The sequence below is a fragment of the Amaranthus tricolor genome, chromosome 11, assembly GCF_026212465.1.
Source record: "Amaranthus tricolor cultivar Red isolate AtriRed21 chromosome 11, ASM2621246v1, whole genome shotgun sequence".
Classification (NCBI taxonomy): Eukaryota; Viridiplantae; Streptophyta; class Magnoliopsida; order Caryophyllales; family Amaranthaceae; genus Amaranthus; species Amaranthus tricolor.
In genome coordinates this window covers 16,944,327-17,016,415 of record NC_080057.1, presented here as the reverse complement: position 1 = coordinate 17,016,415, position 72,089 = coordinate 16,944,327, and the positions used below count along the sequence as shown (strand labels likewise).

The window sequence follows — 72,089 nt, the reverse complement described above, 5'->3', positions numbered from 1 at the left end:
GCATATTTTAGTGGTCCTTCAGCAATCTGCTTCAAAATGTCACTGTTCACTCGGTTATCGAATGATCCTTGTCTTGCCTGTCAGATAAATGGAAATAACTTTATGAATTTAATTAACGTAATACTGACATACATACATAATAACTAACGTAATAGATGAACAACATACTGCAGTTCTGAAGGCATTAGCGAAATTCTCTTGCACAAACGCTTCAATCCTCTGACTTGACCAATTTGGTTGATGTCTTTGAATTGAACTTTTAAACTCAGATATAAATACATCCACCTCTGGACAATTCATGAGCACGTATCTATGTGCAATCTCGTAATCTCTTTCATCCAAAATATATGCTAATCCTTTTCCATGAAATCTTATTGGATGACTGAAGATTGTGAATACACCAGTTACAATATTGTTGTAACTTCCATCGTTGTTCCTAGGAAGGTCTCTGACCCTGCATCGCACATGTGGCTCAAAATAATGGGAAACAAAATGCGATGCTTCCTCGGTTAAATATGCGTTGCATATCGACGCTTCAACATGAGCTTTATTTCTGACATTCAGTTTCAAATGTCTAAGGTACCTGTACGGAAAAATTAGTTCACCGGTAGAATAATGAATAAATTAATTACATATGATTTATATACCTCTCAAATGGATACATCCATCTGTATTGGACCGGTCCAGCAATTCTAGCCTCATATGCCAAATGGATCGGAAGGTGTTCCATGCTATCAAAGAATGTGGGCGGAAAGATAGTCTCTAGTTTGCAGATGATAACCGGAATATCTGCTTCCATTTTCCTCAAATCCTCCACACATAGCTTTGTGGTAGTCAAACTTCTAAAATATAAGCTCAACTCCGTAAGCGCTTCCCAAACCTTCACCGGTAGCAATTCTCTGAATGCAATTGGAATTAAACGTTGCATGAAAACATGACAATCGTGACTTTTCATGCCAAACAATTGATGCTTGGCCATGTCAATATTCCTTGCCATATTGGAGACATAACCATCGGGAAATCTAATACTCTTCAACCATTGAAGCAAGGCACGTATTTGTTGTTCATTTAATGTATAGGAAGCTTTAGGAATAGACGTACCTGTATATAATCAAAATAAGATGTTACATGAATTATTATTAATTATTAATTATATTAATTATTAATCAAAATACACGTACCTATAGGATGCAATTCTGAACGTATACCAAGTTCACGCAGATCGTGTCTACCCTTGATGTGATCCTTTGTTTTACTTGGCACACACAACAAAGTGTTGAAAATGTTATCAAAAACATTTTTTTCTATGTGCATAACATCCAAATTATGGCGAATCGTGCTAGTTTTCCAATATGGCAAATCCCAGAATATGCTCCTCTTCTTCCATCCAGCAGAGTATTTACTAACCTCTTTATTATGCTCCGGTGCATCTTCTTCATTGACTTTCAAAAAACCAAACTGGTCCAATTCATCAAGCAATTCAAATCCTGTCCGAATGAAAGGTGGGTCTCTCTTCTCAACAATGCCTGCTCTGAAATTTGTTCTATTTCTCCTATACGGATGACTTTTATCCAAAAACCTTCTATGACAGTCAAACCAACACACCTTCTTGCTATGCGTAAGGTAGAAAGCTTGGGAATCATCCATGCAGTAAGGGCAAGCATATCGGCCCGCAGTACTCCACCCGGACAACATCGAATAAGCCGGAAAGTCATTGATCGTCCACATTAAAGCTGCTCGTAGTTGAAAATTCTCCTTTCTTGACACATCATATGTACAAATACCCTCCTCCCACAACATATTCAACTCTCGTATTAGAGGTTGAAGATATAAGTCAATGTTGTGCTTTGGATTACTCGGCCCAGGGACAATCACGGTCAAGAACATATACGGCTTCTTCATGCACATCCATGGCGGAAGATTGTATGGTGTTAAAATGACAGGCCACGATGAATACTGTTGACTCGAACTTCCAAATGGGTTAAAACCATCTGTACACAGACCAAGCCGCACGTTTCGAGTCTCCAATGCAAAGTTTGGATGAATGTCGTTAAATGTCAACCACGCTTCAGCATCGGACGGATGTATCATCTCTCCATCCTTAGTGCGGTGTTCTGCATGCCACCTCATATGCTTAGCTGTTGCCTCTGAAGCATACAATCTTTGTAATCTGGGCCCAAGGGGAAAATAATGAAATTGTTTCCGCGAAACCTTATCACCCTTACTGTTTCTTCTCCATCTAGAAGTTTCACAAATGTAACAGCAAGTTGCATTCGCATTATTCCCCCAATATATCAAACATCCGTTAGGACAACAATCTATCTTCTCAACAGGTAATCCAAGAGCAGCTATTTGTCTTTTTGTTTCGTAGAAGTTGTTTACCATCGTATTCTCTTCTGGTAACACTTCGTTGACAATACCACAAATATCGTCGTAACACCTCTCAGTGAGACGATGGTCTGTCTTCAGGTTTGTAAGTCGAACAATAATAGACATCTTTGTGTGATTTTTACAACCTTCATACAGAGGACTATTTACAGAATTTAACATTTCAAAAAATTGTTGACACTGTGTGTTTGGATTTTCGTCAACGTGTACCGGTGGTTCATTATCTACTGACTCTACATTATACTGTGAGGGAAAAAAGTGATAGTAATTGCCTGGAAACAAACTTGCTGTTGCATCATGCACCATTTGTGCGTATGGATTTGGATTGTTTGACGATTGCTCTCCGACTTCCGCTGCAACATCAGATGTTGTTCCGATCTCTGTGTTCTGATGATATTCCCACTCATAGTAATTTTCAACAAACCCCCTTCTCATTAGATGTTCCCTTATTTCATCTACTTCCTTAAAACAACAATTTTTACACTTTTTACAAGGACATCTAATCTCAGAACTCATGCTTTGTGTACGAGCAAAATCTAAAAACTCTTCCAACCCTCTCATAAATCTTAAACTAAACTTTTCATTTTTTCGTCGGTTGTACATCCAACTTCTTTCTTGCCTAGAACTCATTTTTAACACCTAAATATAATATAATAACATAATCATTCAACTTATCAAAAAAGTAAGTTAATGACAATAAAAATATATATATGATAATAATAATTTAATTATTTTAATAAAAACTAATAAAGCAAACTAATGTCAATTAAAATAAAATATAAAATAATAAAAAGTATAAAAACTCAAGAAAATAACAAAGAAAATAAAATATGTACAAATTAAATAATAAAATTAATGACAATAAAAACTAAATATAAATAATAAAAATAAATAAAATTAACTCATATAAAAAAAAAAAAACTCACTAACCTTTTCAAATTAATGACAATAAAAATATATATATATGATAATAATAATATAATTATTCTAATAAAAACTAATAAAGCAAACTAATGTCAATTAAAATAAAATATAAAATAATAAAAAATATAAAAACTCAAGAAAATAACAAAGAAAATAAAATATGTACAAATTAAATAATAAAATTAATGACAATAGAAACTAAATATAAATAATAAAAATAAATAAAATTAACTCATATAAAAAAAACAAAAAACTCACTAACCTTTTCAAATTAATGACAATAAAAAAATATATATATATGATAATAATAATATAATTATTCTAATAAAAACTAATAAAGCAAACTAATGTCAATTAAAATAAAATATAAAATAATAAAAAATATAAAAACTCAAGAAAATAACAAAGAAAATAAAATATGTACAAATTAAATAATAAAATTAATGACAATAGAAACTAAATATAAATAATAAAAATAAATAAAATTAACTCATATAAAAAAAACAAAAAACTCACTAACCTTTTCAAATTAATGACAATAAATATATATATATATATGATAATAATAATATAATTATTCTAATAAAAACTAATAAAGCAAACTAATGTCAATTAAAATAAAATATAAAATAATAAAAAATATAAAAACTCAAAAAAATAACAAAGAAAATAAAATATGTACAAATTAAATAATAAAATTAATGACAATAGAAACTAAATATAAATAATAAAAATAAATAAAATTAACTCATATAAAAAAAACAAAAAACTCACTAACCTTTTCAAATTTTTTAGCTTCCAAAGCTTCGAAAATATACTACAAATTTTTTAGTTTCCAAAGCTTCGAAAATATACTACAAATTTTTTAGCTTCCAAAGCTTCGAAAATATACTACGATGGACAACAATCAGTGGGTTATTTATAGAATAACAGCGACAAAACGGCGATGAAAAAGCGATAAACAAACCAACCATCGCCATTGTTGAATTCAAATTCAAAACTAGGGCGACCAAATGGCTACGTAACATACCCGTCGCCAAGTTATAAACTAAAAAACAAACAAGAAAGAGAAAATAGGCGACGCCCAGGCGACCCGGGAACCCGTCGCCCAGTATCTGGAAAAAAATAAAATCCAAATGTTTTATTTGGCGACCAACGGGCGACGCTCTAAGGGCCGTCGCCATTGCTCTTTTTGCTTTGCGACCCACGTGTTCCTCGCTAAGTCGTCGCCAAGTTGCTTTTTGCTTTTGCGACCCCTTTTTCCCTCGCCTTGTCGTCGCCATTGGCGACCAGCTGTTCCTGTCGCCATTTTTCCATCGCTAAATGAAGAGTTTTTTGTAGTGAACGTCATGAAAAATTTTAATATGATTTTTTATTTTGCAGATAAAAGGTCTAATAAATGTCACTAAAACCACTAAATATCCCATTAGAAATGCAAAATAGTGATATTTTAATTAAATGTCATAAAATATATCTCTCTAAACTAATAGTAGTATAAAATTTTATTTTTTATAGTGTTTTGTTAAATCTAGCGACTACAGGTCTACAACTGAGTTGGGATTTAGTTACTTGTGGCGACTCATTGGTAACTGTCTAACTGAGTCTACTAGTCGCCAATGGCAACAAAATGACAACTAATTCATTCTTATCAAAAGGCAGGGAGAATATAAGGAGAAAAGTAGTATAAGAGATAAACTTATATCGATTTATCTTCTATTTCATTATCTATATCAGTATTACAAGAACTTGCACATATATATAGTGCAAGATATTAAGAGGAAACAAATGTGTTACTATTACAAAGGATAGTAACACACAACTCAATGCATTCATGAGTTGTTACATCAATTACAAAACTCCCCTTTGAATGCATTACATATATGTGGAAATTTTATTATGACATTCATAATCCTAAAACTATCTGATTAAAAACCATTTTCAAGAAAAACCCAGTGGGATAAAAAAAAAACCTGATCAAAGGAAAAAAGAGTACAATGAACATATTTCTCCCCCTAAAGTTAACATATGTCTCGAAATCGGCACATTCCAATCTTGCATACCAAATACTCGAATTGCTTTGACGGGAGTGACTTTGTGAATAAATCAGCGGGGTTTTCACAGGATTGAATTTCTTGGACTTTTATCTTTTTATCTATCTACAGATCATGTGCGAAGAATAATTTTGGTGATAAGTGTTTTGTTTTGTCTCCTCTGATGTATCCTTCTCTGACTTGGTTGATACTTGCATCATTATCTTCATAAATTGTAGTTGGTGCCCTAGTTGTATCGTTTAAGCCACAATCTTTTTGGAGTTGGCTGATCATGGATCTCAACCATACACACTCTCGGCTGGCTTCATATAAAGCTATAAGTTCTGCATGATTTGAGGATGTAGCCGTTAGAGTTTGTTTTGTTGATTTTCAAGATATTACGGTTCCTGCATATGTAAATACATTTCCAGTTTTTGACTTGGCCATATGTGGATCAGATAGATATCCTGCATCAGCATATCCAGTGAGTATGGCATCATTTCCTGACTGGAAAAATAATCCAAGGTCTATAGTTCCCTTTAGGTATCGAAATAGATGTTGTACCCCATTCCAATGTCTTTCTGTTGGTGCATTGCTATACCTAACTAAAAAATTTACAGAAAATGCTATATCATGTCTTGTATTATTTGCTAAGTACATTAAGGCACCAATGGCATTCAAGTATGGCACTTCCGGGCCTAAAATTTCTTCGTCTTCTTCTTGTGGACGGAATGGGTCATCCTTTATGTTTAGTGATCGTATCACCATTGAGGAACTTAGTGGATGAGCCTTGTCCATGTAAAATCGTTTCAAAACTTTCTCAGTATAATTGCTCTGATGGACAAATATTCCACTTTTCAAATGTTCAATTTGTAGTTCAAGATAGAATTTAGTTTTTCCTAAATCCTTCATCTCAAATTCCCTCATCAAATATTTAGCTGTTATCTCAATTTCTCTTGAAGTTCCGATCAGATTTAAGTCATACTACATACACAGCAATTATTACGAAACCGAATTGAGATCGTTTGATGAATACACATGGGCTAATTTGGTTGTTTTTGAATCCTACTTTCATAAGGTATTCACTCAAACGATTATACCACATTCACCCAGATTGCTTTAATCCATACAATGATTTAATTTTTATAGAAAACATTTCTCTAGGTACATTCTTTATTGGTAAGTTTAGTCCTTCAGGGACCTTCATATAGATGTCTGTGTCAAGTGACCCATATAAATAGGCAGTTATGACATCCATCAATCTCATGTGTAGGCATTGAAAAACTGTTAAACTTACCAAAAATCTGAGTGTGGTTACATCAACTACTGGGAAATATGTTTTTTCATAATCAATTCCTGGCATTTGAGAAAAACCTTGAGCTATAAGTCTTGCCTTGTATCTGACAATTTTACTTTTCTCATTTCTTTTCTTACAAATACTCATTTGAAGCCTACGGGTTTTATGCCTTTTGGAGTTTGTAAAATTTGCCCAAAAACTTCTCTTTTTTCTAATGATTTTAATTCTGCCTCAATTGCTTCTTTCCATCTTGGCCAATCAGGTCTTTTTCTGCATTCATTTATCGATATTGGCTCAAGATCATTTTCATCATTTATTATATCAATAGCTACGGAATAAGCAAAGGATTCATTTGGAATGACCCTTTTTCGATTTTATTTTTTCTTGGAGAAAATATAATTTGTTGAGGTTTCATAATTTTCATCTTTTTCATTATCGGAGATGTCTTGATTTTCTCCTTTATTTTCATTTTCATTTTGAGTATCATTTGGTGCACCTTCTTGTTTTCTCAATTTTCTTGGTTTTAAATCTTTTGAACCAAGTGGCCTTCCACGCTTTCTTTGCACAACAATTTCATCACTTTTTGCCTTTTCATCAGGAATTTCTATTCGAGTAGGAGTATTTGTTGCTGGTATATGTGATTTTATAATTCTCTTAGTATCTGTGAATGCATCAGGTAATTGATTAGCAACACTTTGTTGATGAACAATCGTTGTACTTCTTGTCCACATGATTTTGTTTTTGGGTCTAAATATTCTAAATGTGTTGCTTTCCAAATAAGTTCCATATTTCTTTTCTGTAAGTCCACATTCTCTCCCCTAAGGATGGGAATATTGTCTCATTAAAGTGGCAATCAGCAAATCTAGCTTGAAATTGATCACCAGTTAATGGTTCAAGATACGGAATGGTTGATGGAGATTCAAAACCGACATATATTCCCATTCTTCTTTGTAGACCCATTTTTGTACGTTGAGGGGGAGCAATGTGCACATATACAGCGCATCTAAAGATTTTCAAATGTGAAATATTTGGTTCATGACTAGCTACTAATTGCATTGGTGAATAATTATGATAAGCTGTAGGTCTTACCCTAATCAATGATGCTGCATGTAATATTGCATAACCCCAGGCCGATGATGGTAATTTTGATTTCATTAGTAGTGGTCTTGCAATTTATTGCAATCTCTTAATTAAGGATTCAGCAAGACCATTTTGTGTGTGAACATGTGGCACAGGGTGTTCCACTTTAATTCCAATTGACATGCAATAATCATTAAAAGTTTGAGATGTGAATTCACCGACATTGTCCAATCTAATACTTTTTATTGTATAATCAGAAAAATGATTTTTCAATTGGATGATTTGTGCAAGTAGTTTTTCAAATGCATTGTTTCTACTCGATAGAAGGCTTACATGTGACCATCTTGTGGAAGCGTCTATTAAGACCATGAAGTACCTAAAAGGTCCACATGGTAGATTAATTGGCCCACATATATCTCCTTGAATTCTTTCAAGAAATATAGGAGATTCAGTAACAATCTTATTTACTGATGGTTTAGTAATAAATTTTCCAAGAGAACAAGAGGTGTATAAGAGCTCATTTGACTGGGGAATCTTAATATTTCTTAGTGGATGCCCGATTGAATTTTCTATTATTTTATACATCATCCCAGTGCCAGGATGACCTAAGCAGTCATGCCATAAAGTGAATAGCTCCTTATTGTCTAGTCTTATTACATTTATTTCAATCGAGCGTATATGAGTGAGATACAACCCCGATGAATATGCTAGCATCCTTTCAAGGATAATTTTCGTTCCATTACTTTCTGCTGTAAGGCATAAGAATTCTTTTCCATTTATGGTTTTGGTTTTCATATGGTAACCATTTTGCCGTATTGCCTTGAAACTGATAAGATTTCTTCGAGATTTACTTGAGTATAGTGCATCATTTATTACTAATTTTGTCCCCATAGGGAGTATGATGCATGCTTTTCCAGTGCCTTCGATTAATTTGCTATTCCTGATATGGTATTAACATTTGCCTCAAGCAATCTTAGGTTTAAAAAATATTCTTGATTTTTCAATATCGTATGTGTTCCTCCACTGTCCAGGAGGCAATGAAATGTTGATCCACTTACTGACATTTCCTTTTCTAAGACAAGAGAAGAAAAAAAATTTATATTATTAATATAAAGCCAGAATACTCAATACAAAAACATAAGTAGAGAATTACAACTTATCAAATGAAAACAAGTTAGATAAACAGAAAATGCATCTAGTCATCTCAAAAGATGTAATTATCTTCTTCTTGGGGATCAAGTTTGTGGAGGTTCACATCCTCATTAAAGAAATCGGACACATCTAAGATGGGCCCAGATGTACTTGCTTCATTTACAAAATTTGCTTCTGCCCCTTTTGCTTTGTTTATTTGGGAAGCTTGATATAAATCCACTAAATGTTTGGCGGTACGGCAAGTTCGCCCCCAATGTCCAGTCATGCCACATCTATTACATGTGCTTTTGTGTTTCTGGACTTGTTTAAAATTATCATTTCGGGGGGTAAATATATTTCTTTCATAGAAATTTCCTTGTTCAAAAGTATTCATGCCGCTCTTTTCATGATATTTTCCACGACCTTTGCCTCTTATGAAATAGTTACCACGACCTTGATGGCGCACATTCCTCTCAATCATAATTGTCTTATTAAAGAGCATAGTCCCTACAGGTCTCCTATTGTGATTTTTCAATAATAGTTCATTATTTTGTTCCGCAACAAGAAGTGTTTTCAGCAATTCATGATATTTCTTGAAATGCCTTTCACGATATTGTTGTTGTAACAAAATGTTATTTACGTGAAAGGTTGACAATGTTTTTTTCTATCATTTCTTCATCTGTTATTATTTGTCCACAATAGACTAATTTTTATTTTATCAGATGAAGGGCTGAATTATAATCACTAATTGATTTGAAATCTTGAAATCTTAACTCTCGCCATTCATCGATGGCCTTTGGGAGAAGTACACTTTTATTATGGCCAAATCTTTCATTTAGCTCTTCCCAAAGTAATTTTGGGTCCTCATAATTGGTGTATTCGTGTTTGAGACTGTCGGTTAAATGATCTCAAAATTGATGCAGCTTTTGCCTTATCTTCCTCAATTTTTATGGGATCTCTTTCAATACCCTTTCCTTTGTCGGCGGGATTAAGTTCAATTATTGTGTATAATAAACTTTTTCCTTTTAGATATAATTTGACATCTGAGGCTCATTGTATAAAATTGTTTCCTGTTAATTCCAGGGCATTGAATTCTCTCTTTTTGAGATCAGCCATTATTTTCTACAATTGAGAAAATGACAAGGTTATTTAATGATTTTGTGTATTATTAGAGATATTAAAGCATATTAGTATGATCTCTCTCTGATTTAATATCTCAAATATAATAAGCACAATATAATGATAAATAAAAATAAAGTAGATAGTATTAATAGATGATAAAACAAAATACAAATTGCTAAACAAATACAAGATTTATAATTTATTTTTGGATAATCAGGTAGAGCATTAGCGCTACGAGTAATACAATTAAACCCATAATGATAAGGAATGCTTCTAGTATTCTACTTATATTGTCGGCAATTGGATTGATGTGGGTGTTTGTAGATGTATTGTTTGCCATGGATGGTTGAAGGAACAAGAAGATGAAGAAAAAAAATTTATTTATTTATTGTGTTTGGGATAAGGTGTGAGTGGTGTATGTGTGTTTGTGACGGGTAGAAGACCCTATTTATATGGGGTAAAAAGACCATTTTCATAATTGATCTCCAAGATTTTAAAAAATGGTAAAAAAAAATTTTATTGTATTATTTTTTTATTATTATTAATTTTTTTTTCAGAATCGAACCCTTGACGATTTACTTAAATTATAATTTTCGGACCACTCGGGCATTTATCCCAGGGTGATATTTTTACAATTAAAAAAAGATTTTATGTTGTGTAGAAATAATGTAGTCATGTCTGCTAATAATCTTCTTGGATTTTTGAGAGCGAAAATTAGTGCTGATAACATATTAAAAGGTAGGGAGAATATAAGGAGAAAAGTAGTATAAGAGATAAACTTATATCGATTTATCTTCTATTTCATTATCTATATCAGTATTACAAGAATTTGCACATATATATAGTGCAAGATTTTAAGAGGAAACAAATGTGTTACTATTACAAAGGATAGTAACACACAACTCAATGCATTCATAAGTTGTTACATCAATCACTACAATTCCAACCGCTACACGGGACCTAAGTAGTGACAATATTTACATTGGGCGACTTGATGTTTTAGTCGCTACTAAGTTGTCAGATATATTTTATCTATTATTAGGCGGTAATTTTTATTTTTATTTTTATTTTTATTTTTTTTGTTATTTTTGCATGCGAGTGTGCCAACAAACATTCACGTTGACAATTGAGACCGTTTACACTCTTAATTAAGGTCTCTTATAATTAGACTAGCATTTTCCTTTTTTTAAAATCCACCCTCTTAATTATATGTTAAACCATTTCTTAGTTAACCCAGTTGATCTGTTTCTTTACCTCCATATTAATTATACCATAACTATTTATGTTTTGTGTTGTACTTTTAGAATCTTATTCACATGTGGGTGGAAAATCCAAATAAGGAAGGGAAAAATAGTCAAATGGGAATCTGGAATTGAACATTTGCCTGGATGCCAACCTATCACGCGCCGAGGCGGTGGTCATTGCTTCTAAACTTCTAATCGCGTATTCAAGTTTCGTACTGTTTCTTATTCAAGTTTATTATAGGATAATGATATTTACAGTACTTAGGGCTGTATATAAAAATTAAAAAATTCTTTTTATCATTAATAATTTTAAATTTTTAAGAGAATTTAATCTAGAAATTAAAAAATAAATAATATTTTATATAATGATTTTAACTTCCCAAGAAATAATAAATAATAAAATAATAAAGTATAATTAAATACTTATGTTTTCAAAGTAAAAATAATATTAATTAAATACAAGATTCTTTCTTATATACAGTCCTAGGGGCTGTATATATCATTTTCCTTTATTTTATAAATTACGGTTATTGTAAGAAAAAATATGATGAAGTGAGATCTTATTTAAATCGTCTAATCGGATATTTTCATAATATTAATTTTTTATAGTTTATAGTTTTGCATAACTCAAAATATGATCAAATCAATATATTGAATTGCGTAATAAAGTGGAACATAATAAGTATGATAGAATGGAGGAAGAATTAACTTGGCTATATTACGAGTAAATAATATGTATAGTCACTTAAAAAATCAGATCTTATTTCGTTAAAAGTATGTATCAATTTTTTCAAGTAAGGTATTAGATTTGATTACCACCTAATCTTTTTCCTACCTTAACCTAAGCTGTAATATATAAAAAAGTCAATTATGTTAAACTTATAGTTAGGTTGGATACGGCATGCATAAAATGTCGGATTGTATATGATTTTTGAAATTAAGTACCTTAAATATTAATTATTTTAATTTATATTTTTTTGCTATTATTTTATACTTACTTTTAGGCTCTAAATATTTTTAAAATGTAAATTAATTGAGGTATAAAAAATTATTGATTGTGAATTTCTACTTGTGCTTATAGTATTTTCTATTTTCTTAGATTGCTATGTAGATTATCCATCAATTGAAATTACATGAGTATTTAGTCTTTCTCCTAATTTTATTTACAATTTCATTATACTTTTTTTATCATAGGTAAAATTGATGTTAATAATCAAATCTTTTATTCGTCTGTCGTGAATAATTTCATTTTTAGATTATTTTTTAATAATTCAGCATTTGTTCTTAGTTTGATGCCAGCGCATCTTTTATTTTTTAAAAATTCAACCTTCGCCCTGAGTTTGGTATCAGCATACTTAATTAATATGCTAACAACAATCTAAGGGCAAAGCTTGATTTATTAAATAATAATCTAAAATTGGAATATTAATAGTGGATGTGCGAAAAGTTAGATTATTAATGTTAATTTTTTTTTTTATCTTATCCCATATTTTTTCTATTCACTCATTTTTTTTCTTTTACTATTGTCATTACTAAATTTAACAAATAAACATTAGTCATGAAACAATTTCAAAAGAACAGCGAGAATAGTATATATAGGCTAATCCGTTTATCAAATAATACGCTAAGGACCTAAAACTAGAAGTATTAACATCAACGTTAGTTTTTTCATCATTTAACTTGCTACAATTGACATTTGAAATTTAAAGTTGATAATCTTTGTCTCTGATTTTATAAATATAATAACAATTTGTTATAACTTATACGTAAAGTCATGATTATAAGGTAGAAAAAGTATACTCCAACATATTTTTAAGGGTTTTGAATTTTGATATAAGTTAAATGATAGAAAAAATGTTAAATTAGGCTGGACTTATTGTGAATGCCAGCATATTAATGGGGGAACACAAGTGCACACACTTCATAAGCCAAGGAGATATATATCATCCCAAAATCATATGGCAATGGGAAGAAGGTCTCTAATAACTTATAAAGCGTGCACACCATTTTCAATTTATCGATGTGTGATAACTCATCCCAACAAAAAATAATCAGAGAAAACTATTTTGCTTATGGTGTTTCTTGATCTAGAAAAGATTTATAACACCGTAACACGGTTAAATATATATGATAGTCTTAAGGCTAAAAAATTATCTTTGACGTTTAATAAGAAAATATAAGATTCAAAAAGCTAATAACCAGCAACAACCACCTATTAGGAGACGTTCCACCTCAATAAGTGAACTTTGATAAGATTCAATCATCTTATATTAGTGTTTGTAAATTTTGTTTAGCGTAATTAAGGACTTATATGTCTTGGATTTCAAATATATTTAGGGTTAGTTTGGTAATTGATACTAAATAGTGGAAATGAAAATAATTTATAGTGTGAATTTTCATGATATTTATCTTTCCATTCCCATGGTAATGAAAGTTTGATCATAAAAAAGTTTTTTTCATCATAATTTTTTATTACCACCTAATACCACATGTTCAAATGGTAATGTATTGAAATGCATTTTGTGAAGAAAAGAAAATTGTTGAAGGAGTATAATCACGACCATTAAACTTGTCAAGAGATACTCCTACCAAAATTACAAAAATTTTTGATTAATATTCCCACCATTTAGTACTGGTTACCGAACGGGCCATTAGGGATGTTTAGTATGGTTTTGTAGTGTTTATGAAAGGGATTCACTTAAATATTAAATTAGTTGTTGTTTGGTATGAGATTGGGTTAACCCAATTCATTACCTAAGGGTAATAAATACCCTTATTTTGTTTTCAATGAATTGTGTCTGTAACGATTTTATTTTTTTCTCCTCTATAATAGTGCGTCTTTGTAAGCATCAAATCCTCATCTTCCTCCTCCTCTCATACTCTTCAATGATGGTTTATGTGGTGGTGGGATGATTGATATGTTAGTGGTTCAAGAAAGTTTACATTGAAAAAATAACGTAGATGATGCGTACATGCCCCATTTTTTTTTTTTTTTTTTTTTTTTTTTCATTTCCTTACCCCTCTTTACAAGTCTGTTTCGCAAATTTTAGGGCTCCTGTGCTAGTTTGTCTTAAAAACTCTTAGAATTTAAGGAAAGAAAAAAATATAAAATACTATTATATGATAAAATTTCTCCATTTATTGAAATATTAATATTTGATTCTTCATTACTCTCATGTATAAATGTATACATATATTTGTGGTAATTAAAAGAATAAAAATATACAAATATATATGTAGACCTGGGAAAACGGTCGGTCGGTCGGGTTTTGGGTCGGATCAATTTCGGTCGGGTCATATTCGGGTCGGGTCAGTTTCGGATCAGGTCAGTTTCAGGTCGGATCACTCTGGGTTTCGGGTAGGTTCGGATTGACCCAACGGGTTACCATAAAACATTAGAATATCCAATCGACTAATTCAACATAAAAAAAAAATCATTAAAATGTCTAAAAAAAATCATTAGAGAAATTACATGTACGATTTTCAAAAAATAGTTGGTATGTCAGGTTCATTTAAGTGCAAGAAAAATAGGAGATTTAATACTTATTTTGAAAGACTTGTAAGATACGCGCTTTATAAAAGTTATTTTGTTTATTGTAATTGTAACGTTAGGTAAAAATGACGTTAAAATTATCTTCACAATTTTCATGTTGGAAAGATATACAACTAACTAAGTACTTATTTCGTCTTATAAGATACGCGTTTTATAATTTAGGGTAGCGACATTCGTTTTTTGAAAAGCTCATTCAAACGTGCGAAACGTTCGTATAAATTATATTGATTTGCTTACTGAAATGTAGAAGAATTAAAAACTCATTTGACTGATTTAACAAGATACATGTATTCAATTAAGATGATTATAACGTCCTGTTTTTAAAGAAAAATAATTACGATGGCTAAAAGGACGTTAAATACGTGTTTTTTGAGATCTATTGATGAGTTTTAGGGTTCAAGTGATATACTCAATATGTTGAGATACTTTGAAAACTAAAATTTTATTTGAAATGAATTCTAACATTGAAATTACTCTAAAAATTGATATTAAATCTGTCAAAACGGGTCGGTTTCGGGTCGGTCATGTTTCGGATTAAGTCGCTTTCGGGTCGGTCGGGTTTGGGTTTTGTCGGGTCGGGTCGAGTCCCGGGTTCATTTTCGGATCGGATCAAATTTTCCCAGGTCTATATACATGTATAAAATAGTACATGATAAAATTTCTCCATTTATTGAAATATTAATAAGTATAAAAATATATTTTTTTGAGACCTCTATGATAATCTAAAAAATCTAGATAATTTTAGAAAAATCTAGATGATTATACTCTAGAAAATGTTTTGAACAATCTACGCCAAGAAAAAGCAAGAATATACTAAAAAGTTGAAGTGTTATTCACCAACATAGTGCTTATAAATACTCTAGCTTACATTGAAAGAAAATATACATAAAGAGCACAAAAAATGGGTTAAGCCACATAAAGGCTATACCACAACATTACAATATGAATGTTAATCAAAATTTGTGATTTATGAGAGATAAGTGAGGCATGAGCTCACATAAAAATATAAGTAAATAGTATATATATATAGGTGCGGAACAAGTGTCCCACCAAAAATATTATTGTACAATTTATGATGTAATTAAATATTTGTATTCAGTAAATATAATATAATTTTAGGAAAAATTACAACAAACTACCTAATTTATAACACTTTTTGCAAAAAGTTACCTAATCTAAATTTTTTTTACAAAAAACTACCTTATATGATATTTTTATTTGCAAAAGACTACCATTTGACGGAATTTGTTAGTTGACTGTCAAGTGGGTCTTTGACTTCACACGTGATAAGCAGCTGACCTCCTTTTAGCATTCTGACCAATTTGAGATGTTAAATTGTCCATGTGACATTATCCAATTAATTCTTGTATTTTTTTTAAAAAAATATTTTTAAACAATATTTTAACAAAAAAAAAAAAAGAAAAAGAGAAAAAATCTTAATATTCACTCACACTTACTGGTAAACCATTCCCACAGCCACACCCACCTAGTGCCACCAACCCACCATTACTGCAACCATCCTCAACCACTTAAGCATCACTCAACATACAACTTTAGTCAGCAAACCCAAGCTGCCCCTCCAACCAACCAATCAACCCAACATGCCCCTTCAACTTCAGAGGTGGGAGACACAAGTTAGGGTCACCGATCGAAGTTGGGTCTTGAGGGTGCTTAAGTGGGTAAGTATGGTTGTGTATGATATTTCTCATATTACTCATAATTCCCTAAAAATCTCTCAACTTTCATTGATTCAAGTTGAAAACTTTAAGATTAATGACACTAAAACTAATCCAATTACACCCAAAATTCCTCCAATTTCATCAATTAAAGTTCAAAACTTTAATAACCCAAAAATCCAGAATGAAAATAATCAAAGTAGTGTAGTTCTCTCTAAAATTTCCCAAAAATTACCTTAAATTCAACTAAATTAAAAAGTGAAAAGGAAGAAAAAAGGGTCAAAAATAATGCTGGAGTATCAGATTTTATTCTATCTTCCCCAAATTTTCCCAAAAGCTTCCTCAAATTCAAAATTATGAAGATAAGTACTCTAACATTTACTGCCAAAAATCAAGAACTCAATCTTTGAAAATTTATCAACCCGACATATCAATTTTGGGATTTCCTGTCGAAGATGAACGCATGATGTAATTGGAGTGATTAATGGAAATACGATAAAAGAAAGAAAAGAAGAATTAAGAAGACAGTGTATATATGGAGAGAACAGGGGTAAAATTAAAAAATTGAAGGGAAATAAAGAAAATCAATGAAGGAAAGGGTAAATTTAATGAAGTTACATGCCTATCACATGTAAAGTCAACGCCCCAATTGACGGTCAATTGACAGTTTTTGTCAAGCGTTTGTCTTTTGAAAACAAAAATATCATATAAGGTAGTTTTTTGCTAAAAAAAAAAATTAGAATAGGTAGTTTTTTGCAAAAGATGCTATAAATTATGTAGTTTTTTATAATTTTTCCTAATTTTTATTCAGGTCCAACTACACAGTTCTATGTGCACCCAAAAACTTCTTTCATGGTATCAGAGCTGGAAGATCGGGAGGCCGAGAACAAAGTAAGATGAAGCAATCAAAGAAAGGATTGAAGAACCATAACAAGAGTGTGGTGAGTATTTTGATAGTTTTAAAAAAAATACTAAGAGAAAAATACTTAATTGGAAAGATAAAAAGAAAATTTAATGAATTAAGTTAGTTACAAGAGCACTAACAATAATATGAAAATAGGGGAGATTAATTACATAAGCATTAACATTAAAAAAAAAATTAAAAATTGTAAAAGATATAGATGAAGAATTTATGGAGATTGTTAATGACATGGGCATTAACAGAGGAATTTGAAGAAATTTAAAAAATTAGAAGATTGAGAAATTAAGATTTATAAAAGTATTATGAAAAGTGACATGAGCACTAACTAGAGAAAAAAAATTTGAAGAAAAATATATTGGAGGAAAACTTTTGGTAACAAGGGTACCAACTACCAAAACAAGATCAGACGATATAAAAAGACAAGTGTATGTTGGCGACAAGAGCGTCATTGGAAGCAAAAACAAGTTACAAGATTGACAATCGTTGATGGCAGAAGCATTAATATTGGCTCAAGATTATTTGTACTAAGATTTTTTAGATTAGGGGGAGTGTTAAAAAAGAATAATCTAAAAAATCTAGATAATTTTTGAAAAATCTAGATAATTATACTCTAGAAAATGTTTAGAACAATCTAGGCCAAGAAAAAGCAAGAATATATACTAGAACGTTGTAAGAAAGTGTTATTCACCAACATAGTGCTTATAAATACTCTATCTTACATAGAAAGAAAATGTACATAATGAGCACAAAAAATGGGTTAAGCCACGTAAAGGCTATACCATAACATTACAATATGAGTGTTAATCAAAATTTGTGATTTATGAAAGATAATTGAGACATGAGCTTACATAAAAATATAAGCAAAGAGTATATAGGTGCGGAACAAATGTCCCACCAAAAATATTGTTGTACAATTTATAATGTAATCAAATATTTGTATTCAATAAATGTAATATAATATTTATTTGATTCCAATTACACAATTCCGCGTGCACCCAAAATCTTCTATCATCGACGACCATGTCTCTTTATACCAAACAATATTTAATAATAACACTTGACAATACCCTTACTCCTTTTAAGAGTTTTCTTTTCCATTAAATTTTCATGGTAGAGTTGTTCAAATGTGATCCGACACGAAAATCCGAACCGAAACCGAAAGTTAATCAACCCAAAAATATGTTTCTTTTTTAGGTTTATCGAACCAATATTATCCGAACCGAAGTTGCGCCCGAAAATCCTAAAATTGAACCAAAACTGCAACCGATTTTAATAACCGACATATAACCGTTAACCGAGATTACCCGAACCTAATAGTGACCGACCCGAGTCATACCCAACCCGAATCATGCTCAAAACCGGACTTGATCTTGCTAAAACCGACTTAACCCGAACAAATTTTTAATCGAAATGCTGTAAACCTGAACCAATTTTTAACATAGAGGTATGATCGACTCATATTCAATCATCTTATTAGTTAATCTAATAAAGTAATAGAAATTTTAATAAATTAAATTTTATACATACATGGTTTTATGTATTTAGAATTAATAATCAATGGTCAATACTTATTTAACTATTTTTAATCAAATTAGATGAAAAATGATAAAACGTTAATTTTAATTTACAGTCAAATAAGTAAAAGTAACAAAGTAATAATAACTAACTGATTTGCATTTTAACTATTTTGCCTCAACAAGGGGAATCTTATCATCAATTTAAAAATGTCTTAACAACTTAATCTGATATTGACTCGATTTATAGTAATTAGTAATTCGTAGCCGAATTCTACTAGAAAATAATACCCGAACTCGATCTGTACCCGGTAAAATCGAACCAATTATTAACCGATGACAGTCCGAGACCAATTGACTACACGACACGAACTTCAACCGACACCGAATCGATGCTAACCCGATAGCTCAAATAACTAATCTTCAACCGAACTGTGACTAACCAACTTGACCCGAGTGTAACTCGCCGTAATACGCATCCGAAAAATAACCGATTCGAAATAGAACTGAACCGAATGACACATGTTCGAAACCGACCCGATCACCCAAATGAACATCTCTACTAATAGGAGACACCTTAAAACGATATCCGTTAGAGTTTTTTGCAAGTTATGATATTTAACCAATCCTTATATTATTTTCACTATTACGGAGATTTGATGCCACTTTAATCCCAATATTTATTACTCCATCCGTTTCAAAATGTTCTTTTCGTTTACTTTTTGCAAAGTTTTCAAAATAAATTTTGAACCTTAATATATTTAAATACACATCATAAAAAAATTATAAAAAATATATAATAAAAAAATATACATTAAGATGAATCTAACGAAATCTCACATTGATATATTTTATTATTTATATATCTCTTAAAAATCTTAATTAAATTTCTCTTTCCAAAGTAGAATATTTTTAATGGGAAAAACATTAGAAAACGGAGGGAGTAATATTTTTTATTGGGGGGTTTCGTAATTCAAACCTTATCCATGATTAGTACAGGGTTAATTAATATCCTCTTCTAGATTCTCGAATGTATGGTTGTAACTTGTAACTTGTAACTTGTAAGTCGTTCGATACAAGTTCCTTGATATTCTAGTTTGTCTTAGTTTTGACTACTTTTGACCTTAGTTAATTTTATTATTTTTGCGTAGATCCATTCAACTTATATGTATTCTCGTTCCATTACACTTCTATATTTTATTTTTTAAATAATTTAATGTTTACTTTTATTATTTATATTTTAAATTATGTTTCACTCGATCCGTTTTGTTGCATGACCCTCTTTTTCTAAGTACTTATTTATGGATTTTTCTTGAGTCGAGAGACTTTTCGGCTGCTTCTTCTTTTATAGATATAGGTTGTCGCGTCACTTTCCTACTCAGACCTTAATCATACTTTCCTATGAGCGAGAAACACTGGGGGTGATGATGATATGATTAACTAAATCACACTTGACTTTATTTTTTATTACACATTAGCCGCAATATATAAAATAAGTTTCAGATAAATAGTACCTTACATTTTTTTTTATCTTATTGAAATCAAGAATATATAATGCTTCTTTTCCTTCTTATTTTAAATACCCTTCTTATTGAATGTCTCCTATATATATATATATATATATATATATATATGCACGATCCTCATTTTGCTTCTTCATATCATATCCTTGTCCAATACCTCATCAATTTCCTCTTCTAACCCTGCAATATACTATATTTCCTAAATTTCTTTAATTATAGAATAAAGTCTTATCTTATACCCCCATTTAATTTTTACAGGGGTTAATTAAAGCAGCTAAGATGGGTAGTGGAAGTTCACCTTGTGCATCATGCAAGCTATTACGGCGTCGTTGCGTCATGGACTGCATATTTGCTCCTTACTTTCCTCCTGATGATCCTCAAAGATTTGCACTTGTTCATAAACTCTTTGGTGCTAGCAATGTCAGCAAATTGTTGCAGGTTTGTTCGATACATCCCCTTTATTTTCTGCTCTAATTTGTAAAGTTGTACCTCTTTAATTTATTATTATAATGATAAATTGACATATTTCTAACCTCGAAACTTAAATGCTGATTAGGTGCAAATCACTTAATGTTTGTCACTCTTACATTAGAGTAACCTAATGTTGTTTCCAATATTTATCTTTAAGAGCAAGTATATAATATATATGTATTGAGGGTAAATATTTTACATGAAAATAAAAATTAAACCATATAAATGGTAGTAAAAAGGGGTGAATTTAAAAGGAGAAATGAAAATAAAGAATATATTGTATGAGAAAGATGAAGAAAAAGAAAGATTTTTAACCTTATTTTAGGAGATTGGATTAATATTTTACTTTTAAATAAGGGGACATATTATTCTTTTTTTCATCTTCAACACTTTAACTATTCTTATTAATTTTTTGTTGAATTAAAGCAATATATTATATAGTTAAAATAGTTAGAGTATACGTCAAAAGGGAAAAACAGTTCTCCTGAACCGACTAGTAGGTGGAGGAGGAGACAAAACTAGCAAATAAAAAGTTTAAATTAAAATGCATCATGACAAAGATAAACAATCTGACTGAAATCAAATATCATAGCATCATCACTTTACAACTATTTTTAATTTTGATAACAACAATATTATCTTATTTTCTATTCTAAACTTGTTTTCATAGTTTAACTTTTATTTTCCTTATAAATATTTTTCATCAAAATAAGGAGACTAATTTTTCTTTTGTTGATCTTCTCCATCACTCTGCAACTGTTCTTACACAACAATATAATAATCTTTTAATTTCTACTCTAATAACTTTATTTTCTTAATGTAAATTTGATTTGACCATAAATATTTATCTCAATATAAGCATGCCCTAAACGCCAGTATATTTATGGGACATTTCAGGAGCTTCCAGTAAATAAGAGAGGAGATGCAGTGAGCAGTTTAGTGTTTGAAGCAAATACAAGGATAAGAGATCCAGTATATGGATGTGTAGGTGCAATTTCTTTGTTGCAAAATCAAGTTTCACGGCTACAAATGCAGTTAGAACAAGCACAAGCAGAATTAATGAGTATTCAAATGCAGCAACATCTTCAAAATGAGATATCAGATGATAAATCTCTTGTTTTAGCAGCTACTATTAATCTTCACCAATATCTCAATGATTTTGCTGCTTCAACTGCCAATCTAATCATTCAGGATCCTCTCAAAACTGAGTCTCTTTGGACGTAAAATAAAGGAAAAATTATCCTAACTAATCCCACCTATTTTCATATGCTATTGTTAATATGTTGTGAATAATCCTACTATTGGTTATTTTTAAAAAATCCAACCTTTGTAAATTTTTTTGCTTACAACACTTTGATAAGTGTAATTATTTGCACTTATTTATATCATTTTATCCTCTTTAATGATGGTCGTTGCTAGCAATTTCATGCGTATTTTGAAGATTTATGCTATATTACTCATTTTGGTTATTCATGTAGATTTTGAGTGGTTTTGATTGTTTTAAGCATAATTTTTATGATTTTAATGATGACGGAGTTTATTAAGGAGATTTTAGCTCGGGTAAAGATGTTCTACTAAGAAAATGAGCAAAAGAGTAAAAGTGTGTTTATAAGGCAAAAGTTTTGAGGTGAAGTTTGATACATGTTTACTCTTTTGGTCATGACTTTTGATAGGAAGATTGCATTAATGCAATGTTTATGGCATTGAAACTAGATTTCAATAGATTTCCAACGGTATTATTATATGTCGAATTCTGACAATTGAGCAAGGAATGTCGACCTTTTGAAGTTGCTGCAATTTTCCAGCCCCCAAAGCCTACTCGGCGGCAATGCAATATTTTAGAAAGACGACTCGGCTGATTCACTTCTGGGCTGCACGGGATTTATTCTAAGCGACAGTTTCCTTAAACATTCATTAGCTTTTAGTAATTAGGGTTAAGTCTCCTTTGGAGGGGCTCTTTCCTCCTCTTCTTCTCTCCTTCTTCATTCCATTAGACCTGTATTACTCTTTAATTTACATTTAATTTTCAGGTTTTAATTTAGTCTTTTATCATTAATCTTCCTTCAAGTATTGTAAGTTTCCTCTAGTACATAATTTTCTTAGTATTTAATTCTGTGTATTAATTTTAATCTTTCTATAGTGAACTTTAACTTTCGTCATTAATCTTTCTTCAATAAAAACTAGTTTTGTTCTTTATTTATTGTTCTTTGAATTAATTGTTGTGTTCTTTGGTATTCAATTATTGCTTCTCTTGAATTTGTCATTATTATCATATTTATCCATGTCTAGTATCATCCTAGGGTTTGTGTTTATTGCTTTCACGATGATTAGCGAGTAAATTCATTTTCTAGGGTTAGGGTTTGAACCTATAAGTCAACAATGATTTGATTATTGAATGTGTCTATGAAATTAGGATTAAAGTGGTTAAATTGAGCCAATAACCCTAAATTAAATATGCTTTGTTGAACTAGTCAATAGAACTAGCATATGAAATTGGGATCAACTTTGCTTTAAATTAAATTTTAGTTAAATTCTTATTAATTCGTTCAATAAAACTAGCGTGTGAGAATTGAATTAGTAGGGTGTAAATCTAATAGTTAATCAACAGAGCAGAGTTTGAGATTAACAAGATCATGTTTAATCACACAATTAATCCGACATTTCATAGACACTAACGAGAGTTTGATCATACAAGAATTTAGGAGATTCTTGACACCCTAGATCTCTTCATCATATAGTTTCAATCACACTTTCTTATTGCATTTTTAGTTTATTAGAAAACAATCAATCAAACATTTTTCTCTTTGAGCAGTATAATTAGTAGAAATTAGCAAGTTTCTTGTCCTAACTTCTTTGTGTTCGACCTGCAACTACACATACACCGTGCACTTGCGGTTAAAGAAAATTTGCACATCACACTCCTTACTACATTTTAACCGACACTATAGGTACTTACTAGCTAGCCGTTACACTCATTTGTTCTTCCTCAATGGTTCTTTGTTGGTCTACCCCTACTCCTTGTTGGTGGTAGGTACTTACAATAACCGGTTAAAATGTGATAAGAGTTATTGTTGGTAAATAATATACAAATATTGGATTATTTAAAAATAATTAATAGTAATTTTACGGTAAAAGAACAATTGAGGCAGGAGGCGGTTTGACTTTTGCTCCCCTTCACATCTCTGAATTACATATGTGTTTTTTTGATAATTTCTATAACTTTTTTTTATAATTTCTATGTGATTTTTCATGAATATCTGAATTACATATCAACTCTGAAAATTTATATAATGTTATATATTATCTAAATCTAGCTAAAATCAGTATATAAAAATTTTTTAAAGAAAATTGAGGCAGGGAGGCGGTTTGACTTTTGCTCCCCTTTACATCTCTATAAAGAGGCAAACGTGCATCCAATGTATAATTAAATGAATGAATAAAAAAGAATAGTAAAACATTTTAATTAGACAAAATATTTTAATTTATATAAATTTAATAAAATCGATGTTTTTTTTTTTTTTTGAATACTTATTATTTAATTAGACTCCTTATATAGACTTATTTTACTTATTATATAATAAATAATTTAGGTGGATTAATTAAAACTAGTCAATACCAAGCAATTGCCATTTGCATGTGAATTGATTGTGGAGTAACATGGATTTTATAGGAATTTTCAAGGACATGTTGAATAAGACATACTCGCAAGATTGGCTTAATATTCTTGGATATGTTGAATAAGCCATACTCGTAAGATTTGAAGCCTTCTTATGTTAGATCGTCTTATTAATTTTATACTGTATTTTCCTTTTAATTTTATTTATAAATTTATTCACTTTTTTTATTGTAATTAGGAGTACTTATTTTTATCATTGACTTTATTTTTCCCATTTGGATTAAATTTCATCTAAAAATGTAATTGGTGCATACTGAAAGTTACAAAGTGAGTAATAACTAATTTACTTTATTAATTTTAAAGTGTTATTTTAGAAGTTATATTATGTTATGAAGAAACTTTTAGAACTAAACATTTATAGTTTGCACATTATTATTATTATTATTATTATTATTATTATTATTATTATTATTATTATTATTATATGCATGATTAATAGTTTTATATATTAGGAAATATTATTTTGAACGATCCCACTCACCTATTGCATATGTGCTATTGATAGTTCCTACTATTGATTATTTCTTAATAATTCAACTTTAGTATATTTTTTTGCTGAAAATACTCTTTATCACCTTTTAACCGACTACTATGAAGACTTATTTTTGAAAATAAGCTTGAACTCATTTTGAACCTGGATTCAATCCTGCATACGTGGGATCTGTTGACTGGATCTAGGTCCTGACAAATTAGACCCACAGATCTAGATCTGGATGATCACTTAAAAAAGAATTTGGATTCCAGTACATTTGGACTCGGTCCAAATCCAACTTGTTATCATCCCTAATGAAAACCAGAGATGCAAAGATATATTTTTTTGGTTGATAAATTAAAACGATTAATTTCAGGTTAAACTAAATGTGGCACATATGATAAGTAAGAGAAAGTATAAATTTTAGTTTAAATAAGTAAATATTAAATGTGTTAATTTCAGGTTAAACGGGTTAACAAGCATGTAATTGATCCATTCACTTAAATAATTCACCAAAAAAATATAAATTTACCTAAAAGAAACTTAGTTAGGAGATTATAGGTACATGTCCTTCACCCAAAAGATGGCAACAAAGGTGGTTATTCGCCACAAGCCATTTATGTATGTATCTTGAAGGAAATTATCTACAAGATAATTTGTAGGAAATCTGTAGTTTATTCCCTACAACATATCATCAAAACTGTTTGATGGGAATCATATTTTAGTTTCGCAAAATATATATATATATATATATATATATATATATATATATATATATATATATATATATGTATATATATATATATATATATATATATGTATATATATATATATACATATATATATATATATACATATATATATATATAGATACATATATATATATATATAGATACATATATATATATATATATATATATATATACATATATATATATATACATATATATATATATATATATATATATATATATATATATATACATATATATATATATATACATATATATATATATACATATATATATATATATATATATACATATATATATATATATATATATATATATATATATATATATATGTATATATATATATACATATATATATATATATATATATATATATACGTATATATATATATATATATATATATATATATATATATATATATATATATATATGTATATATATATATATATGTATATATATATATATATGTATATATATATATATGTATATATGTATATATATATATATATATATGTATATATATATGTATAAATATATATATATATATATATATATGTATATATATATATATATATATATATATATATATATATATATATATATATATATATATGTATATATATATATATATATATATATATATATATATATATATATATATATATATATATATATATATATATATATATATATATATATATATATATATATATATATATATATAAATAAAATCAAATTAGAAGAAATACTATGTTATAAATTAAGAACATTCTTCAGATTTAATCTTTTCTATGTAACATAGTGACTTTTATAATTAAGTGTTTTTAGATCAATCTTGACCTTAGATTTTTTGTACTATTCAAATAAAGGGTGTAAGATATTTCTTATCCTTCTCATTTTGAACACCCTTTTTATTGGATCTCTCATATATATATATATATATATATATATATATATATATATATATATATATATATATATATATATATATATATATATTAGTATTTATATGAAATATAAAAATTCAACTAATAAAGAGCCAATAAATCTAAATATTTTATAAAAATATATTAGATAATATGATAATACGACCAATAATTATAAATGTAAATAACATTAAAATTCAATCTAATTTAAATTTTACGATACGAATTATTTCACGTTTTGTTGTACTCGATTTTGGTTAACTTTATCAATTTTAGACACTAATCACGTCATTGATGATTCTTAAACATATAACATCCCATGTTTGAATTCCGCCACGGTCACATTTTGGCCATAGAAATTGAGTGAAAATTTTCTCTAAATCAAAAAATTAAATAAAAGAATTGGAAAATTAATATTTGCTTTTATTCTATTACATAATTTCTCTGATTTTTAGTAGTTGATACAATTCTGTTTTTTCACGTTATCTAATGCACGAATTTAATATTTAATATCTTTAATTTCATATGATAAAAAATTCTAAAAGTTTAATATTATGAAAATACGCATTAGGTCAAATCAAACAAGATGATCCATTGACTATATCTTACATTATACATGGAGAAATATATACCAAATAAGATCAATTGATAAACAGTAGTTGCTACAATAACTGTAGCAACTAATAAAATCCAGAGGAAGTATTATTATATTTTATTATATTTTTACTACTTTCTGTACATCTTAATATAAAACTTACAAAACAACACATTAAAAAATAATAAATTGTTTGTACATACATATTAATATAAAATATAGAAAATAAGACATTAAAAAATTTAAAATATATTTAGTCATATAGAGTTAAATTATTGTATTTTTAAATTAATATTTGTATACTTTTGATTATCTATTTTTTTTTAATGTTTTATAATAGTGTATTATAAATTACTCCTTAACCTATGAAATTAGTCCCATGTATATATTTTTTGCAAATCAAGAAAATGAAGGTGATGGTAAAAAAAAAATTTCCTTTATCCCACTTATTGAGAAGTATTTGTCATGTCACTTGGTTTAAAATATTTTTTTTTGACAATGGTCCATCGCTTTCTTTGTATCTCATACATATATGTTAAGCCTATTTTTATTTCTTTCACTCAATTTCCTCTTCAATTATTATCAAATACTATAATTCACAACCCCTTTGGTTAGTGCTACTAAATATTAGTAATGGGAATGATTTATAGTAAAATTTCATCAAATGTTCCTTGTCATTTCCATGGAGATGAAACTTTGGTTATAAAATTTTTTTTTTACAAATTTTATATTACCATCTATTACTACATCTTCCAATGGCAATGCATTGGAATGAATTTTATGAAGAAAATCAGATGATTGGGGTTGGAAAAACATGACCATCAAGGTAGCCAAGAGATTTTTCAACCAAAATTACACTAGTTTTCATTCCCATTACCATTGTTTATTACCATGCACCTATCAAACGGGCCGTAAAGAAAAGTGAAACTATTACTCCCCATATTCCATCGAAGTTGTCCTATTTGCTTTCTGACACTATTCACCTATTAATCTTAATTTTTATTTTATTCTTAATATATAAGTTAAAATATAGTCAAGTGAGAAATAGTTTGATTTATCTCAATGTAAAGATTATTAATATCCACCCTTTATAATATTTCGTTATGTATAATAAGAGCTATTAATCATCGAATAAGTTCATTGGATAATGTGAAAAAGTAAGTAAGATATTTTCAGTAAAATGGAGGTAGTATTAATTTGTTATAATTATATTGATTATGAAAGTTTAGTGTGTAAATTTCAACTTGATGAATATAATATATAATTAAATCATTGTTTAAAAATCATAATTTTGCTATATCTTACTACTAGTAACTTGGCATTTAACGAATTTATATACTAATATGTATATACTAATATATATATATATATATATATATATATATATATATATATATATATATATATATATATATATATATATATATATATATATATATGTATATATATATATATATATGTATATATATATATATATATGTATATATATGTATATGTGTATATATATATATATATATATATATATATATATATATATATATATATATATATATATATATATATATGTTTATATATGTTTATATATATATATATATATATATATATATATGTATATATATATATATATATGTATATATATATATATATATATATATATATATATATATATATATATGTTTATATATATATATATATATATATATATATATATATATATATATATATATATGTTTATATATATATATATATATATATATATATATATATATATATATATATATATGTTTATATATATATATACATATATATATATATATATATATATATATATATATATATATATATATATATATATATATATATATATACATATATATATATATATATATATATATATATATATATATATATATATATATATATATATATATATATATATATATATATATATATTAGAGCTGTTCATGGGCGGGCTTGGGTGGGTAGCGGACCGGGTATTTGCTATAAAATCTACCCGCGGGCACAAATATACAAAACCGCGCCCGCATTTGAGGGCATAATTTTTTGTCGCTACCCGCCCATTTTTAAAGCGGGCGGGACCCGCGGGTAGGCGGGTATTTATTAAATAAATATCAAAAATATAATACAAAATATAAAGTTGGGTTTTGATAATAATTAAAATACAATACATTGTCCAAAATACTCCAAATACATAAAAAGTCTCAAAATACTCGAATTACATGTATGTAAAAATACATAAAAAGTTTCAAAAAACTTGGTCAATGGTAACTTAATATAATTGATATTAAAAATTTAATATATATTAAATTAAGCGGGCGGGCGGGTATACCCGCGGGTATTTTTTTAGTGTCGCTACCCGCCCATTTATCTTGGCGGGCGGGTACTACCAGTCCAAACTTAATTTTTTTTTTAAAACTGCTGTCTATGCCCGCCTGTTTTTCGAGCCGGGCGGACCGGGTCTGGCGGGTAACCCGCCCATGAACAGCTCTAATGTATATATATATATATATATATATATATATATATATATATATATATATATTTATATATATATATATTTATATATTTATATTTATATATATATATATATATATATATATATATATATATATATATATATATATATATATATATATATATATATATATATATATATATATATATATATATATATATATGAAAATCATAATTTTGCTATATATTATTTATCTGCGGTGGTCATCATGCCACGTTTAGGGTATTAAACTCGTTTTTACAAACAATGCGTGTATTTGAGTATGATTGCAAAAGTTGATTCTTGCTAGATTCTGAAATTGTGGTTAATGTTGATCAATATTCATCATCAAGTACTTCAATTCTGATTGCAATACGAGTATGTGATGCATTCATGGAAGAACTTATCGTGTTGATGATGTTGAATATAAAGGAGAAGAGAACGGGTTTATTTGTTTAATTGTAGTACTTATATATTTGTAGAACACTTGTTACTACTACAATAATCTCATTATTAATTATACCTTCACTATTATTGGAGGTGTTGATTGTTGGATTTTTGACTAGCTAGGTCTGATATTAGTGGGTAATCTAAAAATTTTGACTGTCAACTAAAAATGACCCAACCCGAGCAGCTTGTTTGGGCATCCAAGATAGCCGATCGCCTAGGGTCCCTAGAAATAAAGGGCCTCAACTATTAAATGGTGTTATTCAGGTCCGGTTTAGAACAATACTTTTAAGTGATTTGTTTGTAAATCTTTTTTATATTTGTTAATTTAATATTATAATACATATTGTCTTAAATTATTTTTCTTAAACTCGAAATTTATTTAATCTTTTGATATAACGAAGGACTATATTTTAAAAGATAACACAAAAATAAATAGGGTCTTTAAAATGCTCCGCCCTCCAACCCAAAAATAACACGTATTTATAAGCACACAAGAGTCCTTTCGGTAAGAATGATAGCACAAACCCTCTAATACATGCCTTTAAATATAAATCCACATGAAATAATGAGAAATTGATAAGAATCGAATTTGTAATCTTTGTATCACTTTAACTCTTGATAACGTCTTCAACAACCAACCCAACTAAAAGAAAACTTATAACCGGAATTACATTCACTAGTCACCACAAAAAATGGTTCATTTTCAAACACCAACCATAATTTATGAGTATGGACTATGGTCCTATACTGAAGAGCTGCAAGCCGCAGATATCAGGTATCAGTTATGAAGGTGGGTAAGCAAATACGTCTATTTAAACAAAAATAAAATAGCATAATTTATAAAAGGTATAATAATACTTGTACTCTGTCTACTAGCTACCACCATTTTTTGATTTGATCTTATTTTCATAATAAATGGAAAAATCAGGCAACAAACACCGTCACGTGGTGGCGATGCCGTACCCAGGTAGGGGCCACATTAATCCAATGCTTAACCTCTGTAAACTCCTCCTCCTTAAATCAAATAATTTATTCATCACATTCGTAGTAACTGAAGAGTGGCTCGGCTTCCTCAGCGCCGAGGCTCATGATCAGCCGCCGCCGCCGCCTAACTTTCAATTGGTTTCACTTCCCCAAGTCATTCCTTCTGAAATTGGGAGAGGTAAAAATTTTCCTGCGTTTGTAGAAGCCGTAAGCACGAAGCTTCAAGCTCCTTTTGAGCGGCTCCTGGATGGGCTTGAGCTGGCGCCGTCAGTTATTGTTTATGATATGATATTAGGTTGGGTTGTTGAGGTTGGAAATGAGAGGAATATAGCAGTTGCGACACTAAATACTTTTTCAGCTTCTTTTTTATCCATTATTTCTAACTTCGATCTGTTGGTTCAACATGGTCATTTTCCTGTTGATGTCTCCGGTAATTTGCTTTGCCTTTTCTTTTCTTGTAAAATACTCTCTCTTCTGTTTTTTTAATTGTTTCCAATAAAATATTTACAAAAATTATGAAAAATATAATTTTTTAGATAGTGAATATATTATTTTATTGAAAAGTAAATTTGATGAAGAAGAATTGATAATCTTAAACATTAAAAAAAATATTAAAATAAAGTTCATCATATTGTACAAAATTTCCATATATATATTTATTATTGTCTTGTTATTGAATAATTTATGTCTCTTTTTCGGAATTAATTCCAGCAAGTTCTTCGATTAGTGGAAAATATAAGAAACCGTAAGTAGTATTAAATATTATAATGAGAATGAACAATATTAATTATGATCAAAATTTGTGATAATAGAAATGTTTTTTATAAGTACAACAAATGGAACAATTTTAAATGATACTTAAGAACAACTTAAGGAGCTGATGAGTAATTTTTTGCTTATATGAACTTTATTACTTAGAATTAAAACTAAATTAATATATTTAACTTATTATAGTTAAATTAAATAGGATAATTATGCTGATTTGAAAAAAAATAATATCGAATTTTTAAGAATATATAATCATTGTTAATTATTAGTGGTGAATTATGCTCCAACTTATTACTTTTGAGCGAAAAATATAGGGCTAGAATCAAATAAATTCGGTCAAGTTTTTTTATAGTTGTATTAGAATTGTCAAAATGAATATTATTCAAGTTTCATACTTCATAATATAAGTTCCTGTGTTCTCGTGTGCTTGAATCGAGTGTTACTACTAATTTATTTAGTGTAACAGTTGTTTTGTCCCACCAAATTAGCTCAAAATAGCACAAATTCTGAGGTGTGACGGAGCGATGGTCTCACTGTGTGACACGTCTCATATTTAGGTTAAATAGCTATAAATTATAAATAAATTGACTTTTTATTTTGAGGTTGTTTCATTAAAAGATGGTCTCTCACAAGAGTAGATTGTATAAAACTGCCTATAATATGACGAATTTGTATAAGTAGCTTAATTATTTAATTGTTTACTTAAAATTGCAAGTAATCACTTTTACACATTATATATACATGAGTCAATCTAATAGTGATCGTCTCACCATTTAACCGTCTCATTTAATAATTTGTATTGTAGAAAATTAAGCATTAATAAAATATTAAAATAAGAATAATGATCAAAGTTAATTATGTCAAAAGTTTATTATTTGAATTGAAATTTTTTTTGTGGAACAAGAAATGAATTGACCTAAAATGACAACAACTGGGAACATCACTAGGGAGTACTAGGTGTTCATTCGGGTCATCGGGTTGATTTTGAAATCGGATTTGTGTCTTTTTTATATTTTACATAATCGTAAATAATTTTTGAATTTGGGTCAAACTGGGTTCATTTACATGATTAGGTAAATTTCGGATCATTGAACTGGTTTTGAACACCTCTAGGAAGTAGTAATTTAATCTCGTTGTATTTAATTTTTTTTAACTCAACAAATAATACCTGATGAATCCAGAAAGAGGAGATGAAATTGTGGACTATATTCCTGGACTTCCTCCAACAAAAATTGCTGATTTTCCAACAATCTTCCAAGGAGATGGAAGAAAGACCCTAAACACATTCCTCAAATCAGTTTCTTCTATAAACAACACTCAATTCCTTTTATCCACATCCATCTATGAATTTGAACACCAACTAATACATTTCTTAACACGAAACTTTACTCCTCCATTATATAACATTGGCCCCATGATACCATATTTCAACCTTCCTAAACAAAAACAAACATCATCATCCAATGACTACTTCCAATGGTTGGATTCTCAACCCAAAAAATCTGTTCTTTACATCTCTCAAGGAAGCTTTCTTTCGGCCTCGAATGATCAAATCCATGAGATTATTGAAGGGATTAAGCTAAGTAATGTTCCATTTTTGTGGGTAACTCGTGGCGATACTCAAAGATACAAAGAGGTAGGAATAAGTGATAAAATTGGATGCTTGGTGCCTTGGTGTGATCAACTAAAAGTGTTGTGTCATTCTTCAATTGGCGGGTTTTGGACGCATTGTGGATGGAACTCGACTTCTGAAGCTATGTATGCTGGTGTTCCTATGCTTACTTGTCCTATATTTTGGGATCAGTTTCCTAATAGTAAGTTTTTAGTTGATGATTTGAAGATTGGATGGAGGGTTTTAAAGAATGATGATATGAAAACGAGAGAGGAAATAGCACAAATTGTAAGGAAGTTTATGGATTCGGAAAATGAAGAGCGTAAAGAGATGGTTAGAAGAGCAGAAGAGGTAAGGGATACATTCCATAAGGCTATTGCTAATGGTGGTTCTGCTGCTTCAGATCTTGATGCTTTTGTTAATAAGATTCTTTTCATTTAATTAGTACTTTTTACTATAATAATTTCTTATATGGAAATTGAAGTTAGTTGATTTGATGCACTTTGTTATTTGTAATATTATCAATTACTTCTTCTATTTCCTATAAATGTTCTCATATGGATGTTAACGGGAATTAAGAAACTTGAATCTTTTAGAATGTAGATATATTATTTTATTGAATAATAAAGTTAATTGAAAAAATGGTGTTAACGTTAACACTAAAAAATACTCCCTCCACACCAATATAATTGTCACATTTCCTTATTTGGCAAAACCATATCAATTGTCATATTTCTATTTTTGTCGATATTTTTTTTACCTAAATATTCTTAATTTATACAAGTAATTACGAATATACCCTCATATACCTTACTTACCCAACTACCTTTCACTAATTACCCTTCACTGATTACCTTTCACTACTTACCTAACTACTACCTTTTTAATGGACCCCACACCACTCTTAATATCCGTGCCCAAGCAAATGGGACATTTATATTGGTGTGGAGGGAGTATTAAAATAGCTAATTGTGTACATTCGGTGGAAAAAATGACAAGCGAAATCAAAGGTTGGCAGGGTCAGAAACTTTCTTATGCTGGTAGGTTGCAATTGGTTAACTCTGTTCTCATGAGTATAACTCATACTGGTGTCAAATCTTTATCCTTCCCAAAAAATGATAAAGGCTGTAAATATGATCAGTAGAACTTTTCTTTGGCACTATGATTGCCAGGATACTAGATCTGGTAATGTTAGCTGAGAACTTCTGTGTAGACCTAAAAAAGAAGGAGCTCTTGGAATCAGGAATCTTGACCTTTGGAATTTTGCTACTGTGGGTAAAATTGTTTGGCATATTAGCTGTCTTCATGAATCTTTGTGGGTATGTTGGATTCATGGTGTACTTATAAAGGAAGGGAACTGGGTGATCTTCAATCCCCCTCCTACAGCCAGTTTGTCATTCAAGAAGTTATGTACGGTTAGGGATAAGATCAGGAGATGGTTGGATACTGATAAGTACAACTTCCACTCAGTGTATAAGGACCTTTTGGGTTCGAATCCTTTGGTGCAATGGAGCAAATTGGTCTGGAATAGATCCTCTATTCCTAAAGCACAGTTTTTCTACTGGATGGTGATGCTTAATAGACTAAAAACAAGAGATAGACTGAAAGCCATTGGTGTTATAGATGATGACTTGTGTCCTATGAGTGGTGAGGCCAGTGAATCTGCTGATCATATCTTTTTTCACTGTCCTTGGAGTCACCAGTGCCTTAGCATCTTAAATTCATGGCTTGGAACCAGTATATCCTCACTCTCCTCTATCAGACCAAGCAAGTGGAAGGTGTCGAAATTTGAAAAAAAGGTAATTACAACTTCCTTGTGTAGTCTCATTTATCAGATATGGAAGACATGTAATGATTCTGTCTGGAATTTAAGGTTGGCTTTGCCTAGTGTTCTTATGAAGTCTGTGAAGTTAGAAGTTAAGCATCCATTGTTTAGTTTATATCCTCACTGTGTGTAGGATGTTATTTCACTGTTTTGAGCTCGAAGGATTGTCTTTAAGGCTCTGCCTTTTTGGTGTCTGTAACGGCTTTATTTTGGAATAAAATTTCTTTTCTTCCAAAAAAAAATTAAATAAAGTTAGTAAAAAAATATTAGGACAATAATTTTTAAAGGGATATTCTATATGATAGTAACATACTTTTATAAAATGCCAGTAGTGGCAAATCTTAAAAAAATTCCACAAAATAACATTGTAATATTGTACTTAAAGCTACAATAACAGTAATGGGTTAAAAAAATTTAATTAGCCGTTAAATTGTGAAATATCTTAGGAATATTTTATATGGTAGCAACATACTTTTATGAAATACCGATGGTAACAAATCTTAACTATACATTCTATTGTGGCTTTAAGGAAAGAACACAAGGACAAATAAGATATTTCACAACTTAACGAACAATTAAATATGTTTTGCCCATTAATTTTACTGTAGCTTTAAGTACAACATTACAATGCTATTCTGTGGAATTATTTTTAAGATCTGGTATGTTGTTAGTTGCTACCATATAGAATATCCCTTATTTAAAAAATATTATTTTAATAAAGTTAGCGCGCAGGACCATAATATATATCTCTTTTTCCCCTTCTTTAGAATATAGTTTGTCAAATACCTCTTTAAAATCTTTTAATTTTACCTCGCAAATTACTACTTTTGTCATGGTTTTGATTTTCACATACTTGGCTAATTTTTCTTGACTTCTATATATTCCTAATGCAAGATAACATTTTTGATCATTTCCTTTATAATTATCTTCATGTCCCCATTCCACCATATTGTATCCTTCCTTCTCACGAAATTACCACCTGCGTCTCCTAAAATCATTTTAGGTCTTCGAACGATGCAAGTTTTCATTTTTGTCCAAAAATGCTCCACTTCAAAGTCATCTCCCATTCTACTTCTTTAATAACTTTTTCGATAAAAACTTTAGTATTATCCTCTTTTAATCTCTGACATTTAACCCTACGTTCTTCTTTGGCTTTCTTTACCTTTAGTCTTGCTTGAAAGCAAACATGATACGGAGTGTGTGATGGGTGGTTACGCACACTCTTAGGAGAACCTTTCAGTTTAGGAAACTAACTCTGTCTATCATCCTTATCAAAAAGTTGTTGATTCAAGTTGCCTTTACTCTAGGTCTAAAAGTCACCAAATGACTATCTCTCTTCTTAAACCATATCTTAGCAAACAACAAATCATATGAGAGTGCGAAATTTAAAATGGACTCCTTTTATAATCATAGTTTTAATACAAAAATCACCATGAATGTTTTCGTAGCCACTACGACATACCCCTACATGTCCATTAAAATCATCTCTTATATAAAGCTTCTCATTCATCTGTATATTTTGCACCATATCATTGAGGTCCTCCCAGAATTTACTTTTAATCGATTCCTCTATGCTCCCATAGGGTGTGTAGGCACTTATTAAATTAAAAATCTCTTTATCATATACAATTTTCCCTCTTATAATCCTATCGTCCTTCATGTAGGAATATAGATGCTTGAAGCGGAATTGCAAGAAACTATTTGTTAACATCTACACAGAATCACATGCATATCATAATATGAATTATCAAATATAGGAGAATATCATACTCATGATGCATGAATTCCACATTATATAATCGAGTATGAAATATGCCAAAATCGAGATGATAGAACATTAAATGTCATTCCTTTAATGTTGGTCCACAAGCATCGAACGGATCACCACGCATGCTAGTGCGAGATAACAAAACTCATTTTCTCGTTACTTTTTAGGTGGAAAATATGTAGAGTGCTAGAATGCTGTGTTGTAGAAATGAGATGAACAATGACACTATTTATACACTTTTCATCACCCTTTTAACTCCACAAATGGAAGTTACAAACACTAATGATAATTTAAATGTGTGGTTTAATTCTCAATTAAACACATCATCAATACATGCAATAATCTCCTCATACTTAAGTGTTCCATGAGCATCTTATATTCTTGGTGTCAATATATATCCGATTGATTACTTATATGTGTGACCTCATAGGACCCGATTATAATAGTAGTAAACTAATCATATTAGATATATATCATAGTTGGTTTCTAACAAAACACTATCACTATAAAAATAACTCATTTTGGATACAAAACAAATTTCTGTATAAACATGTTAGACGACAAAAATGGAGACAAAAATACTTTGTCGCCAGCTTGATACAAAGACTTTGACTTCATGCATATCTACAACATCCTTACATGTTCGTTCATCCATAATGACACACCAACTCCTTTCTGATTTCTATCTTGTTCCGAGAACCATCTGCCTTCAATCCAACCTATTATTTTTTTAGCCCAAATTTTAATCTATTTTGTCTCTTGTAGACATTTAGTGTTAAATTTCCTCTTTTTCATGATATTCACTAGCTCTAAAAATCTACCAATCAAGCTATTCATTTTCTAAGATCTCATTCTTAACATAAGACCCTTTGTTTTCCTTATGTGCCCTTATTCATTATCAATGCAAATAATAAGAAAATCACACCCAAGAATTAATGTGGTCTACTATCAATGTGATAGCTATATTCACCGGCACTAAAAACAAATAATTTTACTATAAACTGTAATGATTTACAAAGATGAATCAATTTTTGTAATGGCTCGATTTTTCTCTCTTGTATTCTCTACTAAAAACTCTAACCCTAATGAAGAGGAGTTTATATAGTAGTCCCTGTAAAGAAAAGGCTTGGGCTTTAAGTAATAAAATGAAATAATTGGCGAAGGTAAAGAATTTCCCACTGCCCCGCATGCCCAATCGAGTCGGCTTCCATGGGTATCAATTCAACTATCGGGTCGGCTTTATAGTCTCCAAAATTAGACTTGAAAACTGATGAGTTTCGTGAGCAGCAATAGTACTCGCGAGCTTCAACACTTACCAGAACAACCTTTACAACCGACTTGGCTGTGCTTACGCAAGCCCAAGCCGCCGAGTCCGCTTTGCTTCCTAGAAAACATGATCATCCACGATCAACCTTGACCCTTGATTCATCAATGTTGAGTATTGTGACTCTAACTAGTAGCACCATTGAATGACAAAGAAGATGAATCAAGAGAAGAGTCATGAAGGAGGTATAGGTGGGTCCGCTAGGCGCAGAGAAGCCCGCGGGGCGTGTGCGTTATGTTTTCATGTCGGTTTCTTTTGATGGGAGCATTTTCCTTCATGCTTTTTTGGTTCGGTTACTTTTTGTTTATCATGTAATAACTTCCTTTCATTGGACATTAGTATATAAACTCCCATTTTAGGATTGGGGCATAATGATTCACAAATTGAAAGAGATCACAAGAGAGCCATTATAATTTGTGAGTGTGATTGTAATTCATCTTGTAAATTCTTTGCGATCATAGTGAAATTATTTGATCTCGGTGCCGGTGGACGTAGCTATCACATTGATAGTGAATCACGTTAAATCTCTTGTGACATTTTCTTATTGTTTGCATTAGATTTCTTATTGTTTCATTATTGTTCAACGATTCTTGCTTTCGGTGTCGCTCAATAATTGGCATCAAGAGCTCAGGTCTAAGTCCTTGAAGAGTTTTGAGTGAAATAATGGCTGGAGATTCTACAATAAGAATTGAGAAATTTACCGAAAAAAATAGCTTCGAGCTATGGCAAATAAAGATGGAGGCTTTGTTGAAACAACAACAAATCTTACGTCCGTTGGCTCCAAGGAGTACTACTGCGGGGTCGGAAGACGGACTAACTGACAGGCAATTAGCAGGAATGATGGAAAAGGCTCATTCTACCATTTTGCTAAGTTTGGATGATCACATCATCAAGGAGGTCGCTGATCAGGCTACAACAGCGAAATTATGGATGAAATTGGAGTCATTGTATATAACTAAGTCACTGAACAACAAATTATTGCTGAAACAACAGTTGTTCAGCCTCCGAATGCAGTCAAGTACTCCCTTACGGGAATATCTTGAAAAATTTAACTCTATTTTACTAAATTTGCGTAACTTAGATGTTAAGATAGATGATGAGGATGTTGCGTTGATTTTAGTTGTGTCTCTACCGTCTAGTTATGAGAATTTTGTTGAGTCTTTTGTTGTTGGTAAGGACTCACTCATCTTAGAAGAAGTGAAGGTAGCACTTTATACTAGAGAACTTCGTCATAAAGCTATAGATGATAACGGGGAGAGTGGCAGTGGGTTGTTTGTTAAGTCCGAAAAATCTAAAAAGAAGAAGGGGGTTAACAAGGGCAACAATACTAGGTCGGGTGCTGGAAATTGCAATGAGAGATCTAGTAAGACTGTGAGGAAAACCTGTTATTACTGTAAGGAACCGAGTCACTTTAGGGCTAATTGTGCGGTGAGGAAGGGCAAGTCCCAAGCTGTTGTAGTTGAGGAAAAACCGAAGGAGAACTATAATTCGGTGGAAGACTTGGCATTAGTGAGTTCTGATAAGTCTGGGGATCTTTCTGATGATTGGGTTCTAGATTCGGGGTGTTCGTTCTATATGAGTCCGAGTCGAGACTGGTTTGACACGTATGAAACCAGCAATGGGGGTAAGGTTATTGTACGTAACAATGAACCTTGTAAGATTATGGTTATTGGTTTCATAAGCTTGAGGACTAGTGATGGGAAAAAGTTGACATTGACTAGGGTGCGTCATGTCCCTACTTTGGGGAATAATCTGATTTCATTAGGTACCTTGGATGATTTGGGGTACAACAGAGTGTTTTCGGATGGGAAGTTGTCCATTTATCGAGGTTCGGAGTTAGTACTTAAGGGTACCAAGAGGAACACCCTCTATGTCTTTTAAGGGTGTCACACTGTGCTAGTTTTGCGGTTTGCGCATCGGTATCTCACTGGGAGATAACCAAGATTTGGCACATGAGGTTTGGTCATATGGGGGAGAAGGGGATGCAACTATTTTCTTGGAGGGGTCTACTATCCTGGATCAAGGATGCCAACCTTGAGTTTTGTGAGCATTGTGTGTTTGGGAAGAAACACAGGTCAAAGTTCAGCAAGGGTGCTCACATTACAAATGATGTGCTCGATTATATCCATGCAGATTGCTGGGGTCCATCTAGGGTTGAAGGTATGGCAGGTTTCCGCTATTTTGTGTCATTTGTAGATGACAAGTCCCGATACACATATCTTAGGTTTCTTAAGTCAAAGGATGAGGCCTTCAAAGCTTTTAAGCAATGGAAATCTTTGGTGGAGAATCGACAGGGTAAGAAGATCAAGAAGCTACGAACAGATAATGGGCTAGACTTTTGCAAAGATGAGCTTAATCAGTTCTGCGCAGATGAGGGTATTAGTCGGCATCATACCGTTAGGATGACACCACAGTAGAACGGTATTGCAGAGTGGGTTAATCAGACACTGCTTGAGAGAGTTCGATGCATGCTCTCTAATGCAAGGCTTGGGAGGAGGTATTGGAGTAAAGCTGTGATGACAACTTGTTATATCATCAATAAGGGTCCTCATTCGGGAATTGACTTTAAAATCTCGTTTGGGATCTCGAGTGGTAAGTTGCCTAGTTTCTCTAATTTGAAGATCTTTAGCTGTGTTGCTTATTATCATGTTAGTGAGGGTAAGCTGTATCCACGACCCAAGATGGGGTGTTTTGTTGGGTACGGTGATGGTGTGAAGGGGTTTAGGATCTATTCACCTTCGGAGGGTCGAGTCATTCTTAATAGGGATGTTACTTTCGATGAGAACACCATGTATTCAAAGAAAAGCACGGAGTCTTATGAATTGGGAAAAGAAGGGGAGAACTTACTGCAGACAGATGGAGTACTTGAGGTACATCAGTCATCCATTGTTGATTTACCTCGAGTGCAATTTATTGATGATGATGCTGAGATTCCCGTGCCAAGTACTCCTGAACCTGAGGTTGTTCCATCTTCTCCTAACTCTGGGGAGGAGGTGGAGCAGTCTAATCAGCGGTCATCCAGTCAATCTGATAGGTTATCAAGAAGCCTGTTAGGTTGATTAAAGAGATGGAAGGAAGAAATTGCTTTGTTGAGAATTTGATAGGTTATGCATTGAGTGTAGCTAATGATATAGAGTCATATGAACCTGCCACGTATAAACAAGCAATTAGTTGCAGTGAGTCGACGCAATGGCTTACTGCAATGGGTGAAGAGATGCGGTCTCTTCACAAGAACAGAGTGCGGGAACTTGTGAAGGTATCGGAGGGGAGGAAACTTGTAGGGTGCAAATGGATTTTTAAGAAGAAAGAAGGGTCATCTGAATCTGAGAAAGTTCGTTTTAAGGCTAGGCTAGTTGCAAAGGGGTTCAGTCAGATAGAGGGGGTTGACTTTGTGGAGATATTCTCACCGGTGGTTCAACATACTTCTATTCGTGTGCTATTATCAATTGTAGCACATTATGACCTTGAGCTGGAGCAGCTGGATGTTAAGACGGCTTTCCTCCATGGTGATTTAGAGGAGGAGATTTAGATGAAGCAGCCCGAGGGATTCGAGATTCCAAGGAAAGAGCACTATGCATGCAGATTGCTAAAGTCATTGTATGGACTTAAGCAATCCCCTCGGTAGTGGTACAAGAGGTTTGATTCTTTTATGGTTTCGCATGATTTTGATAGGAACTCGTATGATTGTTGTGTGTATCATTGTAAGTTAGATAATGGTTCCATGGTTTATCTGCTGTTATATGTTGATGACATGCTTGTTGCCAGAATAAATCTGATGTTGCTAGACTTAAAGAGTTGCATAGCTCGGAATTTGACATGAAAGATTTGGGTTCCGCCAAGAAGATTTTGGGTAAGGAGATCTATAGGGATCGCGCTAAGGGTAACCTTTTCTTGACTTAGAAAAGTTACATCGAAAAGATTTTGTCTCGTTTTGGGATGGAGAAATCGAAGCCTATAAGTACACCAACATCTGTGAGCTACAAATTGTCTTTGTCTATGTCACCTCAAACTGAGGAGGAGTTGGCGTATATGTCTAGGGTCCCGTATGCCAACGCAGTTGGTTGTTAGAGGTATGCTATGGTCTGTACTAGGCTGAATATTTCGCACGCTGTTAGTGTTGTAAGTAGGTTCATGGCTCGACCTGGGAGAGAGCACTGGCAGGGGGTGAAAAGGATTTTTCTCTATTTAAGAGGGACAACTGATATTGGTCTTGTGTATGGGAATGGTAAGGAATGTTTGTTAATTGGGTATAGTGATTCTGATTATGCAGCTAATGTGGATACCAGGAGGTCGGTGACCGGATATGTGTTTACTTGTGGTGGTTCTGTGGTTAGTTAGAAGTCTACATTGCAGTCTTCGGTTACGTAGTCTACTATTAAAGCTGAGTACAAGGCTTTAACTTCTGCAGCTAAGGAGTCTATATGGCTCAAAGGCCTTGTAGATGAACAGGGTATTGCACAGGATTTTGCTACGGTGTATTGTGATATAAGTGCCATTTTCTTAGCTAAAAACCAAGTGCACCATGATCGGACCAAGCACATTGATGTTAGGTATCATTTCTTGCATACTGATAAGAGAGCAAAGGTAAAGAAGATCGGGACCATTGACAACCCAGCTGATTTCTTTACTAAGTCTGTTCCATTTAGTAAGTTTAAACATTGCTTAGACTTGCTAAATATTGATTACTATATTGATTACTAAGTCTTTTCACGGGAGCATTTTCCTTTATGCTTATTCGGGTCGGTTACTTTTCCTTTCATTGAGCATTAGTATATAAACTCCCATTTTAGGGTTAGGGCATAATGATTCACAATTGAGAGAGATCACAAGAGAGTCATTATAATTTGTGAGTGTAATTGTAATTCATCTTGTAAATTCTTACGATCATATTGAAATTATTTGATCTCATTGCCGGTGGACGTAGCTATCACATTGATAGTGAATCATGTTAAATCTCTTGTGTCATTTTCTTATTGTTTGCATTGAATTTCTTATTGTTTGCATTGAATTTCTTATTGTTTCATTATTGTTCAACGATTCTTGCTTTCGCTATCGCTCAATAATCAACATTTATGAAGATACTTAATTAGAGTCACCAACCTCAACAGTCATAATGACTTTTGTCCCAAAAACAACATCCTGTTCATCTTTAAGGAATACTTTTTTGGAAATTTAAAGCTCCCCATCACCATATGAGTTAAAAGAATATTTTTCTATTATATGATAAAGTCAAAAACTCAACTCAATCTGTCATGGTAACATTCATTTGCTCATCTATTTATTTAAATTATTAGTGTCGTATTACCTTAATGTCCTTTGACCTTTTTGATTGACCTTGACTATCGGTCAAAGGCCTTTTTCTGTAATCCGCAACTTCCTCACTTGGCCCATAAGCTAATAACTTCCCAGAACCCTAACTTCTCCTCTTTAACTGAACACTACTCCTCAATTTCATGATTCCCCTTCTTTGGTGTTGATAACCGCCTACCACTATGTATGATAATCACCCTTTTCCCAGAAGTAACTCCCTCTCCACCTTTATAAATAGAGACAGCCAAACTTCAAGAAAAGGATCATCTGATAATAGCCCCTCTAAAATCCTTGTTCATAACCCTCTTCACTAGCCTACCAAAAATACAAGCAACTTCCGCCCCTACACTCATATTCCTACATTCTCCATCTCCTCATTTATTCATTAATCTCTTATTTCCGCTCTAACTTGAGCGTCGGAGGGGTTTTCCGGGAGATCACCCCCGGACAAGGCTAACGTGTTGTGTTGCAGGAATTCAAGTCACTTCCTTCCGCGAATTGCCGCTCTCGACAACGCTCCCACTTCCAGTATTTCAAGTGTCTTGTACGTTCTCGTTTCATCACAGAAACACAATCTAAATTTACGTATTTGAAAAGGAAAAAAAAATCGAAATTAACCTCTTTCACATAGCCTCCCACATCTTTGTAACAAAATCGTAGCTTTTAGAGGAATTTAGACCGGCCTTCTTTATGATTTTCACAAGCTCAGAATGAAGCTTTTAAGGAGTTGAGTTGAGATTGGATGTTATGTGATGACTCTAAAAATCATATTACAACTTGTAACAACTTACTTACAATTAAGCTAATTAAAGTTCACTTATTACAAACTGAATAAACAACTAACCATAACTAACTAAGAATTTAATTATACTAAATAAACTTAGAAAATATAAAAGCATAATTAACACTTAAATCAGTGAAGTAAGTAGAATGTTTATTTTATGAATTTAAAAGGCTTAAAGATAAACTTACAGATCAAAAATAGGGATGGCAATTCAGATCGAATTCGCGTCCTGATTCAACCTGATTCGAGGAATTTAATCCGATTCGAGTCCGAGAACAATAGTATCCGACTCTGAATCCAATTTAGAGATGGATCGGAGTTTGACCTCATAAAAAATCTGATATTCTGACCCGACGCCAACTTCGATTCGACCCGACTTCTACTCGATCTGACACCTAACTCTAAATTGAACATAATTATAATACTCATAGTTTTAAAGTTAATGGTTTTGGTTTCATATAATTGAATATTAAAATAGATCAAGTTAATTAAAGTCAAGGTCGTTATAAGCATAAATTTAACTCAAATAAAAAACAACTCTTAGAATTTTAAATTTTGTAAAATTGAATGATTCAAAAATTTTGCAAAATTAAGTTGTTATTGATTATGTATACTCTTTAACCATTTTTATTGTAAAGAACACTTAAAAACTCATTTAATAATTAAAAACTTTGTCATTATTTAAAAATACAAATATACTTCTGATTTATTTACTTTTTTCTATTATTTTAATGAATTGATAAACAAAAAAAATATATAAACTATTCAATAATTTACTAAAACAAACACACCAAATAGATATAATGATACTTGTTAAATTAAGCAATGCCAATCAAGTAGAATAATCTTGTGATAGGTTTATCAAAGCCACAGTATATTGTAACATTTATTTAAAACTCTAATAATTATTAACACCAATTCAATCATTTATAAGTCAGTAACACAAAATGAAATCAAACCTCAATTGGTAGTCTAGATAAATAAATAGCTTTAAGGTAGCAACCATTTTTATTAAAAAGCTAAGAGTCCCAACCCCCACGCAAGTTATTCATAAAATAGACATACTTTGGTCAAGAGTTTCAATTTAATCATTAGAAAGTAAAAAATTACGTGAAAATTAGGGTTCAAGGATATAGTTGATTTGGGTGGCTTAAGGCTTTGTATTATTGTGGAGTAATTTTAGAATCATGTAGAATCAGTAAAATCATACAATTCTTGTTCCGACTCTATGATTTTAATTGCGATTGCAGAATTTATAAGACATAGTTTTTTTCAATGTTGTATTTGAAAGGCTACTCTTCCTTTTAAATCATTAGTACAATATCGATAAGATTAAAGCTTAATAAATAATCCGAACTCCATCAGAGGTCCGCGTCGGAGCAAAGTTGGAGTATGCATAATTCGACTCCGAGTAGAGATTGACTGAAAAACATAATCCGCATTTTATCTAGAGCAAAACAGAAGGGTGAATAATCCGAGCCGAATTCAATCCATTATCATCCCTAATAAAAAGAATCAAATCTAAATATTGAATATATTGATCTTTTGAAAAGTTGGTGTTAGGCCGCTGGATGTACAACAATACAAGTATGTAAACGTAAATAACTTTATGTCATCTTTGGGAACAATAATTTCATTTGAAATTTTGAAATTGACTCAAATTTATTATTTGACAAATTAAAAATTTTTAAATTTGGATTTGTATCAAATTCCACCATTGTTTTTAAAGTAGTTAAAGTAGAAAATTTGAAAATAACCACCCAAATTTATAGTTATTCTTATTTAATCAAATCATGGGATAAAATAAGGACCAAATTGTCAACAAGCAGCCTTAATGGAATTTGAAATTGACTTTTTTACCACAAATTGCAAAAGTACATGTCTAGAACACAATATGAAATGTTCTACCTTAGATAAACAATTTCAGATTGTATTGTTCCCTTCTAAATAGCCCTCATGGAATGTACTTTAAGAGAAAATCCTATGAGAGAAAAAGAAATCAAAAGTCTAAATTAACGAAGAGTGCATTTTTAGTCTTATTTTTGGATTATAGGACATACCGTGCCATCTGATTAAACAAGAAGGTTAAATGAGATTTTAGGATCATGTCTGAAAAATGGTATTTACTCGAACCGAGATAAGACTCAATTCTCAATATTAGTAGAATTGTGTCATTGGTTGGATTTTCTGAGTTTTGTGAAAATAAAACATAAACCCAATTAGTTAAATTAAACTAGCCCGATTTCTCATAATTAACTGTTAATAAAATCTTAGAGAACTATTTATTTGTAATCTCAAATCGAAAAATTTAAGACCATGATCAAGATATAATATAGTGGGTTACTCAAACTCCTACCAATTAATTTTTAAAATGGAGACTTATCAATATTTTATGTGGTGTGGGGTGTATGTATAAGCCCAACAAAAAATTTAATACAAAATGTATCATACATATCGAATCCTTCTAAGTGAATGCTTATCAAGCTTATTTATTCTTATTTTAAGTCCTGAAGGTCAACAATAACTATCCGGACGCCAATTAGAATATGATTCCTACTGTTTTATGTTATCTATGTTTTGTTTTTTGTTATGGTACTTTGAATTTTTATATAAGCTATTAATTTTATATTCAGTAATATTCATTTTGAACTCATAATGTAAAATACCCTGTGTCTTAAATTACAAATCTAAACATAGAATTTTTAGCTTTTTTTATGTTATTATTTTACAAATATATAGTTGACAATTTTTACTTGTCTTTACGTTATTATTATACTAATTACTTTCTCCGTTCTGAAATACTTGCTACGATTCAATTATGCACATTATTTATTGTCCAGCTTATATATATTATATAATGCGATTAATCTGTAAGTAAAGATATAGTCAAGTGGGATCTTGTTTGACTCGTCTAATTGCATATTTTCATAATATTAACTTTTTATAATTTTTAGATGTATATAATTCAACAAATAAATAAACAAAATAACACATTAAATTATGTAAAAACTTAAATTTAAGAAGCTTACTGAACCGAGTAGGTAATATATAGAAGAGAATTTGAACTTGTTTTTAGGTTATTATTTACCAGTGAACTTATATATATAATCCCAACAACACTTTTTTGAACTTAAGCACCAAGAATTAACGACTATTTTCTCGATTTGAAAATACTTGTAAGATTTGTCTTTTTATGCAGTCCCATGCACTATTTTAATCATTAATATCTCTAGTTATATATAATAAAAAATTATAAAAATTTGATATTAATAATCTTTACATTAAAAAATATTAAACAAGATTTCACTTGACTATATTTTAACTTAATGCTATTTTTAGAATGTCCCAAGTAATGGGAACCGAGGGAGCAAGTACATCCTAAATTTGTTTCTTCTTGGAAAATGCAATTTATATGACTTTTCACAAAGTTTATCTAAATCTGATAAACAGTATATTCTGTCTAAGAGTTATAAATACAAGGTATATGTACACAAATCACAGTGTATAATCTCTCAAAACATACTTTTTCAATTCTTCCAAGTCTTTACCTTAGTCTCTCTAAACAATCTTTTCCCATAATGGAGCAAAATCAGAAAACATCATCGTTGAAGAAACGACACCGTTTAGTAGCTATGCCATACCCAGGAAGAGGGCACATAAACCCGATGCTGAATCTCTGTAAACTCATCCTCTCTAAATCTGATAATTTCTCCATCACATTCGTTGTCACAGAAGAGTGGCTCGGCTTCCTCAGCGCGGAGGCTCAGGAGAAGCCGCTGCCAGAAAACTTGAGCTTAGCTGCAGTCCCTCAAGTGATCCCTTCTGAGAAAGGTCGAGCGGCAAATATAATGGAGTTTGTACAAGCCTTACTCACTAAGCTTCAACACCCATTTGAGCGGCTCCTTGATCGGCTTGAGTCTAAGCCGATAGCCATTATTTATGACGTTTTTTTGAGCTGGATGGTGGGTGTTGGAAATGAAAGGAATATAGCATTAGCGTCGCTTGTTACTGTTTCTGCTTCCTTTTTTACCGTTCTTTCTCACTTTGACTTGTTGGTTCAACATGGTCATGTTCCTCTTCATGTCTCAGGTAATAATTATTTTACTCTTTTATCTTTTTTTTATTTCTAACACACTCTATTACGCTTATTAACAATATTTACCGTTCAAAGTTATTTTATATATGATGTGCTTACGGCTAATGTATAACGAAGAATATGGTCAAGTCACATATGGTTCTTGTTTGAATTGTCTAATCACATACTTTTAATATATACATTAACTTTTTATAATTTTTAGATATGTATAGTTTAATATATAAATTAGCACAATAACACTTTGAATTGCGTAAAAGTCACATAAAACAAGTATAGTGAAATGAAGGAAGTATATATTTGGAAAATAGTTATGGCTAAAAGTTTTCTAATTTATATTTATCCCTCTTGCTTTATCTAATTTTGATAACCATATATGAAACATTAACTAGATAGGTTCCAAAGCCAAGCACGGTTTATAAATTGTTTGAATATAAAATTAGTAATTTTATATGTGTAATTAAGTTATTATATGACTCTTAACTTCTTAAGTATATTGAACTATAAATTGATTTGTTTTAAAAACCGTAAAAGTATTACTATTAAATTGAGATTCATATTACTAATATATTACTATATAAAACATAATCATATAATTATACGCTAAATAATACTCCCTCCTATGTATCCAATGTGTTCCATTTGATTTTTCATCATTTTTAAGGTGGTCAAATGACACCACATGTGAAAAAAGTATAGTGTTTTTAAAAATTTTTAGGGGTAAAATGAAGTTAGTAAGTGTAAAGGTGTGAAAAAGCTGAATTTATTAAAGGTAAATTAGTAAACATAACATACATAAAATAGAAATGAGACATTAAGGGTGATTTGACCAAATAAGAAAATAAGACACTTAGGACGAATAGGTGGGACTATAGTTTATAAGTAATTAAATAAAATAATAGAAAATTTTTACACATACAAAATAATATAAAAATAATTTAAAATTTCAATGTCTTCGTAAAACCTTAAAATATATTTTAAGCCTAACGAACATATTTTTTTTACTATAATAATTAATATATAATTTAATTTAAGTATTTATATATTATAAACTTGTCAAACATAGGTGATAAAATTATCATTTGAAATTTATTTCACCGATATCTTATCTTAATTATTAATTATTATTTACTTAAATAATTAATGTGTAATCTATTTAGTTTGTGCAGTTTTTTAATATAGCCATGTAAGTAATATACAAGATTATCTATGAAGAACTTAAAAAATTATTTTCTTTTCTTAATCTATTACAAATTTATTTTAATGAAAATTAATAATTTACATATATAATTAATATGTTATTCGATAATTATCCATTGTAATTAAAAGATATTACATATTTTAGATGATTGTATATGCCAAAAACTTAGTAGTAAATAAGGTAAATTTTTAAAATCTTTTGTAATTAATCAATTAAACAAATCTAATCAGAAAGATATTACATAATATGCTAAAAAATATTTTTCTAATAAGAAAACGAAAAGAGCGAGAAAATTTTTATCATAAAGTCGATATGTGTCCTAATCGTCTCTTCATTAGAACATTGTATCATTTTTAACATACTTACCAAATTAATGATATTGATTAACATTTTAGTCACATTATTTTATAGATTTTACAATATTATTCAAAAATTTACATTGGTCTATAACTTTAGGAACAATATTATTCTACAGCTATTAAACAAATTTGAAAATTAATTTTGCTGTATTAGAATATTACTTTTTTTATTTTGGAAATAATATAGGAACCATATTGGAAAATAATAAAGTTGTCTAAATCTTATTCAACACCTTCAATAAATTCTAGTATTTTAGGAAATGATTTTCAATAAATAATCAACTACCACGTCAGCATAATTGAGCGGAAAAATATTGAATGAGATTCTGACATATGTCAGTCTCGTTTCTTCATTAGTAATCTTTATAAATAGATTATAGATTTATAAGGTTTGGGTATGATTGCCGGAAATCTAATTTTAATAACCATCTATAAAACATCAATTTATAAGGTTTGGGTTATGGTTGTCGGAAAATCATATTTGTAATTACTTGCTTTGTTTCTTAAAGTTGATTATTCACAAATAATGTTTATATGAGAATTAAGAAAAATAGAATTACAATCGGTTTCCTGAGAAGCCATCTCTATGAAAGGCGTCTCTCAGGCCCAGTCCGTTAAAGTTTAATGTCTATTTACTGTATTCTTAATGCCTATTTACATCACCCTTAAAGCCTACTTATAATATACTTACATTATCCTTAATTGCCTTCTTACAGTATCCTTAATGAATGACTATTGACATCATCTTCAATGCCTACTTACTGTATTCATAATACCTACTTACATTATCTTAATGTTTACTTACAATATCGTTAATGTCCACCGAGTAAGAGCGTGCAGTACTTATAATATCGTAAATGTCTACTTACATTATTCTTAAAGCTCACCGAGTACTTACAGTACATCTTCCTCTCTAGGCCGATACAATTATAGATGGTCTCACAAAGAGATCGTCTCTCAAATGAATTTGTGTTTTTAAATGGTGAATATATTATTTTATTAGGTAATAAATTTAATTGAGAAAAAAAGGGGTAGACATAAAAAATATTAAAATAAAGTTGATGGAAAAATCTTTGGAATCACACCCATTAACAAAAATGTTTAAATAATGTTAGTGGGAAACATGTGGAGACCATAAGCAATTTAGAATGTTAAAATGAAGTTAGTGGAAAATATGTGGGTCAATAAACATTAATAAAATATTAAAATTAGGATAAATAAGGTTAATTATATTCAAAAAAATTTATATAAATACCAAAATTATTTAGATAAACAACAAATAAAACCACAACTCAAAATAAAAAATATAAATTAAGTAACGGAGGGAGTATAAAACTGCATATGTCTACTTGTGATTGTACATCAAATTATTAATGTGGTTCAAATAATTATTAATCTAGGATTAGGCAAAATCAAAAAATTTTAAGTCAAACATCTTTTATGATGTTTGGTTATCGGTATAATTAGTGGTAATAGAAATGATTTATAGTATATATTTTCATGGTATGTATCATGTCATTCTTAAGGGCTAAGGTAATGAAAGTTTGATCACAAATAAATTTTTGTTCATCACAATTTTATATTAACACTTAATGAATACAAGTATTCAAGTGATAATGTAATGAAATGAATTTTATGCAGAAAATGAGATTGTTGAAGGAGAAAAAGCATAACCATTAAATTTAAAAAGAGATATTTCTACTAAAATAATACCGGTTTTCCATTAGCTACCATTCTTTTAACAATTAATTAATCTTTTGTTCTTACTAGAGAAGGAAACATACAAGCTAAATAGACAAGATGAGCCTTTAGATTACATTCCAGGAATCCCATCAACAACTTTTGCTGATTTGCCACCATCATTCCAAAAAGATGGGAGAAAGTTGTTAAACCAAATGGTAGATATGGTTTCATCTACAAACAATGCGCAGTACATTTTAATCACATCAATCCATGAATTTGATAAGCAACCAATACATAGTCTAAAAACAAAATTTCATGTTCCATTCTACCAAATTGGTCCAATGATTCCCTACTTTTCTTATCAAAATCATAAAACCCACAATTATTTTCATTGGTTGGATTCTCAACCAAAAGGCTCAGTATTGTACATTTCACAAGGAAGTTATTTATCATTATCAAATGATCAAATACAAGAGATTATATTAGGGATTCAAGATAGTAATGTTCCATTTTTGTGGGTGACTCGAGGTGAAATCGAAAATTTAGGTGAGGTTGATAATGCTAAAGGGTTATTTGTCCCTTGGTGTGATCAATTAAGGGTTTTATGTCATCCTTCGATTGGAGGGTTTTGGACGCATTGTGGATGGAACTCGAGTTCTGAAGGATTTTACGCTGGTGTTCCTATGCTTACTTGCCCTATTGCTTGGGATCAATTTCTTCATAGTAGAATGATAGTTGATGGTTTGAAGATTGGATGGAATGTGCTCAAAAATGATGCTCATGTGATTACAAGACAGGAGATAGCAGAAATTGTGAGTAAATTTATGGATCCTGAATGTTATGAGAGAAAAGAGATGGTTAAAAGAGCAAAAGAGGTAAGAGATATGTTTAGACAAGCTATGGATAATGGAGGCTCAGCTACTTTAGATTTTGATGCTTTTATCAATGATGTTATGCCAAAACATGATTAGTAATACTAGACAAGAGTAGAGATCGTTGAACTTTTTTTTTACTACTTGCTCCGTTCTGAAATACTTGCTACATTACGGTTATTGTCATTATTCATTGTTCAAGCTTATTTATATTACGACTAATGTGTAAGAATCGAAAAAAATATAGTCAAATAAGATCTTGTTTGAATCGTCTAATCATACTTAAATACGACTAGACCTGTAGTAAAACTGACTTGGACTAGAACTATATTAACTCAACCCAATATAAACCCAAACAATATTTGATCCGATCCAAAACCGAATTTGACTCAGTATGGTATTTTCCCGATATAGACACACACTTGATTTAACTCGTAATCGAATCGACATGAATCAAATTGTTAGATTACCCGTCAAACTCAAACCTAACTAAATCCAAACCCGATAAACCTAGACATAAAACTCAACCTAGTAACCGACTTTACAGACCTAGGGAACGAATGAGTAAATCGATAAAAAAAACTTGTATGCACAAATGAAATTGAATTAGTGTGTTGACAAATATAAGTATATGATCTAATGATTTAACTCTGTATGCGTGAACATCTTACTTGTTCTTTTGTCCTAAAAAATCAAACCAAAACAATAAAATTCTGAAAATTGAGGAATTCTTGGATGGAGTTGAAAAATTATCAAATTTGCCAATATGGCCACACTTGCTTCACCAGAAAAACAACCAAGCCTTAGGATAACATGTGAATCTAATAAACCCATTCTGAGGTTGTTTCTGCAAGCTTTACAACTTCACCAACAACCACTGTAATATCATCCAGTTTCCCCCCTGATTAATCACAAAAATCAGCTAAATTAACAAAATCACACCTAAAATGCGTGTTAGAGTATATATCATATCCTAAAACTCAACCATCAGCTTAAGCTTTTGATTGAGTTGGTTCCTTGACATGATATCAGAAGCCAACGTGACAAGAGGCCACGGGTTCCAATCTCAACCATCCCTCTAACCCAAAGGGCTCTCGTTTGAAGGGGCGTGTTAGAGTATATAAAATATCCTGCGGCCTCAACCATCAGTTTAAGCTTTTAGTTGAGTTGATTCCTTAACATAGTATCAGAAGCTAACATGACAAGAGGTCACAGGTTCAAATCTCAACCCCCTCTCTAGCCCGAAAGGCTCTCGTGTGAGGGGGCGTGTTAGAATATATAATAAATTTCAACCATCAGCTTAAACTTTTGGTTGAGTTGGCTTCTTAACAAAGAGTAACTACTAAACTATGAGCAAAAAAATGATCAATGCCTGTTAAGTTCATCCCAAGAATCTTCTTCCAAGAAGGCGGTTCAATACCCTACAACGCGGATTGTTTCTGAATGAGTTAATCAAGTGCAATGCGCACAATTGAATAATAAACGAAAAAATATGATAAACATTTCACTAAATCAAATGGAATTTACCTTAGTCCGAGCTTCTGATGAATATGGAGAATCGAAATTGGAGTCAATCGAGTGATCTCTAGCCAGCCTAGCTAATGCCTTGGCTACCATAAAAAAAGGACTTTTAAGTTAGAGCGTATTGCAGCTTAACTGATTTCAGAGACTTTAGATTTACGGGATTTTGAACGCAGGGAGGATTATTTACCGGCTTCTGTAACATCGCTGTTGCTGACTACAGTTGATGCGATTTCCTGATCGAAAACATTATCAAAAAGTCCATCTGAACCCATCACTACAATATCACCTTCCTTCAATTTTACACTGCTAACCTGCATATTGTTTGACAACTGAAAGACGTAAACTGCCACTACTTTTAATGTATTTAGCATGTTAGACTGCAGATTGATCCAAATTCTATAAGCATATACCCCTCCCATGGATGAATTGGCCCCTCTCAGAGCATATCCTGCATGCAAACATGTCCTGAATTATCTAGGGCGTGTTCGCTAGGACTACTAACAATTCATCTCTACTAAACTGATTCGTAATTCATTCATTAGTGAAATGTGAACTTCTTTGTAGTTGGAGAGAACGGACCCTTGGTGAGGAACAGCATAAAATTCCCATTTGTAACTCAAGAAAAAACAAACTAAGAATGGATCTACTCCATCTCTTAACTGTATTTTCTTTTCCGGGAAGGCCGGAAGATCCCAAGTTTTTTGTTATTCCTAGTCTTTCAGACAAAATAAATCGATGGTATATTACTAGCCATTGGTGGCATTAATCTAAATACCATACAAAAAGGCTCGGAATACACATGTTAATTGATATTTTGAAGCATACTTATGTGGCAATATGAAAGACTTGACAAGCTCAATATAAGATTTTCAGATACTTATAAATTTTCACTGGAAGGCAAGGATGATAGGTAGAGATTTTGGTTGAGATACATAACGCGTATCAGAGATGAAATTGAACTTTATATCAACCATCAACTTAAGCTTGTGATTGAGTTGGTTCCTTAACATGATGTTAGAACCAGTGTGAAAATATGTCACGGGTTCGAATCTCAATCACTCCTCATTTAAGAATATTCAATGCCAAGTATAAGGAGAGCTTATGTTGCATTCACACTTTTAGTCCAAAGGCTCTCGTGTGAGGGGGCGTATGTTGGGATGGTTTATCCCACATCGACAAATTAAAGATAGTGCGCACGCTTTATAAGCTATTGGAGACCTTTTTCCTATTGCCATATGGTTTTAGGATGGTATATACTCCTTTGCTTGTGAAGTGTGTGCACCTCGTGTTTTTCCCGATAATTAATGACATACCTTTGCTAATATACATGTAACGTTTCTTTTTGAGAACGGATGACCAAAGTTGCGGTTCAGATTAGGTGAACAGAACAAGTAGTTATAAATACTTTGGAAAAGAGATCCTTGGATAAGCACTTACCATGGCATCTAGGTATGTTTGACCAGAAGATTGTGAGCTCAATTGATAAGGACAGTCAAAATAATGTTCTTGAGGGCATGTTGAAAACATTACTTGACCTGCAGAGTCACTAAATCACTAAGCTCAGATAGTCATACAAGTGACACAAAACTGGATCATGAATAGTGTGGTCGAAGATTTCGATTCAGTTCACACATCCACCTTTGCGAATAACACGTAGTCCACAATCTCCAACATTTGCAATATTAAGAATCCCATTTGTTTCCATCATAGCAATAATTCTGTATGTTAAGTGTAGGAGATCAGAGTAAGAAAACTGAATCACATTGATAACAGTAATCAGTTTTCATATACATAAACCTACACTGTTGCTGAACCAACTGAAGAGGTAGCCGCATGTGCCTTCCGTAACAAAGCCTGTGGATCGTTATTCACCTGTCGTTTATCAATAAAAGCTCGTGATCAATTGCCTTAGCTAAGAGATTAAAACTACGGAAGAAAACAGATCAGATCAGATTAGTTCAGTTCAATTCAGCATGTTACTTAACCTTTATTCTCACATTTCACTATAAATTCACTTTATTTAAGTTCTTAATTATCCTTTAGAACAAGAACTAACTTCTTTGGTGTTTTTCAATTCCGCATTTGTATATATGGCATCATACAGATACAAATATGCGCGCGGTTAAGTACCTCTTCGTCCTCTACCATGGATGAAGCATTAGCCATAAATTCCTTCGAAAACAATGCCGGATCAACATCCAGTTCAGCCCACCTACATGTTCACCACAGTTTAATAATAACAGTTTAATAATGAAAAATCATAATGTGGAATTCGGTTTGGGTTTAGTCTAGTGAATACTGAATTTGTATTACTTTATCAATGAGAGGAACACCTTTATTTATACACGATTAAGATTAAAAATAAGTAAACAAAATATTAACCTAAATCTAAATAGTAGAAAACAAAATAACCTTAATATCCTAAATATTAAAAAAATCTTTAACTTCTAAAACATAATATTCTGAAATAATATCTTTATTTTATTTTACTTCTTATTTTCCTAAACTCCCGTTCAAGTTAGGTCTCGGGATCACTGAAACCTAACTTGCACAATATTATTCAATGCTTTTGATCCAATTGTCTTTAACAGAAAATCTGCTAGTTAATCTTTTGATTTTACTGAGGACATTTTGATGATCTCTTCGGCGAATTTGTCATAATTGACTTTCAATTTTTTGACTTTAGATAAAAGGTATAAAATGGATTGGGTTGGTTTAATTTTTATTTTGGGTCAACAATTTGGATTTTGGGTTTTTGGATTAATTGGGATTCAAAGATAAAACTGGATTGATTTTGTTTAAAGGGTAGATAGGTAGAAGATTCGCGAGTTAGTGGATCGCAGGTTTGTAATCTGGGTAGTTTTAGATTAGGCAAGGGTAACAAATGAGTAGCCTCCATATAAAACTCATTTTTAGGAAATATACTCTTAATTTCCATATTTAGTCTTTCTTTCTCTACTAATTTTTGAGATCCTGAATTTGTAGGTTCAGGGATTTGGTTATCCTTGCTTACTTCTACCTTTAGAGAACCTTTCTCGGGGCGTTTTTCGGGTTGGGGTTTGGGTGTTTTCGCTTCTAGTTAGTTTGTCCCTTCTTCTTTTGGAATTTGATTTTTGTCTATCTCTTTACTCCCCCTTTCACCATTGACTTGTGTATTCATTTTTTCTATATTACTCCCCCTCACGACCTCACGCTGGATGGCGACATTCATGAGAGGGAGCGGAATTGGTCCGTATAGAGTATGAATCTAAGTCCATAATTCATGGGCAGTAGTAGTGAATGAAATAACGAGATTGATGATGTCAGAGTTAATACATGCAAGAATCCATGACATAACCCTGCTATCATATTTTTTCCATTGTGGAGTTATGATCGTCGAGGGAATGACGGTGATATGACTGAGCATCCCCCAATCGCCAAGTTCAATTTCCATTTCTTTACACCACTTGGTATAATTTTTTCCATTAAAATTTTCGGATACCTTTGGGTTTTTTTATTAATTTTTGGGTTTATATCGATTTTTTGGTTTCTTTGTTGGAAAAGGAGGATAATTTGCTCAACCTCTGCCAATGAAAACATCACGTTTCCATCTGATTTTTTTTGATTGGTTTTGTTTGATTGGTTTTGTTTTGATTTGTTTTTTTTTTTTTTGTTTGGATCAATTTTGGTCTATTATGATCAAGGATAAAATACCGATAGAGTTTTTCCGTCTAGAAAAACCTTACAGCCGCTGATACCATATAGAAAATCATAACGCGGAATTCAGTTTGGGTTTAGTCTGGTGAATACTGGATTTATATTACTTTATTAGTGAGAGGAACACCTCTATTTATACATGACTAAGACTAAAAATAAGGAAACAAAATATTAACCTAAATCTAAATAATAGGAAACAAAATAACCTTAATATCCTAAATATTAAAAAAGATCTTAACTTTCTAAAACATAATATTTTGAAATAATATTTTTATTTTATTTTACTTCCTATTTTCCAACGCAAAGTATAGTAAGTAGGAGTTATACCATACCCAGATACTCCATCAGCAACAGCTATTGTTCCACCACCATAGCTGCTTATGAAGAAGGCATCTTCGCCTCCCCTTTCAATCTTTATTGCAGAAATGCAAGAGTAGAATTAAGCCCATCAATAGTTATTATGCTACACATAATCAGCAGAGAACTGACTTTACCTTGTTTGGATGGGGTATATTATGTGTTCCAACACAAAGTGACAACTCTGACCTACAATTTTAAAACCATTAGAGAATTGCAAAGAAAGATTGTACTTCAATTGGATATCACAACCAATAGTTGGAAAATTCAGTAACACAACTCATGAGTCATAACTGTCATGAAACCAATTTAACCAAAAGTTTAATCGATGGTTGAGGCACAAGCATATGTTATATACTCTAATACGCCCCCTCACACGAGAGCCTTTGGGCTAGAAGTGTGTATGAGGCACAGACCCTCCTTATAGCTGGCGCTAAATATTCCACTTTAAATGAGGGATGGTTGAGATTCGAACCCGTATCTCTTGTCACACTGACTTTTGATACCACATCATAGAACCAACTTATCCAAAACTTACGCTGATGGTTGAGGCCTCGTAATATGTTATATAGTCTAACAATAACCATATTCAACTAACTAGTCATTGCCTTGGCTAAAAAGTTCAGATCTTTTTCTTGTGTGAAGTCTCTTGTCTTAAATTGAGTTGGACTTATTGTAAATGCCAGCAAATAATCGGAAAAATACAAAATGCATACTCTTCATAAGCCAAGGAGATACCATCCTAAAACCATATTGCAATCGAAGGAAGGGATTCAGTGACTTATGAAGTATGAACACCATCTTTAATTAATCTATTTGTGATAAACCATCCCAACACTCTATATTTCCCATTTAGCAAGCAACTAATGCAATCATAAGTACACAATTGCTGCCAACTTCTAGTATGTGAAATTGCATACGAGTTTTTGCTAGTAACTATCAGTTTGGTTGATGTATTAAACGATAATAATGAGAATGATTTATGATTTGAGTAATCTGACTCTTAAAACCTAGTCTAGGTGAGAGCATATATATAGGAGCCATTAATGGAATAAAAGGGTATCCTAACAAACAGAAAGAATTAAATTATTTTTATGAATCATATACTACATGCTTGCAAAATGCAATTGATATTAAGAGATTAAAAGTATGAAAGGAAATGGATAGTATACTGATTACCTGATGGCATTAGAGAGTAGAGATGAAGAAGCAGAAACAGGAAGCAGAGTAATCTTCTTTGTTAATGATAGATTTGTGGGTAATAGAAAAGAACTCACTGAAGATCTCAACACACTATTATTGCTACTAACCTCCATTTTTATGTTCCTTTATCTTCAACTAACTCACTGAGTCACTGTATTCTTTTTCCTTTCTATCAATTTATCAATCCTTTTTTTGTTCGCTTGTTCTTGTGGACTCATTTCATTTGGGAAAGTGAGGCTCAGTATTCTACCAAGTTAGATAGGCTTACTAGATTATATTTTAATGGTGTGTAAACTTTAAGAAGAGGCACCAGTGGTCTAGTGGTAGAATAGTACCCTGCCACGGTACAGACCCGGGTTCGATTCCCGGCTGGTGCAAAAACCTTTTGGTTTTTTAACGTTTTTATGGATTGCAACAGTAACTTGTCTGTTTTGCTGTTTTTATTGGCGTCATTGCTGCAGTAACTTGTCCGAAGTTGTAGTTTATTTACATGATTTTTAATGAATTGCAGTAAACTAATCACATGTGAATTGTCTCGAAGACTATACATTGATCTATAAACTTGAGAAGTAGTTAGTTTCTAATACAACCAATTTGTTCTAATAGTCAATTTTTTTTAGACTATATTTTCTCCTTTTCATTTAGGTTGTTGGGCCTATTTTTTTATATTCTTTCAGCAATTCACCATCATGTTTCATGCATGTCTACTTACATTCGATAGTCTCTCATTTTTACTTAATGCGAAAACTCTCAAAAGATCGACTTATTATGAGGCGGATACTAATAGGCTGGTCCAAACTCAAAAATTAAAAAAAATGATTTTGACATTAAAGATATCAATTCTGACATTAAATGGATAAATTAAAATAAAAAAAATCAATTTTAACCTAAAAGTAATTAATTGTAACATTTAAGTGATTAATTTTTATCTACAAGTTTATAATCTTAAATGGATCAATTATAATCTTTTTTAAGTTTTCATTTTTGACGTTAAAGAGATTAATTCAGACCCTAAAATTATCAATTATATATAGATTCATTAATTAGAAGATTAGTTATAACTTTTAAAAGAAATCAGTTTTGACCTTAAAGATATCAATTATTAATCGCGTATCGTAAAAAATTACTCCCACCGTTGCTTTTGAAATGTCTCATTTGCTTTTTGCACGTTTGCAAATGCACTAATTCAATAATATCTTTAATTGTGCTTATAAAAAATAGATACTAATACACCTTATGTTAGGATAAATCAAACAATATCTCATTTAACAATGTATTTTTATGTATAGATTAAGAATAAATTACAAATTGAGAATGATTGATAAATACTACTCTAAAAGCAAATGAGACATTTGAAAAGAAATATAAAAAGTATAATTTAGTCGATTAGACTATTAGTCTCACAATAAAGCGGTCTCTCGCAAGAACCCTGCTTACTTGATGACCCAACTTCAACTGCCATAGTCCTATGGGCCCGACTCGTTAGTTCTATCACGTGAACACCCATCTTGATGAGATTACAGTAGATGATTGCAAATTTGCAATATCCAAAACCTCCACATGTCATCTTGTAATTCATCAACAGCCATAAACTTTACAATAAAAAATCTACCAAACTGATGGTCTAAACATTGCCAAGTAAGACAGCACCAAAATCCTCTCAAACAAATAAGAAATCAGATATAGATATCCTCCTAAACTCATAGATAAGAAGATACTTCCTGTACTCTTTATAAAACAACCCCAAACGTGTTTACTTCCCTTCATCCCTACAACCAAACATCAATCCCCACTACATTTTCTCATACTCTTTAACAATGGCTTCCTCCACCATGGCTCTCTCCTCTCCTTCCTTAGCCGGTAAGGCCGTAAAGCTGGGCCCCACCGCCTCTGAAATCCTGGGTGAAGGAAGGATCACCATGAGGAAAACTGCAGGAAAGCCCAAACAAGTTTCATCGGGTAGCCCATGGTACGGCCCGGACCGTGTTAAGTACTTAGGCCCATTCTCCGGTGAGCCACCAAGCTACCTTACAGGTGAGTTCCCCGGTGACTATGGTTGGGACACTGCTGGACTGTCAGCTGACCCTGAAACCTTTGCTAAGAACCGTGAGCTGGAAGTGATCCATTGCAGATGGGCTATGCTGGGTGCTTTGGGCTGTGTTTTCCCGGAATTGTTGGCCCGAAACGGTGTTAAGTTCGGTGAAGCCGTTTGGTTCAAGGCAGGATCACAAATCTTTAGTGAAGGTGGGCTTGATTACTTGGGTAACCCAAGCTTGATCCATGCCCAAAGTATCCTTGCAATATGGGCTTGTCAAGTAATCTTGATGGGTGCAGTGGAAGGTTACCGTATTGCTGGTGGCCCACTTGGGGAGGTGGTTGACCCACTATACCCAGGTGGTAGCTTTGACCCGTTGGGCTTAGCTGATGACCCGGATGCTTTTGCTGAGTTGAAAGTGAAGGAGATTAAGAATGGTAGGTTGGCTATGTTCTCCATGTTTGGATTTTTTGTTCAAGCTATTGTTACAGGAAAGGGTCCATTGGAGAACCTTGCTGACCATCTTGCTGACCCGGTTAACAACAATGCTTGGGCCTATGCTACCAACTTTGTACCCGGAAAGTGATCAAATGGTTAATAGGAATTTAGGATGGAGAAAAATGGTTATGTTAGTGTATTGGATTTGTTGTGGTTCATTGTACATGTGTTTGCTCCAATTCAATACAAGACTTGATTTTGTGTGCTAATTATGTGCATATTCCAATTGTTGTTAGCTTGGTGTTCAATAATTTTTTTATCCTTTCTTCATTTTGAGTGCTTTCCTTGTTAGCTTATTTTTAGGTAATGATTTCATATCGTCTAGCACAATTGAAAATTAAGTATCTTCAAGACTTCAATGCTAGCTAATCAGTGGCGAAACTTGAACAAAATTTTAGAGGGGACGGAGCTAACAAAAAATTAAATGAAATTAAAATATAGTGAATTAATACAGCAAAAAATAATAACATAAATTTTAAAGCGAAGTAAAGCTCGATATTCAATTTAGCACTTTAAAATTGTCTATAATATCATTGACGCTATATAATATCTTAGCTATTTGTCTCTAAATGTATAGTACTAAACTATTAGCAAAAAAATTCTCACCCACTTTGTTACGAAGTCTTGTCTTTACTATCTTTATAATTAATTGTTTTGTATGAGTTTTCACCGATTCAATTATTCACTTATTCAAACTAATTATTAAATAAAGATAAGAAAATTCAATTAAAAATACAAAACAAAGCTTTATCCTTCAATTGTGGATGGTAAGCTTAATTTTTTATTTTGTTGATTTCTCTCCATCACTTTCTTCTTTTTTCATTTTTTGCAGTTGTTAAATGATAATTTCATATTCATAATTTGATAATGCACTATTACTTATAAGATTTTTTTTTAATTATTCTCTTCCTTTAATTATATTGCTTTTATTTGTTGGGCTAAAATTATAAAAAAATATAAAATGACAATTGTATATTAAAAAAAAATTGTCGAAAATCTCGAAGGTGGGAAGTCCCTACCCGCGCCAACTAAGGTCCGCCTATGTAGCTAATCTGAATTACGGTGGTACTTAACTTAGGTAAATACCTTGAAAGGAATGAATAAAAAGGGATCCCTTGCCCTACTCACATTAATGATATCTAATTAGTCCTCTCAATCACAAGCCTAAAAAATATATCAACAAAATACAATAGGAGTAACTTATATATTCATGGGCTTAACATCCTTAAGTTGGAGCATGCAAATAACAAATGTCTAACTTATGTAATAGTTAAGAAAATTGTCATTGAGCAAGAGGTTTGGTAAAATTATTGACAAGTTGAGTTGAAACATGAGAAGGAGCGAGAATACCCTTAGTAATAGCGTCTTGCACAAAATGACCTCAATATGTTTAGTATGCTCATGAAATACAGGGTTTTTAGTAATAAGGAGGGATAGGTTGAGAATGACAAACACCCAAATCAAGTAATAAAGCACGCAACCACTTCACCTTAGTTGTAATAGTAGCCATGGAACGATATTCAACCTCGGCAGAAGAATGAGACACTCTGTGTTGTTTCTTAGTCTTCCGCAATACGGAAGAATAACCAACAAACACAAACCAACCAGAAAGAGTCCAACAAGTTAAAGGATTACTAGCTTAATCAAAGTTACACCAGCCAGTTAATAGTAAATCAGGAAAGGATCATAAAAGATTACCTTTGCTCAGGGTGCTTTTAAATATTAGCAAACAACACGTAAGGCCGCATGCCAATGATCAAGGTGTGGGGTGGTAGATAATATAGGAACAACACAAAGCAAATATAAAGTAATTTAGCGACAATGCATTTTTGTCCCTTATTTTGTCACAAAAGGCATTTGGCGACAAGATAGATGACAAAAAGCTTTATCGCTAAAACAAAAAGTTTGTCGCTTATTTGTCACCAGCTTTGCGACAAAACATTAATAGTGTACATAAGCAAGATCAGGATGAGTTAAGGATAAGTAAAGTAATTTTCAATACTTAGCAGGATCATAAAACATCTCACACGAAGTTAAACCCAATTTATGATTTTGTTCAATAGGAAAAGCCACTAGACGAACTGTTAACTTCAATAATAAGAAAGAATTTTAGAGCACCAAGATTTTTCATGTGGAATCAGTAAAAAAAATATGACTACACAAATAAAAAAGTGACAATGAATATCAATACTCCATTGTTAAATATCATTAGTTGTTAATTATTTATTAAGTTTTTCTATGTTTTAATCTTTCAATTCATGTGGACTCATTTCATTTGGAAAATTAAGGCCTAATATTCTGCCAAGTCAAATATATATTGAATAAGTTATTAATATTGTACATATTTTAACAACAAGCACCAGTGGTCTAGTGGTAGAATAGTACCCTACCACTATACATACTTGGGTTCGGTTCCTGACTGGTGCATTTTTTTTATGGTCGTCAGATTTACTTTATAATTCCATACATTACCTCTTTAAATTCATCCTCTATTTCTCTAGCTTCTTGATCATGTTCCATTTTCTCTCCCTTTTACTCAAACTTCACACTATTTTTTACTTCAAGAATAAATACAGCATCCAATTATAAAATCGATACTATTTCAAGTCAGTTAATTCAAATTTAGATTACTAAATGTCGATCTAATTTTTACAACTATAATAACTTTAACTTTCTCGTAAATGATCAATTTTTGTTTCAATTGTTTTGATATAAATCTTGCAAATGAAGTTTTTATCATGATTAACAAATTAATAGATGACGGTGGAGACAGTGATTCAGACACAAATTCCAAAGAAACCTCATATCACTACTAACCTATATCTTCAAATGATCGGAACCGAAGAAACTGATGAAAATAATTTGAAGTTTGAACAATATTAACGGATTTCGTCTTCACAATATGATGCAAATGGTTATGATTATTGTTGAGAATGAAGTAAAGATCGTCGAACTTGAATGTGATAAAGAGGAGAGAGAAAATGACGATGAAGAAATGATGAGAAAAGCTGAAATGGATAGTGCGATAAGGAGAACGTTTGATGAAGATGAAAGCAAGGGAAATGCCCCATTATCATCAGAGAATGCAATGAGGAAGTGTCCTTAGCCTGGATCAGCCCCTGATTGGCTTCGTCGAGTGCCAGAGGACAGTTAGCCGCAGCATTCTGCTGCTTGAGTTGTGCAGAATTTAGTCTGCCGATAACATATTGAAGTTGGGATTGAGTAGTTCGAGTCTGAATTCTCATGTTACATTGAATGAATATCGAAAATGGTTTATTACATAAGTTTCAATAAAATCGAGTTCGTTATGATACAATCACACCTTGACAAAATTACGATTCACTTTCGGATAGATTTTAAAAATAGTATACTAGATTGGTACGAACTACAAAGTATTTATGCTAATTCTGGACAAAACAAGTAATAAATTAAAATCAATTTCCAAAAAAAATACTAAATTAAAGTTGGTACAAAGTAATTTATGTTGTTTTTTTAGGCATTGATGTTTTCAATCTCGGCAGCTTTGCTAATTCTCTTCATGATACCCGCAATGACCTGAAAAAATGAAGCACGAAACGTGGAGTAAGACGGCTTTACACGATTACAAGGGATTCATATAGCCTAATCGGTTGCATACCTTCCCGGGTCCTAACTCGTAGCTCTTCTTCAAGCCTTTATCCATGAGGGTCTTCAACGTTGTTTCCCATTGAACAGGAGACGTCACCTATCACATATGTAGTTGATTAGTCACGTGCGGTTTGGGGGGATGACAGGAAATCGAGAGAAAAAGGAAAAGGAAGGGAGTGGAACGAAATCATTAACTACCGACGCCTGAAGGTTGAAAGATGAGACTAGTTTACCTGTCGTGCCAATATCTTTTTAATTGTATCAGGATCTGCATGTGGTTGTGCATCAACATTCGATATGACAGGTATTCTAGGTCTCCTGATCTCGGTCGAAGCCAATGCAGCTTCTAATCTTGAGACAGCAGGTTCCATGAATCGGGTGTGGAAAGCACCAGCAACTGCTAATCGCACCTGAACAACGATTCATAATAATCGGCTTGTTTTTTAGAAGTTCATTCGATAAGTAGACAATACAAAATTGTCGATTGTCAATTTTCAGTTGTCATACCGTCATCCGAGCCTTGAAAGATTTTGCCTTGGCTTCTACCACCTCAATTCCTTTTACACCTCCAGATACGGCATAGTTTCCCTGTCCAAGTAATAATAATTTTTATCAAATTCTATTCTAAGGAATTTATTCGGTAAGCACAAAACATGGGCCGTATAAATGCGTACAGGGCAAAGAAAATTTGCTATCTGAACTCTTTCTTCTTCTGGAACTTCTTCATTTGCGGCATCACACAAACTTTGAACCTTCTCGGCATCCAGGCCAATGACACTAACCATTGCACTTTTTGCAGCATCAGAGGCCGCCTATAAACAAAAATACAGAAGAATACACTCCTTCATTCATTCTTACTGTAAAATAGAGCATGTAAATAAAGATTAATACTGAATGATGTACCTGCATTGCTTCACCCCTTAGCTTAACCAGCTTCAGCCCATCCTCAAAGCTAGGTAAAATGCAAATGAAAAGTGAGTACAATACTTAACTGAGAGCCAACTGTAAAATATTTCACAAAAAAAATACTTTCAGCACAGAGAAGAGTGTTTCTAACAACTAGAGGTGTTTATTTAGGTCATCGGGTTGATTTTGGGTTAGGGGTTTCGGGTCGGTTTGAAAACGGATTTTGTGGCCCTATTGTTTTTTGAATAATTGTAAATCATTTTTGAAGTCAGGTCAAATTGGGTTCGGTTACAAGGTTGGGCAAATTTTAGGTCATCAAGCCTGTTTTGAACACCTCTACTAACAACACACAAAACATTCTAAGAAACACACCTTTTCCACCCTTTATGTTATTTCCACATAACTGATCATACCGCATGATGGCATACGAAACATTTTACCCATGTTTCTAAAAAAATGCATTTAGTCTGAAAGAAACAAGAAAAACAAAGCATGAAGGTCCCGAGATATACAAAGCTGTAACTTCCAAAGGAGTAAATACGGTCAAGAAAGAATTTTCATATGATAAACTGCTATTAGAATTGCAGACAATGAAATGAAGTTCAAAACTAGTCATAGAAACACCGCTTTGAGAAAAGGGGATATGACCTCAAGACATTAATCACCTTGATTGGATTCTTGAATTCATTGATTTAACCCTTAGGTCTATACATGGTGCAGATATTAATGATAAAATCCCATAGGTCATCATGTCAAAACAACATTTCTGAGCAATTAACATGTCATCGGTCATCCAAATAAAATGTCATCTAATTCACAAAAAATGTCATCCAAGCAATTAACAAAGTTGTAATGAATGAACATTGTAACAACTACAGCCATCTAAGTTTCGAGATGCAGAGTGCTATCCCAAGAATCGTTTAAATGATTTGTGTAACAATCCACCTCCTTTACTACACAGCTAACTCTAACCACTTCCACATTTAACAGACTAAGCCTACATTATCACCCTAGATATTTATTTTAGTTTAGCTTTTGGATATTTCCCAACACGACATTCTGGTGTGGCAATTCTTCTCTGGATCTTCCTTTCTATCTTCCATGCTGATATGCAGCTTAATGGAATTTTTTTGCATTAAGCATTACAGCTAAATAGTAGTTTCTGGATGAAGCATACAACATTTACAAATCTATTAAGGCTAGCTCAAGTTGTTAACCAAAACCAGACCCATGCTGGAAACGGTCTACTTTACAGAAGCTCGAATTCAATGCCAACTTTGTAAGACTTGATAGAACTCAATAGTTCATTATTGCAAAGCAAATTTAGAAATAATGACTTCAGTCATAACCTAAGAGGGTGACATTAGAGCTATTAAGAGTCCTTGTCAAAAAGACAAGTCTCGGACCCAGTGTTACATAATTCGCTTTTCGAATTTGCTTTTGCTCGAAATGGCCAAAACAATAGCCCAAAATCGACCATAATCCGCTTTTTGCGATTCGCGCGAGAAGATTATCATGTCACACTGCTCGCACCCCAGACAAGAAAAGGCCCTTTGATACCTTTCACGACATTTGAAAGTACTCCTACATTCTTTTCTCTCAGCAGGAAATACGCTTGAGCATTTTAAACAATATACCTCACATTCTGATATCAATTAGAACTTAAGAGTAAGGACTTAAGAAAAGGGAGGGAAAGGAGATGGGAGGTGATAAAAGAAAGCAAAGATGGTAAAAACTAAAACGAATCTGCTCTCGTGATAAGTACTTGACGAACCTGAAAGCTCCGGCAAAAGCAAGAGCAGTGTATTCTCCCAAACTTAAACCGCATGTCACATCCACAGAATCAATTATTTGTTGGCCTCCCTCACGAGCACGCAATATTTCAACCGCAGCTAAACTTGTAACATAAATAGCTGGCTGTATAGATGACACCATGATGAATCATATCAACTTGGAAAGAGTGATCCTACTATAAATTATTGCAAGAGCTAGATGGATAAAAACAGATCATCTAATTCTTTTTTTAAGTTATAAGAATGATAACCAACAGAGGAATTGAAGTTGCTCATTACTATTGCATAACTAGCATCCTCAAGATACCACGGAGAGAAACAAACACAAATGCGATGGATTAAAGATCATATTACCTCCAAATCAACTTATGTATCCCATTTAGTTCTGCACACTTGTCAATACACCAATTTAAAATGAATGAATTATACACGATTCCACTTGACTATGTGTTAATTTATAGCTTAAGAATAAAATACAAATAGATTGATGAATAGTAAGTGGCAAATAAATGGGACCCTATGCTGAATTTGGGGGAGTATTAATAACTAGGCAATAAGATCCTGAAGTAAGATAACATAGTAGGATTATCAAGAGGTCCTCAGAATAACTCAGCTCTTATGTGAACATTAATAATTGAACAACACAATGACGGTGTTTAGCAATTATTCCATACGAAATCATGTTGGATATTTAGAGTATAATAAGTAATAAGTTATATACCATATACTATGAAAATAGTGGGACATATAAGTGTTGCAACTTAAGCCCAAAGGGAAAAAACAAAGCAAAGGAAAAATGTAAACAGCAAAAAAGTCATGACTCATTGCCTATAGGCAGCGACTCGTCGCTTTTCCCTAAAAGCAAAATGCATAGACAATACAAAAAGACGACTCGTCGCCAAGAACCGAAGACTCGTCAAGGACTCGTTGCCACAAACAAACTACTCGTCGTTTTTCTTTAAAAAGTGATATTTGAGTTCAGAATACAAGTGACGAGTCGTCGCTCAGAAGCAACAACTCGCTGCTTTCCTCTAATGCTCAATGGATGCATTTTTCTTTTTTTTTTGGTTGGTTATTATGGTTTTGTGATGTTATATTCTTTCATTAAATCTAATCATAGGATCAGTTAATAATTGAAGGGATGTTTTTAAAGCATGCAACACTATTATAATTAGTGAAAGTTGCAATTGGATAAGGCGATTGCTCATAATATCAATTTTATGATTTTATGTTCTTCCTCGCTTAGTTTCCTCTCCTTTTCTCTCTACATGCAAATGGATATAGAATCTTGCAAATTGCATTATCATATTTCTAATTTACATCTTATTAACCCTCTTGTTCCTTCACATTGCTATGATATATATTGCTTATATTTTAGTGCAAATCGTTATATCTCAATAGCGTATTCTCGAAGTTAAACACAAGAACCGTTGTGGGCGAAACAACGCTATAAGGAAAACATAAAATTTGCCTCGGTTTGGTATCGAGTTTTTTAAGACTTCTTAGTCTAAATGATCTTCGGTATTATATTGGATTTGTAAGATTAAGTGTAGGTTATATTTTCACAAGTTTTTGTTGTAATAGGTTGTTCTTTCTTGTAACATCTTCATTTGGTTGGTGTTTGATCTCTCTTCAAGTGTATAAAACATATACAACAAATCACACTCCTTTTTCAGTTGTAATATTAATTTGTAGTTAGAAAATAAGAGAAAACACACATGAATAGAAGAATTAAGTGAATGAGATGAATGAACTACAAAGAGAATAAGTTTTTGAATGAGATTAAAATAAGTGTAATGAGACCATTGTCAAAAAAAGGAAAGGGGGCAAAGTGAGAAAAATTTAAATAGAAATAATGCAATTTGATAAGGACACAGGGAGTACAGCCATACTATCTGCTCATAGATAAACAACATGAACCAACAAATGCAGGAAAGAGCTCCTGTTTCGGAGGAAACAAGCACACAAAACACAAGATATGAATGTGATATAGGTACCTGACTTAAGACAGTTGAATCAAGCTTTTCCTTAGGCCCATTGGTGCAAATCTCCAGAAGATCATAACTACACATGTTCAGGCCAGAATAATTCAAACCAAGCATATTACAGAAACTTTCATCTTGATTTCAATCAAATTTGGGAATATAAAAGGTATCAGAATTGATCATACCCAAGAATATCATTAGCTTTCTTATACAAGAAAGCAGCTGCAGGGACATTTTGAGCCTCTGCACCCATTCCCACTGCTTGAGCTCCCTGAAAACAGTGTTAACCCCAATAATTAACATAAACCCATTATATATTCTGGCAATTCAACATTTTAAAAACTAGAAATTTGAAAATACAATGCATTATTAATCCATATGGAGCAATAATATGGAACAAAAATAATCTGAAATTCTAATACTAATCCATATGGAGCAATAATAACATTGCATTACTTCAATGCCACAAGATTATGCAACCCTAACAACATCATTACCTCAATATCATTAGTTGCACACTTAGGTAGGGTTTTGAGAGGTCGGATCAGAGGGGTTCGAAACAAACTTGATGACCCGATATTTACCCAACCTTGGAACCGAACCCGCCTTAATCCCACTTCAAAATGAATCTAAAATAATGTAAAAATCAATGTGGACACAAAACCCGATTTTGAACCGACCCAAACATTTGACCCGAAATTGACCCGATAACCCGAATAAACATCTATAGGTAGGATGTACAGAATCTTATTCGAGAGGCCACAAACAAAGAGTTATAAAGATCATTGATATAAATTGACCCTTGATTGCAAAAATCAATAGAAACTTTCACATTGATTTCATGCTAATTCCATTGAGGAACAACAAAATCAAAAATCATTCAATTATCCAATGTAGAACAACAGTCTTAATTCCCTTCTCAAATTCAATCAACTAGTATATCATATATCCATTATTGAGGATCCAAAAATAAATTATAAAAACGTGAAATTGTTACCTGCCCAGGAAAGAGAAATGCAGAAGAAGGTTTGTAATCAGAGAATAAACCATCATTAACAGCCGTTTGAGAAGGAGATCCAGCAGAAACACTCCTAGAGAATCTAGCTTTATCCAAATTCCGAGGACTAAAATGCAAAATGTCATTCTTAAACCCAACAAAGCTTGAATAATTGTGGATTGTTTGAGAGCAATTTAATGGGGTTTTCTTTAAAGAGACAGAAGGAAGAACAATTGAGGTAGACATTGTAGAGAGAGTGTGAGTGAAGGAGGAGAGAGAGTGCGTGTGGTAGTTCAACTTCAGCCTGGGGAAGAGACAGAATTGAGTATGCATTTAGGGTGTGTTTGTTTGGATTTATTGATTGCTACATCAATAAGCTGCGGAGTTACCAAAGATGAATTCATGATTATCGGGGTAATCTAGTTTTAGACATTTTAAACATTCCTGCTAATCTGATCTGAAACCGACTCGAAATTAGCGGGTTTGGGTTTAGATTTTTGACCCAATTAATTAAATGGGTCAACCCGACCTGATCTGTTTATTAAATGGGTTAGGTTCAGGTTGAATAATTAAACCCGAAAAAAACATGTTTAACCCAATTATTAAATGGGTCAATCAGGTCA

General features: G+C 31.6%; 7 protein-coding genes and 1 non-coding gene across 8 annotated transcripts in view; 5 read left to right on the top strand and 3 right to left on the bottom strand.

The window, feature by feature from the left end:
* The window catches only part of LOC130826571 (uncharacterized), a 3,046-nt gene extending 661 nt beyond the window's left edge, over positions 1-2,385 (bottom strand). The window contains exons 1-6 of the mRNA XM_057692152.1: positions 2,316-2,385; positions 1,297-1,733; positions 1,182-1,245; positions 648-1,101; positions 169-583; positions 1-77 (exon numbers count right to left, since the gene is read on the bottom strand). The exon at positions 1-77 is cut by the window's left edge and continues 322 nt beyond it. Of these exons, the coding sequence (XP_057548135.1) occupies positions 1-77; positions 169-583; positions 648-1,101; positions 1,182-1,245; positions 1,297-1,733; positions 2,316-2,385 (1,517 nt within the window). The remainder of the gene's footprint in view (positions 78-168; positions 584-647; positions 1,102-1,181; positions 1,246-1,296; positions 1,734-2,315) is intronic.
* Positions 2,386-19,915: 17,530 nt separating this feature from the next.
* LOC130826570 (LOB domain-containing protein 12) lies at positions 19,916-22,099 on the top strand. The gene is made up of 3 exons (XM_057692150.1): positions 19,916-19,921; positions 20,663-20,842; positions 21,773-22,099. The coding sequence occupies exons 1-3, from the start codon at positions 19,916-19,918 to the stop codon at positions 22,097-22,099; spliced, it is 513 nt and encodes a 170-aa protein (XP_057548133.1).
* Positions 22,100-30,825: 8,726 nt separating this feature from the next.
* LOC130826772 (UDP-glycosyltransferase 87A1-like) lies at positions 30,826-34,224 on the top strand. The gene is made up of 3 exons (XM_057692346.1): positions 30,826-31,052; positions 31,191-31,676; positions 33,196-34,224. The coding sequence occupies exons 1-3, from the start codon at positions 30,986-30,988 to the stop codon at positions 34,065-34,067; spliced, it is 1,425 nt and encodes a 474-aa protein (XP_057548329.1). The 5' UTR covers positions 30,826-30,985; the 3' UTR covers positions 34,068-34,224.
* Positions 34,225-48,134: 13,910 nt separating this feature from the next.
* On the top strand, positions 48,135-53,271 carry LOC130826769 (UDP-glycosyltransferase 87A1-like). Its single transcript, XM_057692344.1, has 2 exons — positions 48,135-48,726; positions 52,061-53,271. The coding sequence occupies exons 1-2, from the start codon at positions 48,216-48,218 to the stop codon at positions 52,942-52,944; spliced, it is 1,395 nt and encodes a 464-aa protein (XP_057548327.1). The 5' UTR covers positions 48,135-48,215; the 3' UTR covers positions 52,945-53,271.
* A 143-nt stretch (positions 53,272-53,414) lies between these two features.
* LOC130826770 (probable protein phosphatase 2C 1) lies at positions 53,415-59,862 on the bottom strand. The gene is made up of 11 exons (XM_057692345.1): positions 59,602-59,862; positions 58,560-58,611; positions 58,398-58,477; positions 56,500-56,581; positions 56,171-56,241; positions 56,008-56,087; positions 55,807-55,904; positions 54,557-54,680; positions 54,373-54,455; positions 54,218-54,266; positions 53,415-53,746 (listed from the first exon to the last, which is right to left on the bottom strand). The coding sequence occupies exons 1-11, from the start codon at positions 59,736-59,738 to the stop codon at positions 53,667-53,669; spliced, it is 936 nt and encodes a 311-aa protein (XP_057548328.1). The 5' UTR covers positions 59,739-59,862; the 3' UTR covers positions 53,415-53,666.
* A 69-nt stretch (positions 59,863-59,931) lies between these two features.
* Positions 59,932-60,002, top strand: TRNAG-GCC (transfer RNA glycine (anticodon GCC)). The gene has a single exon. It is a non-coding gene; the product is annotated as a tRNA-Gly (tRNA).
* A 1,262-nt stretch (positions 60,003-61,264) lies between these two features.
* On the top strand, positions 61,265-62,367 carry LOC130827328 (chlorophyll a-b binding protein, chloroplastic). Its single transcript, XM_057693007.1, has one exon. The coding sequence runs from the start codon at positions 61,443-61,445 to the stop codon at positions 62,244-62,246; it is 804 nt and encodes a 267-aa protein (XP_057548990.1). The 5' UTR covers positions 61,265-61,442; the 3' UTR covers positions 62,247-62,367.
* A 3,019-nt stretch (positions 62,368-65,386) lies between these two features.
* Positions 65,387-71,844, bottom strand: LOC130827270 (uncharacterized). Its single transcript, XM_057692939.1, has 10 exons — positions 71,467-71,844; positions 70,655-70,740; positions 70,482-70,548; positions 68,466-68,608; positions 66,689-66,737; positions 66,460-66,597; positions 66,293-66,373; positions 66,019-66,195; positions 65,796-65,882; positions 65,387-65,713 (listed from the first exon to the last, which is right to left on the bottom strand). The coding sequence occupies exons 1-10, from the start codon at positions 71,797-71,799 to the stop codon at positions 65,651-65,653; spliced, it is 1,224 nt and encodes a 407-aa protein (XP_057548922.1). The 5' UTR covers positions 71,800-71,844; the 3' UTR covers positions 65,387-65,650.
* Between the last annotated feature and the right edge of the window lie 245 nt (positions 71,845-72,089).

Excerpts from the sequence above, each read along its gene's own strand:
- LOC130827328 (XM_057693007.1), top strand. The coding sequence starts at position 61,443 with ATGGCTTCCTCCACCATGGCTCTCTCCTCTCCTTCCTTAGCCGGTAAG.
- LOC130826769 (XM_057692344.1), top strand. The coding sequence starts at position 48,216 with ATGGAGCAAAATCAGAAAACATCATCGTTGAAGAAACGACACCGTTTA. Across the intron at positions 48,727-52,060 it reads TGTTCCTCTTCATGTCTCAG|AGAAGGAAACATACAAGCTA; the intron begins GTAATAATTATT and ends TGTTCTTACTAG.
- LOC130827270 (XM_057692939.1), bottom strand. The coding sequence starts at position 71,799 with ATGCATACTCAATTCTGTCTCTTCCCCAGGCTGAAGTTGAACTACCAC. Across the intron at positions 68,609-70,481 it reads ATTCAACTGTCTTAAGTCAG|CCAGCTATTTATGTTACAAG; the intron begins GTACCTATATCA and ends TCATCTATACAG. Across the intron at positions 66,374-66,459 it reads TAGCAAATTTTCTTTGCCCT|GGAAACTATGCCGTATCTGG; the intron begins GTACGCATTTAT and ends TTACTTGGACAG.
- LOC130826570 (XM_057692150.1), top strand. Across the intron at positions 20,843-21,772 it reads ATGTCAGCAAATTGTTGCAG|GAGCTTCCAGTAAATAAGAG; the intron begins GTTTGTTCGATA and ends GGGACATTTCAG.
- LOC130826770 (XM_057692345.1), bottom strand. The coding sequence starts at position 59,738 with ATGGAGGTTAGTAGCAATAATAGTGTGTTGAGATCTTCAGTGAGTTCT. Across the intron at positions 56,242-56,499 it reads CCATGGTAGAGGACGAAGAG|GTGAATAACGATCCACAGGC; the intron begins GTACTTAACCGC and ends GATAAACGACAG. Across the intron at positions 54,456-54,556 it reads CAGCGATGTTACAGAAGCCG|CCAAGGCATTAGCTAGGCTG; the intron begins GTAAATAATCCT and ends TTTTTATGGTAG.
- LOC130826772 (XM_057692346.1), top strand. The coding sequence starts at position 30,986 with ATGAGTATGGACTATGGTCCTATACTGAAGAGCTGCAAGCCGCAGATA. Across the intron at positions 31,053-31,190 it reads ATCAGGTATCAGTTATGAAG|GCAACAAACACCGTCACGTG; the intron begins GTGGGTAAGCAA and ends TGGAAAAATCAG. Across the intron at positions 31,677-33,195 it reads TTTTCCTGTTGATGTCTCCG|AAAGAGGAGATGAAATTGTG; the intron begins GTAATTTGCTTT and ends TGATGAATCCAG.